Source organism: Oncorhynchus gorbuscha, unplaced genomic scaffold, assembly GCF_021184085.1.
Source record: "Oncorhynchus gorbuscha isolate QuinsamMale2020 ecotype Even-year unplaced genomic scaffold, OgorEven_v1.0 Un_scaffold_714, whole genome shotgun sequence".
Classification (NCBI taxonomy): Eukaryota; Metazoa; Chordata; class Actinopteri; order Salmoniformes; family Salmonidae; genus Oncorhynchus; species Oncorhynchus gorbuscha.
Window position 1 is genome coordinate 308,572 of NW_025745776.1, and position 61,429 is coordinate 370,000.

General features: G+C 46.5%; 1 protein-coding gene and 1 pseudogene across 1 annotated transcript; both read left to right on the top strand.

Moving 5' to 3' along the window:
• The first annotated feature begins 8,873 nt into the window (after nucleotides 1-8,873).
• Nucleotides 8,874-37,642, top strand: LOC124019887 (annotated as a pseudogene).
• Nucleotides 37,643-37,896: 254 nt separating this feature from the next.
• LOC124019888 (junctophilin-3-like) lies at nucleotides 37,897-39,654 on the top strand. Its single transcript, XM_046335332.1, has 2 exons — nucleotides 37,897-38,286; nucleotides 39,216-39,654. Exons 1-2 carry the CDS (start codon nucleotides 37,897-37,899, stop codon nucleotides 39,294-39,296), a joined length of 471 nt encoding a protein of 156 aa, XP_046191288.1. The 3' UTR covers nucleotides 39,297-39,654.
• The last annotated feature ends 21,775 nt before the right edge of the window (nucleotides 39,655-61,429 follow it).

A 61,429-nucleotide genomic window follows, 5' to 3' on the forward strand; every position in this document is an offset into this window, starting at 1 on the left:
AGAGGAGTGAGGGGGAGAGAGGGGAGTGAGGGGAGAGAGAGAGTGAGGGGGAGAGAGGGGAGTGAGGGGAGAGAGGGGAGTGAGGGGGAGAGAGAGAGGAGTGAGGGGGAGAGAGAGGGAGTGAGGGGGAGAGAGAGGGGTGAGGGGGAGAGAGATGAGTGAGGGGGAGAGAGAGAGGAGTGAGGGGGAGAGAGAGAGGGGACTGAGAGACAGAGAGTGGTAGAGATGCGCGAGAGAGGAGAGACAGACATTTGAAATATCTAAATTATTTTGTAAGTGTAATGTTTACTGTTCATTTCTAAATGTTCATTTCTGATTGTTCATTTTGTTTATTGTCTATTTCACTTGCCTTGGCAATGTAAACAATGTGACTGTACAAAAGACGAGGTGAATCCAGGTGAATCCAGGTGAGTCCAGATGAAAGCTTTGATCCCTTATTGATGTCACCTGTTAAATCCACTTCTATCAGTGTAGATGAAGGGGAGGAGACGGGTTAAAGAAGGTTTTTAAAGTCTTGACACAACTGAGACATGGATTTGTGTACGTGAGCCATTCAGAGGGTGAACGGGCAAGACAAAAGGTGTACATGCCTTTAAACGGGGTGTGGTAGTAGGTGGTAGTAGGTGGTAGTAGGTGGTAGTAGGTGGTAGTAGGTGGTAGTAGGTGGTAGTAGGTACCTGGCGCACCAGTTTGAGTGTCCCAAGAACTGCAAAGCTGCTGGGGTTTTCCACGATCAACAGTTTTTGGTGTGTATCAAGAATGGTCCACCACCCAAAGGGCATCCAGCCAACTTGACACATCTGTGGGAAGCATTGGAGTCAACATGGGCCAGCATCCCTGTGGAACGCTTTCAACACCTTGTAGAGTCCCCGTGGAATGCTTTCAACACCTTGTAGAGTTCATGCCCCAACGAATTGAGGCTGTTCTAAGGGCAAAGGGGGGTGCAACTCAGTATAAGACATGTGTTGCTAATGTTTTGTACACTCAGTGTATGTTTCCCATGCCAATAAAGCCCTTCAAATTAAATTGAGAGAGACAGAGGGAGAGGTGTGAAACAGGGAAGGGACTCAGGGGCTATGCTAATTTGGTAGAGAGAAGACCTAACTCACTCCATTAAATTAATCAATACAGAAACATTTTACATTTGGCTAGAAATTCAAAAGGAAATGATCTTAACAGAAACAAATGTCCTCCTGTGTGCTACCTATATACCCCCCATTAGAATCCCCATACTTTAATGAAGACAGCTTCTCCATCCTAGAGGGGGAAATCAATCATTTCCAGGCCCAGGGACATGTACTAGTCTGTGGCGACCTAAATGCCAGAACTGGACAAGAACCTGACACCCTCAGTACACAGGGGGACAAACACCTACCTGGAGGTGACAGCATTCCCTCCCCCATATGCCCCCTAGGCACAACTATGACAACATAACCAACAAAAACGGGTCACAACTCCTGCAGCTCTGTTGCACGCTGGGTATGTACATAGTCAATGGTGGGCTTTGAGGGGAATCCTATGGTAGGTACACCTATAGCTCTGTCGCATGCTGGGTATGTACATAGTCAATGGTGGGCTTCTAGGGGAATCCTATGGTAGGTACACCTATAGCTCATCTCTTGGCAGTAGTACTGTAGACTACTTTATCACTGACCTCAACCCAGAGTGTCTCAGAGTCAGCCCACGGACACCCCTATCAGACCACAGCAAAATCACAGTGTACTTGAACAGAGCAATAATACTTCATCATGAGGCATCAAAGCCCAAGGAACTGAGTAATATTAAGAAATGGAAGGAATGTAGTTTGGAAACCTACCAAAAAAACAATTAGGCAACAACAAATTCAATCCATTTTAGACAACTTCCTGGACAAATCGTTCCACTGTAATTTGTATTTATTTATTTTATTTCACCTTTATTTAACCAGGTAGACCAGATCACCTTTATTTAACCAGGTAGACCAGATCACCTTTATTTAACCAGGTAGACCAGATCACCTTTATTTAACCAGGTAGACCAGATCACCTTTATTTAACCAGGTAGACCAGATCACCTTTATTTAACCAGGTAGACCAGATCACCTTTATTTAACCAGGTAGACCAGATCACCTTTATTTAACCAGGTAGACCAGATCACCTTTATTTAACCAGGTAGACCAGATCACCTTTATTTAACCAGGTAGACCAGATCACCTTTATTTAACCAGGTATACCAGATCACCTTTATTTAACCAGGTAGACCAGATCACCTTTATTTAACCAGGTAGACCAGATCACCTTTATTTAACCAGGTAGACCAGATCACCTTTATTTAACCAGGTAGACCAGATCACCTTTATTTAACCAGGTATACCAGATCACCTTTATTTAACCAGGTAGACCAGATCACCTTTATTTAACCAGGTAGACCAGATCACCTTTATTTAACCAGGTAGACCAGATCACCTTTATTTAACCAGGTAGACCAGATCACCTTTATTTAACCAGGTAGACCAGATCACCTTTATTTAACCAGGTAGACCAGATCACCTTTATTTAACCAGGTAGACCAGATCACCTTTATTTAACCAGGTAGACCAGATCACCTTTATTTAACCAGGTAGACCAGATCACCTTTATTTAACCAGGTAGACCAGATCACCTTTATTTAACCAGGTAGACCAGATCACCTCTATTTAACCAGGTAGACCAGATCACCTTTATTTAACCAGGTAGACCAGATCACCTTTATTTAACCAGGTAGACCAGATCACCTTTATTTAACCAGGTAGACCAGATCACCTTTATTTAACCAGGTTAGACCAGATCACCTTTATTTAACCAGGTAGACCAGATCACCTTTATTTAACCAGGTTAGACCAGATCACCTTTATTTAACCAGGTAGACCAGATCACCTTTATTTAACCAGGTAGACCAGATCACCTTTATTTAACCAGGTAGACCAGATCACCTTTATTTAACCAGGTAGACCAGATCACCTTTATTTAACCAGGTATACCAGATCACCTTTATTTAACCAGGTAGACCAGATCACCTTTATTTAACCAGGTAGACCAGATCACCTTTATTTAACCAGGTAGACCAGATCACCTTTATTTAACCAGGTAGACCAGATCACCTTTATTTAACCAGGTTAGACCAGATCACCTTTATTTAACCAGGTAGACCAGATCACCTTTATTTAACCAGGTAGACCAGATCACCTTTATTTAACCAGGTAGACCAGATCACCTTTATTTAACCAGGTAGACCAGATCACCTTTATTTAACCAGGTAGACCAGATCACCTTTATTTAACCAGGTATACCAGATCACCTTTATTTAACCAGGTAGACCAGATCACCTTTATTTAACCAGGTAGACCAGATCACCTTTATTTAACCAGGTAGACCAGATCACCTTTATTTAACCAGGTAGACCAGATCACCTTTATTTAACCAGGTAGACCAGATCACCTTTATTTAACCAGGTAGACCAGATCACCTTTATTTAACCAGGTAGACCAGATCACCTTTATTTAACCAGGTAGACCAGATCACCTTTATTTAACCAGGTAGACCAGATCACCTTTATTTAACCAGGTTAGACCAGATCACCTCTATTTAACCAGGTAGACCAGATCACCTTTATTTAACCAGGTAGACCAGATCACCTTTATTTAACCAGGTAGACCAGATCACCTTTATTTAACCAGGTAGACCAGATCACCTTTATTTAACCAGGTAGACCAGATCACCTTTATTTAACCAGGTAGACCAGATCACCTTTATTTAACCAGGTAGACCAGATCACCTTTATTTAACCAGGTAGACCAGATCACCTTTATTTAACCAGGTAGACCAGATCACCTTTATTTAACCAGGTAGACCAGATCACCTTTATTTAACCAGGTAGACCAGATCACCTCTATTTAACCAGGTAGACCAGATCACCTTTATTTAACCAGGTAGACCAGATCACCTTTATTTAACCAGGTAGACCAGATCACCTTTATTTAACCAGGTAGACCAGATCACCTTTATTTAACCAGGTAGACCAGATCACCTTTATTTAACCAGGTAGACCAGATCACCTTTATTAAACCGGGTAGACCAGATCACCTTTATTTAACCAGGTAGACCAGATCACCTTTATTTAACCAGGTAGACCAGATCACCTTTATTTAACCAGGTAGACCAGATCACCTTTATTTAACCAGGTAGACCAGATCACCTTTATTTAACCAGGTAGACCAGATCACCTTTATTTAACCAGGTAGACCAGATCACCTTTATTTAACCAGGTAGACCAGATCACCTTTATTTAACCAGGTAGACCAGATCACCTTTATTTAACCAGGTAGGCCAGATCACCTTTATTTAACCAGGTAGGCCAGATCACCTTTATTTAACCAGGTAGACCAGATCACCTTTATTTAACCAGGTAGACCAGATCACCTTTATTTAACCAGGTAGACCAGATCACCTTTATTTAACCAGGTATACCAGATCACCTCTATCTAACCAGGTAGACCAGATCACCTTTATTTAACCAGGTTAGGCCAGTTGAGACCAAGTTCTCATTTACAACTGCAACCTGGCCAATATAAAGCAAAGCAGTGCGACTCAAACAACAACAACAAAGTTACACATGGAATAAACCAACGTACAGTCAATAATACAATAGAAAGTGTATATATACAGTGTGTGGTAATGAGGTGAGATAAGGGAGGTAAGGCAATAAATAGGCCATGGTGGCGAAGTAAATACAATATAGCAATTAAACACTAGAGTGATAGAAGGTGAATGTGCAAGTAGAAATACTGGGGTGCAAAGGAGCAAAATAAATAAATAACGGTATGGGGATGAGGTAGTTGGATGGGCTGTTTACAGATGGGCTGTGTACAGGTGCAGTGGTCTGTGAGCTGCTCTGACAGCTGGAGCTTAAAGTTAGTGAGGGAGATATGATCCTCCAGCTTCAGTGATTTTTATAGTTTGTTCCAGTCATTGGCAGCAGAGAACTGGAAGGAAAGACGACCAAAAGAGGAATTTGCTTTGGGGGTGACCAGTGAAATATACCTGCTGGAGTGCATGCTATGAGTGGGTGCTGTTATGGTGACCAGTGAGCTGAGATAAGGCAGGGTTTTACCTAGCAAAGACTTGTAGATGACCTGGAGCCAGTGGGTTTGGCGACAAGTATGAACCGAGGGCCAGCCAACAAGAGCGTACAGCGTAATAGCGAAGGTGTGAACTTAGCAGTAGAAAATCTTAACAGTATATTTGACCTCTCAGCTTCCCTATCAAATCTAAAAATCTCAAATAGAAAACCGAAGAAAATGAACAACAATGGACAAATGGTTTGATGAAGAATGCAAAAACCCAAAAAAGATATTGAGAAACCTGTCCAACCAAAAAATATAGAGACCCGGAAACACTGAGTCTACGCCTTCTCTATGGTGAATCACTAAAACAATACAGAAATACACTACGGAAAAAGAAGGAACAGCATGTCAGAAATTAGCTCAATGTAATTGAAGAATCGATAGACTCTAACCACTTCTGGGGAAAATTGGAAAACACTAAACAAACAACAACACAAATAATTATCTATCCAAAATGGAGATGTATGGGTAAACCACTTCTCCAATCTTTTTGGTTCTATAACAAAGAACAAACAGCAAAAACATATACATGATCAAATACAAAGTTTAGAATCAACTATTAAAGACTACCAGAACCCACTGGATTCCAGAACCCAATTGATTCCAGAACCTGCTGGATTCTCCAATTACCTTGAATGAGCTACAGAACAAAATAAAAACCCTTCAACCCAAAAAGGCCTGTGGTGTCGATGGTATCCTTAATGAAATGATCAAATATACAGACAACAAATTCCAATTGGCTACACTAAAACTCCTTAACATCCTCCTCAGCTCTGGCATCTTCCCCAATATTTGGAACCAAGGACTGATCACCCCAATCCACAAAAGTGGTGACAAATTTGACCCCAATAACTACTGTGGGATTTGAGTCAACAGCAGCCTTGGGAAAATCCTCTGCATTATCATTAACAGCAGATCTGTACATTTCCTCAATGAAAGCAATGTACTGAGCAAATGTCAAAAAAAATGTTTAACCAAATTATCATATGACAGACCACGTATTCACCCTGCACACCCAAATTGACAAACAAACAAACCAAAACAAAGGCAAAGTCTTCACATGCTTTGTTGATTTAAAAAATGCTTCGACTCAATTTGGCATGAGGGAAAGTGGTGTTGGGGGAAAAACATACAACATTATAAAATCCATTTACACAAACAACAAGTGTGCGGTTAAAATTGGCAAAAAACACACACATTTCTTCACACAGGGTCGTGGGGTTAGACAGGGATGCAGCTTAAGCTCCACCCTCTTCAACATATATATCAACGAATTGGCGAGGGCACTAGAACAGTCTGCAGCACCCGGCCTCACCCTACTAGAATCTGAAGTCAAATGTCTACTGTTTGCTGATGATCTGGTGCTTCTGTCCCCAACTAAGGAGGGCCTACAGCAGCACCTAGATCTTCTGTACAGATTCTATCAGACCTGGACCCTGACAGGAAATCCCAATAAGACCAAAATAACGGTGTTCCCAAAAAGGTCCAGTCGCCAGGAGCACAAATACAAATTCCATCTAGACACTGTTGCCCTAGAGCACACAACAAACTACAGGTAACTTCCACAAAGCCGTGAACGATCTGAGAGACAAGGCAAGAAGGGCATTCTATGCCATCAAAAGGAACATAAAATTCAACATACCAATTAGGATCTGGCTAAAAATACTTGAATCAGTCATAGAGCCCATTGCCCTTTATGGTTGTGAGGTCTGGGGTCCGCTCACCAACCAAGAATTCACAAAATGGGACAAACACCAAATTGAGACTGCATGCAGAATTCGGCAAAAAATATCCTCTGTGTACAACGTAGAACACCAAATAATGCCTGCAGAGCAGAATTAGGCCGATAACAGCTAATGATCAAAATCCAGAAAAGAGATGTTAAATTCTACAACCATCTAAAAGGAAGTGATTCCCAAACCTTCCATGAACCTGGAGAAGAGTCCCCTAAACACGCTGGTCCTGGGGCTCTGTTCACAAACACAAACACGCCCCACAGAGCCCCAGGACAGCAACACAATTAGACCCAACCAAATCATGAGAACAAAAAGATAATTACTTGACACATTGGAAAGAATTAACAAAAAAACAGAGCAAACTGGAATGATATTTGGCCCTAAACAGAGAGTACTCAGTGGCAGAATACCTGACCACTGTGACTGACCCAAATTTAAGGAAATTTTTGACTATGTACAGACTCAGTGAGCATAGCCTTGCTATTGAGAAAGGCCGCCGTAGACAGACCTGGCTCTCAGGAGAAGACAGGCTTTGTTCACACTGCCCACAAAATGAGGTGGAAACTGAGCTGCACTTCCCAACCTCCTGCCCAATGTATGACCATATTAGAGACATATTTCCCTCAGATTACACAGATCCACAAAGAATTTGAAAACAAACCCGGTTTTGATAAACTCCCATATCTACTGGGTGAAATTCCACAGTGTGACATCACAGCAGCAAGATGTGTGACCTGTTGCCACAAGAAAAGGTCAACCAGTGAAGAATAAACACCATTGTAAATACAACCCATATTTATGTTGATTTATTTTCCCTTTTGTACTTTAACCATTTGCACATCGTTACAACACTGTATATAGACATATAATATGACATTTGTAATGTCTTTGTGTAATGTTGACTGTTAATTTGTATTGATTATTTCACTTTTGTATATTATCTACTTCACTAGCTTTGGCAATGTTAACATATGTTTCCCCTACCAATAAAGCCCCTTGAATTGAATTGAATTGAGAGAAAGGTAGAGAGAGAGAGAGCGAGGGAGAGAGAGAGAGGGAGAGAGAGAGGGAGAGAGAGAGAGAGAGAGCGAGGGAGAGAGAGAGAGGGAGAGAGAGAGGGAGAGAGAGAGAACACACGCTGCTCTTCCCCTGTCCCTGTATCCCTGTCTCTTTAAGAGCCTGCAGGAGGAGGGAGGGAGAGAAAGAGAACACACGCTGCTCTTCCCCTGTCCCTGTATCCCTGTCTCTTTAAGAGCCTGCCGGAGGAGGGGGTGAGACAGGGAGCGTGTGGGGAGGGGTATTGGATGGGGTGGACCAGTCCTTCAGTAATGAGCAGATTTTAGAGCGAGAGAGAGAGAGAGAAAGCAAGGGAGAGAAGAGATCGAGAGACCAACATCATATGACTTGTGGGAAACTGGATATATTAATGACCCAGACATAAGGGGGTTGAGCTCTAAATACAGAAGATTAAGAGGAAAGGAAGACAATCATTATATATATATTTTGTTGTTGCATCAACCCTCCTCCCATGTTGTTCAGGAGAGAATGCAGCTCCATCGCTACAGCGCTGCAGGAGCACAGTGAGGAGGAGGAGGAGGAAGGAGAGAACAAGACAGAAGAAGAGGGGAGCAAAGGGGAATACACAGTCCGTTAGGTCGTCTGAGGTGTGTGTGTTCAGTGTGTGTGTGTGTGTGTGTGTTTACGGATGTGTGTGTTCGGATGTTTCCAGCCCATTCTATAGCTATAGCCCATCTCTGTTTATTTCTGGGGCGTACTGGTGAGGTACGATCTCTCTCCCGTCTCTATCCTCTCTCCCTCTCCCGTCTCTATCCTCTCTCCCTCTCCCGTCTCTATCCTCTCTCCCTCTCCGGTCTCTATCCTCTCTCCCATCTCTATCCTCTCTCCCGTCTCTATCCTCTCTCCCTCTCCCGTCTCTATCCTCTCTCCCTCTCCCCGTCTCTATCCTCTCTCCCGTCTCTATCCTCTCTCCCTCTCCCGTCTCTATCCTCTCTCCCTCTCCCGTCTCTATCCTCTCTCCCTCTCCCCGTCTCTATCCTCTCTCCCTCTCCCATCTCTATCCTCTCTCCCTCTCCCGTCTCTATCCTCTCTCCATTTCTGTGTGCCAGTACGGCACAGCTAGACGGGTGGTGGTGGTATGTCTGATTGAGCTCGCTGTGGCACTGCTGCCGTCAGGGCCTCTGGGACTATTAGAAAAGCCTGGGCCTAGCCTGTCTGGAGTGCCCCAGCCAACGGAGAGGTGAGTGGGTTAGTGCCATCCCAGCTGGCGAGGAGGGTGGAGGAGGAGGAGGAGGGTGGAGGAGGAGGAGGAGAGGAGGAGGAGGAGGAGGAGAGGAGGAGGAGCGCATACAGCCGTGGGAAGCAGAATGCTCGGCCGGCAGTAGCATCTAGCATCCTTAACGTCGCGCCAGGTCCAGACCGAGATCCAGACCCTGCCACCTCCATTGACAGACAGATGAAACCTCTCTCTCCGTCCCAGGTGATGTTCTCTGGACCAAGCCCTGATTTGTACAAGACGGGGAACCTGTTTTTGATTCCATTATCATTAAAAAAACAACAACAAGAAGGTAAAGGGAAATACTAGGAGATCTAAACCTCCATGATTCTATCTCCATCTTCGCCTCCCGGCCCTGATCTTTCTGTGTAAATCTGATTTACTCTTCTTGACGTTCTGAGGATTTTGCCTAAACCTGTTTCATGCATGTCCACTGGAGGCAGGTTTGACTTTGATGACGGGGGGTCGTACTGTGGAGGGTGGGAGCAGGGCAAGGCCCATGGCCGGGGGGTCTGCACAGGGCCACAGGGTCAGGGGGAGTACGCCGGGGCCTGGAGCCACGGCTTCGAGGTCCTGGGCGTCTACACCTGGCCCAGCGGGAATAGTTACCAGGGCACGTGGGCGCAGGGGAAACGCCACGGCGTCGGCGTGGAGAGCAAGGGCCGCTGGGACTACAGGGGGGAGTGGACGCAGGGCTTCAAGGGACGCTACGGCCAACTGGAGAGCACGGTCAGCGGGGCCCGTTACGAAGGGACCTGGAGCAACGGCCTGCAGGATGGATACGGGACTGAGACGTACTCTGATGGAGGTAAGGAAGGGACACAGCAAGCCATCATGCTGAGGTTGCTCTTTACTATGCATCACACTTGTATTCATTCTATGTTGGTGTTAAGCCACTATAAAACAGGTGCTATAAGGGTCACTCTACCCTCTCCTTATCCTGTACCTCTCATCCTCCTTTCAACCCTCATCCCATTGTATTCTGTTCTCTCCATCTCTCTTCATACAGTATCTCTACCTACCTCCCCTTGTATCTGAAATGGTTATCCCATATCTGAGAACTATTTCAGCTGGGATTGATAACAATATACAGGTCACCTCCCCAGTCGGCAGTAATAGGTCTGAAACATGCAGAGAATCAGATATGAGCCCCTGCAGACTGGCACTAGATCCTAGAGAACATTCAGGACTCTGTCTGGATCTGGGCTAGCTGAATCAGAGAGGAGCCCTGGAGACTGGCACTAGATCCTAGAGAACATTAAGGATCTCTGTCTGGATCTGGGCTAGCTGAATCAGAGAGGAGTCCCTGTAGACTGGTACTAGATCCTAGAGAACATTCAGGACTAGGTCTGGATCTGAGCTAGCTGAATCAGAGAGGAGTCCCTGCAGACTGGCACTAGATCCTAGAGAACATTCAGGACTCTGTCTGGATCTGGGCTAGCTGAATCAGAGAGGAGCCCTGGAGACTGGCACTAGATCCTAGAGAACATTAAGGATCTCTGTCTGGATCTGGGCTAGCTGAATCAGAGAGGAGCCCCTGTAGACTGGCACTAGATCCTAGAGAACATTCAGGACTCTGTCTGGATCTGGGCTAGCTGAATCAGAGAGGAGCCCCTGTAGACTGGCACTAGATCCTAGAGAACATTCAGGACTCTGTCTGGATCTGGGCTAGCTGAATCAGAGAGGAGCCCCTGTAGACTGGCACTAGATCCTAGAGAACATTCAGGACTCTGTCTGGATCTGGGCTAGCTGAATCAGAGAGGAGCCCCTGTAGACTGGAAGAGAACATTCAGGACTCTGTCTGGATCTGGGCTAGCTGAATCAGAGAGGAGCCCCTGTAGACTGGCACTAGATCCTAGAGAACATTCAGGACTCTGTCTGGATCTGGGCTAGCTGAATCAGAGAGGAGTCCCTGCAGACTGGCACTAGATCCTAGAGAACATTCAGGACTCTGTCTGGATCTGGGCTAGCTGAATCAGAGAGGAGCCCTGGAGACTGGCACTAGATCCTAGAGAACATTAAGGATCTCTGTCTGGATCTGGGCTAGCTGAATCAGAGAGGAGTCCCTGTAGACTGGTACTAGATCCTAGAGAACATTCAGGACTAGGTCTGGATCTGAGCTAGCTGAATCAGAGAGGAGTCCCTGCAGACTGGCACTAGATCCTAGAGAACATTCAGGACTCTGTCTGGATCTGGGCTAGCTGAATCAGAGAGGAGCCCTGGAGACTGGCACTAGATCCTAGAGAACATTAAGGATCTCTGTCTGGATCTGGGCTAGCTGAATCAGAGAGGAGCCCCTGTAGACTGGCACTAGATCCTAGAGAACATTCAGGACTCTGTCTGGATCTGGGCTAGCTGAATCAGAGAGGAGCCCCTGTAGACTGGCACTAGATCCTAGAGAACATTCAGGACTCTGTCTGGATCTGGGCTAGCTGAATCAGAGAGGAGCCCCTGTAGACTGGCACTAGATCCTAGAGAACATTCAGGACTCTGTCTGGATCTGGGCTAGCTGAATCAGAGAGGAGTCCCTGTAGACTGGCACTAGATCCTAGAGAACATTCAGGACTCTGTCTGGATCTGGGCTAGCTGAATCAGAGAGGAGTCCCTGCAGACTGGCACTAGATCCTAGAGAACTTTCAGGACTAGGTCTGGATCTGGGCTAGGCCCTATGTGTGTGTGCAAGCTTTACAAAGACAGAGTATGTAGGCTATATTGCTATTTCCAGTTCTGTAATAAAGTGGTGTGAGAGAAGAACACTTCATGTGGACTAGCAGTATAGTACATGTTACCACGCAAAGACAAACAATGATGCTGCCAGTAATGTCAGCTAACTGAAATGCATCAGTGTTTTTACATGTATATAGCATCTGACTGCCTGCCACCATCTTATCTGAAGCCTGTTGAATCGTTATATCCTCTCAGCATCTCTATTCCCCCTCCTCTATTCCCCAAACCTATATTCCTCCTCCTCTATTCCCCTCCTCTATTCCTCCCTCCTCTCTTCATCCTCCTCTATTCCTCCTCCTCTATTTCTTCATCCTCTATTCTCCCTCCTCTATTTCCTCTCTCCTCTATTCCCCTCCTCATTCCTCCTCCTCTATTCCCCCTCCTCTATTCCTCCTCCTCTATTCCCCCTCCTCTATGCCTTCTCCTCTCCCCTCCTCTATTCCCCTCCTCTATTCCTCCTCCTCTATTCCCCCTCCTCTATTCCCCCTCCTCTCTTCCCCCTCCTATATTCCCCCTCCTCTCTTCCTCCTCCTCTATTCCTCCTGTTCCATTCCCCCTTCTCTATCCCCCTCTATTCCTCCTCCTCTATTCCCCCTCCTCTTTGCCTTCTCCTCTATTCCCCCTCCTCTATTCCTCCTCCTCTATTCCCCCTCCTCTATTGCCCCTTCTCTATTCATCCTTGTCTATTCCCCCTCCTCTATTCCCCCTCCTCTCTTCCCCCTCTATTCCTCACTCCTCTATTCCCCCTCTTCTATTCTTCCTCCTCTATTCCTCCTCCACTATTCCCCGTCCTCTATGCCTTCTCCTCTATGCCTCCTCCTCTATTCCCCCTCCTCTATTCCCCCTCCTCTATTCCTCACTCCTCTGTTCCCCCCTCCTCTATTCCTCTCTCCTCTATTCCCCCTCCTCTATTCCTCTCTCCTCTGTTCCCCCTCCTCTATCCCCCTCCTCTATTCCTCTCTCCTCTATTCCCCCTCCTCTATTCTTCCTCCTCTATTCCCCTCTCCTCTAATCCCCTCCTTCTATTCTTCCTCCTCTATTCCCTCTCTCCTCTATTCCCCCTCCTCTATTCTTCCTCCTCTATTCCCCCTCCTCTATTCTTCCTCTTCTATTCCCCTCTCCTCTATTCCCCCTCCTCTATCCCCCTCCTCTATTCCACCTCCTCTTTGCCTTCTCCTCTATCCCCCCCTCTATTCTTCCTCCTCTATTCCCCCTCCTCTATTCTTCCTCCTCTATTCCCCCTCCTCTATTCTTCCTCCTCTATTCCCCCTCCTCTATTCTTCCCTACTATATACACATCCATTCTCTTTCTCTCCCCATCCCTCTCTCGCTCTCTGCATTATACCACAGACACCTCTGTACTGTAAATCGCCATGGTAACGCCGAGACAGCAGGTCAGCCTGTCACTGGAGACTCTCTGTGTTCTGCGCCCTGATTGGTGCTTTGGCATTGTCACTGGGGTTTTCTGACTTGGGCGCAAAGGGACAGTTTGAAATTGACTGAGGTGGGCCGGTCCAAAATAAGGGAGGTTTGTCTAGCTTTTTGTTTTACTTTGGGTAGGGATGGGGGATTTTTATTTATTTGTATTATTAGGCACAGGGGAGGGTAATGCATTTTCCCCTGGTTTACATTCCCCATTTTGCAGGTTTAACAAAATAATTTCTTCAATATAGCCACATTTCCTAATCTGCCTGCACGCTCCTCCCCTACCAAGGTGCTGTGGTATTTCCCTGATGCTCTACACTTTTCTACACGTTTAGTATACAGTCAACTCTATCCTGCCCTCTGTACATAGTGACAATAGTGGTAGGTGGATCGTTTGTCCAGATCTGCAATAGGTTAACTAGCAATCATACCACACAGAAAATCATTCAAATCTGCATCAATTTTCTATATAAATCCACAAGAACGTAGAGGAATAACTGATTGGCAGAGGAGAGGAGAGCAGCAGAGGAGAGGCCAGGTGTAGAGGAGAGGCCAGGTGTAGAGGAGAGGCCAGGTGTAGAGGAGAGGCCAGGTGTAGAGGAGAGGCCAGGTGGAGATGAGAGGCCAGGTGGAGAGGAGAGGCCAGGTGTAGAGGAGAGGCCAGGTGTGGAGGAGAGGTCAGGTGTAGAAGAGAGGCCAGGTGTAGAGGAGAGGCCAGGTAAGGAGGAGAGGCCAGGTGTAGAGGAGAGGCCAGGTGTAGAGTTGAGGCCAGGTGTAGAGGAGAGGCCAGGTGTAGAGGAGAGGCCAGGTGTAGAGGAGAGGCCAGGTGTAGAGGAGAGGCCAGGTGTAGAGGAGAGGCCAGATGTAGAGGAGAGGCCAGGTGGAGAGGAGAGGCCAGGTGTAGAGGAGAGGCAGGAGCAGAGGAGAGGCCAGGTGGAGAGGAGAGGCCAGGTGTGCAAGAGGAGAGGCCAGGTGGAGAGGAGATCAGGACAGAGGAGAGGCCAGGTGTCAAAGGCCAGGTTTTCTAGAGGAGAGGCCACAGAGGAACAGGTGTAGAGGAGAGGCCAGACTGAGGCCAGGTGGAGAGGAGAGGCCAGTGTAGAGGAGAGGCCAGGTGGAGAGGAGAGGCCAGGTGTAGAGTTGAGAGGAGAGGCCAGGTGTAGAGGAGAGGCCAGGTGAGAGGAGAGGCCAGGTGGAGAGGAGAGGCCAGGTGTAGAGGAGAGGCCAGGTAGAGGAGAGGCCAGGTGTAGAGGAGAGGCCAGGTGTAGAGGAGAGGAGTGAGGAGAGGCCAGGTGTAGAGGAGAGGCCAGGTGTAGAGGAGAGGCCAGGTAAGGAGGAGAGGCCAGGTGTAGAGGAGAGGCCAGGTGTAGAGTTGAGGCCAGGTGTAGAGGAGAGGCCAGGTGTAGGAGGAGAGGCCAGGGTGTCAGAGGAGAGGCCAGGTGTAGAGGAGAGGCCAGGTGTAGAGGAGAGGCCAGATGTAGAGGAGAGGCCAGGTGGAGAGGAGAGGCCAGGTGTAGAGGAGAGGCAGGAGCAGAGGAGAGGCCAGGTGGAGAGGAGAGGCCAGGTGTAGAGGAGAGGCCAGGTGGAGAGGAGAGGCCAGGTGTAGAGGAGAGGCCAGGTGTAGAGGAGAGGCCAGGTGGAGAGGAGAGGCCAGGTGTAGAGGAGAGGCCAGGTGTAGAGGAGAGGCCAGGTGTAGAGGAGAGGCCAGGTGTTGAGGAGAGGCCAGGTGTAGAGGAGAGGCCAGGTGCAGAGGAGAGGCCAGGTACTGAGGAGAGACCAGGTGTGTCATTACACATGAAATAAGAGTGAAGACACGCAGCTGAAACAAATGTAACTTACTGTATTTAAGGATTCCCTCATATAGAGAGTGGGTTCCCCCTATTGGCACGATGCATTATGGGGGTTTTCCTTTCACGCCAATGACCCGGGTTCACTCCCTTGTCCTGCCGTTCGGTGCATTGGTGTCAGAAGTGGGAATACCAAAAGGCTCAAATATATCGGTGAGGTACTATAAACTAAGGTGAAAATGCCATTGAATAATGGCGCAAAAGCCCCGATATTTGAATGTTTCATTCCGTCTGGATGAATTGTGGGTCTCCTCTTGATCTAGATGAGGCACCGTACAGGACAGTCTGGCTGTGTTTATCCTTCTGCCCGTCCTCATTCTCCCAAGTCGTCCTACATTGTGTAGCCACACAGTCTCATGCGCCCAGCAGGCCCAGTTATTCAGGAAAGATTAACGCGCGTTCTGCCTCCTTAACAATCAGAGTAGCTATTCCTTGACCTCAAACGCTTCAATATTGTCTAAATAATGGTCACTTAACTTAACTTTTGACATGTATTCATTTCACTAGGCTACTTAAAAAGGTGTCCTGTAGGCTACCTGCGCATGTTCATCCTCTCCACTGTAATATAAAGAGATAAAGAGACATCTGCCCCCCCCACGCACACACACACACACACACACACACACACACACACACACACACACACACACACACACACACACACACACACACACACACACACACACACACACACACACACACACACACACACACACACACACACACACACAGTAAATGTCAAACTGTCCCCAATCTAGGCCGTTTGATAACAAAGCAACTCCATTGAACCGGGATGAGCCGAGAGAGGCAGGGAGGGGTGCCAGGGGAAGGAAGGGAGGAAGAGAGGGAGGTAGAGTGAGGGAGGAAGAGAGGGAGGTAGAGTGAGGGAGGAAGAGAGGGAGGTGGAGTGAGGGAGGAAGAGAGGTAGAGATAGGGAAAGGTAGAGAGATAGAGTGAGGGAGGAAGAGAGGGAGGTAGAGGGAGGGAGGAAGAGAGGTAGAGACAGGGAAAGGTAGAGAGATAGAGTGAGGGAGGAAGAGAGGGAGGTAGAGTGAGGGAGGAAGATAGGTAGGTAGAGTGAGGGTGGCAGAGAGGTATAGATAGGGAAAGGTAGAGGTAGAGTGAGGGAGGAAGAGAGGTAGGTAGAGTGAGGGAGGAAGAGAGGGAGGTAGAGTGAGGGAGGAAGAGAGGTATAGATAGGGAAAGGTAGAGGTAGAGTGAGGGAGGAAGAGAGGGAGGTAGAGTGAGGGAGGAAGAGAGGGAGGTAGAGTGAGGGAGGAAGAGAGGTATAGATAGGGAAAGGTAGAGGTAGAGTGAGGGAGGAAGAGAGGTAGGTAGAGTGAGGGAGGAAGAGAGGTAGAGATAGGGAAAGGTAGAGAGGGAGGTAGAGTGAGGGAGGAAGAGAGGAAGGTAGAGTGAGGGAGGAAGAGAGGTAGAGATAGGGAAAGGGAGAGAGGGAGGTAGTGTGAGGGAGGAAGAGAGGAAGGTAGAGTGAGGGAGGAAGAGAGGTAGGTAGAGTGAGGGAGGAAGAGAGGGAGGTAGAGTGAGGGAGGAAGAGAGGAATAGATAGGGAAAGGTAGAGGTAGAGTGAGGGAGGAAGAGAGGTAGGTAGAGTGAGGGAGGAAGAGAGGGAGGTAGAGTGAGGGAGGAAGAGAGGAATAGATAGGGAAAGGTAGAGGTAGAGTGAGGGAGGAAGAGAGGGAGGTAGAGTGAGGGAGGAAGAGAGGGAGGTAGAGTGAGGGAGGAAGAGAGGTATAGATAGGGAAAGGTAGAGGTAGAGTGAGGGAGGAAGAGAGGGAGGTAGAGTGAGGGAGGAAGATAGGTAGGTAGAGTGAGGGAGGAAGAGAGGTAGGTAGAGTGAGGGAGGAAGAGAGGGAGATAGAGTGAGGGAGGAAGAGAGGAAGGTAGAGTGAGGGAGGAAGAGAGGGAGGTAAAGTGAGGGAGGAAGAGAGGTAGGTAGAGTGAGGGAGAAAGAGAGGGAGGTAGAGTGAGGGAGAAAGAGAGGTAGGTAGAGTGAGGGAGGAAGAGAGGGAGGTAGAGTGAGGGAGGAAGAGAGGTAGGTAGAGTGAGGGAGGAAGAGAGGTAGGTAGAGTGAGGGAGGAAGAGAGGTAGGTAGAGTGAGGGAGAAAGAGAGGGAGGTAGAGTGAGGGAGGAAGAGAGGAAGGTAGAGTGAGGGAGGAAGAGAGGTAGGTAGAGTGAGGGAGGAAGAGAGGGAGGTAGAGGGGGGGAGGAAGAGAGGTAGAGATAGGGAAAGGTAGAGAGATAGAGTGAGGGAGGAAGAGAGGGAGGTAGAGTGAGGGAGGAAGATAGGGAGGTAGAGTGAGGGAGGAAGAGAGGTAGAGATAGGGAAAGGTAGAGAGATAGAGTGAGGGAGGAAGAGAGGGAGGTAGAGTGAGGGAGGAAAAGAGGGAGGTAGAGGGAGGGAGGAAGAGAGGTAGAGATAGGGAAAGGTAGAGAGAGAGGGGTCAATAAGTGATGCAGAGGGGACCATGGAAACCAGATCCGTGGCTGCTGTGTTAGAGGTTGTTTACCAGCGTAGCCTGTAGTCTAATATCAGATGTACCGCAATGGTTTACATACCAGCAGATAACCTTGGTGTTATTTGGTTTATGAAGTAGCGGAGGCGACCGTAATAACACTCCAGAATTAGATCAAAAATAAATCAAAATAAAGACTGCGTCACGAGAGAGAGTTCGGTCTCTCACCTGGGAGATTAATATAGCACGCACGAGCTGACACATTTTCCACTACCCAATAGACGTGCTATTGTCGCTATACCAACAGCTACACATGTAATATTGTGTGTAGTGTAGGCTAATAACATGAATCGGTATTTACATGGGGTCGGCGCAGCATAGCTTTGTCTATTGCGATCTGCATTTCAGCACCATGGACAGGTCCCGATCTCTTACACTTTGACAGACACACCCCAGCGAAGGTTCACGAGACGTCATTCCTCTGTTTTTAGATGATTGAAATGGAGGTGAAATGCCGTTTATTAGGCCACTAAAACGTGTTTATGTTCGCGTTAAAAACCTCACTACTGAAATTAGATGTAAACAATCTTTAAACAATCCACTGTATAAAACAACATAAGATAAAACGGATCATTATTTGCGGTCGGGCTTCAGCCAAGTTGTGAAATAAAACCTAACATCTTAGTTTTAATCAATGGAAAATGAAAAACATAATTTTGCCTGAGCTAGAGAGCATTGCGGTCCGTGATATTTAACCTGTTGTCATGGCGTGATGTGCGGTCCGTGATATTTAACCTGTTGTCATGGCGTGATGTGCGGTCCGTGATATTTAACCTGTTGTCATGGCGTGATGTGCGGTCCGTGATATTTAACCTGTTGTCATGACGTGATGTGCGGTCCGTGATATTTAACCTGTTGTCATGACGTGATGTGCGGTCCATGATATTTAACCTGTTGTCATGGCGTGATGTGCGGTCCATGATATTTAACCTGTTGTCATGGCGTGATGTGCGGTCCGTGATATTTAACCTGTTGTCATGACGTGATGTGCGGTCCGTGATATTTAACCTGTTGTCATGACGTGATGTGCGGTCATGATATTTAACCTGTTGTCATGACGTGATGTGCGGTCATGATATTTAACCTGTTGTCATGACGTGATGTGCGGTCCATGATATTTAACCTGTTGTCATGACGTGATGTGCGGTCATGATATTTAACCACTGTGTGGCGTTCATTTTTTTGTTATTCTCCCGATCTTCTCGGGTCTGATGGTCTGATGGACCCACAACATTATTGGGTTTTTAAATCAATTCAGCCATAACAATTTAAGTAAACATACTTAATACTAAATACTTAGATGTTGACTTATATAAATTACAAGCAGTATAGACAGCATACATGGCTAATATTTGCCATTTACCTGCTCGATCACACTTATCAATAAAATTGCTATTATTTCTTTTTTATAAAATGTAATTATAATCAAATTGGAAGGACAAATTTTACATATAGTATTTTATGGAAATGATAAATGAGCCCCATTGAACACAAATGAAGGCCAGTTGACACACCACATGAGAGACAGAGTTTCTGTGTTTTACAAATGTATTTATATAAGGACACAAGACGAGACCCCGATGCAGACACACAAGAGAATGGCCATGGACAGGCAAAAGGTCAAAACCAGTTCAGAGTCCAGGAGGTACAGAGTGGCAGGCAGAATGGTCAGACAGGCAGAATGGTCAGGCAGGCAGAATGGTCAGGTAGGCAGAATGGTCAGGCAGGCAGAATGGTCAGGTAGGCAGAATGGTCAGGCAGGCGGATACAGAGTGGCAGGCAGAATGGTCAGGCAGGCAGAATGGTCAGGCAGGCAGAATGGTCAGGTAGGCAGAATGGTCAGGTAGGCAGAATGGTCAGGCAGGCGGGTACAGAGTGCAGGCAGAATGGTCAGGCAGGCAGAATGGTCAGGCAGGCGGGTACAGAGTGGCAGGCAGAATGGTCAGGCAGGCAGAATGGTCAGGCAGGCGGGTACAGAGTGGCAGGCAGAATGGTCAGGCAGGCAGAATGGTCAGGCAGGCGGGTACAGAGTGGCAGGCAGAATGGTCAGGCAGGCAGAATGGTCAGGCAGGCGGGTACAGAGTGGCAGGCAGAATGGTCAGGCAGGCGGGTACAGAGTGGCAGACAGAATGGTCAGGCAGGCAGAATGGTCAGGCAGGCAGAATGGTCAGGCAGGCAGAATGGTCAGGCAGGCGGGTACAGAGTGGCAGGCAGAATGGTCAGGCAGGCAGAATGGTCAGGCAGGCAGAATGGTCAGGCGGGCGGGTACAGAGTGGCAGGCAGAATGGGCAGGCAGGCAGAATGGTCAGGCAGGCAGAATGGTCAGGCGGGCGGGTACAATGCCTTGCCCAGCTCCTCGAGAAAGATCTGTCTCGTCTGGAGCTTCTCTCTGTTCTCTTCTGTATACTTCCGGCCCTTCTTTGGACACTGTGTTAACAACCCTCCAGGCAAGTTTCAATGCCATACAAGTCTCCTTCCGTGGCCTCCAATTGCTCTTAAATACAAGTAAAACTAAATGCATGCTCTTCAACCGATCGATCGCTACCTGCACCTACCCGCCTGTCCAACATCACTACTCTGGACAGCTCTGACTTAGAATACGTGGACAACTACAAATACTTAGGTGTCTGGTTAGACTGTAAACTCTCCTTCCAGACCCAAATCAAACATCTCCAATCCAAAGTTAAATCTAGAATTGGCTTCCTATTTCGCAACAAAGCATCCTTCACTCATGCTGCCAAACATACCCTTGTAAAACTGACCATCCTACCAATCCTGGTTCACCAACTACTTTGCAGACAGAGTTCAGTGTGTCAAATCGGAGGGTCTGCTGTCCGGACCTCTGGCAGTCTCTATGGGGGTGCCACAGGGTTCAATTCTTGGACCGACTCTCTTCTCTGTATACATCAATGAGGTCGCTCTTGCTACTGGTGAGTCCCTGATCCACCTCTACGCAGACGACACCATTCTGTATACTTCCGGCCCTTCTTTGGACACTGTGTTAACAACCCTCCAGGCAAGCTTCAATGCCATACAACTCTCCTTCCGTGGCCTCCAATTGCTCTTAAATACAAGTAAAACTAAATCCATGCTCTTCAACCGATCGCTACCTGCACCTACCCGCCTGTCCAACATCACTACTCTGGACGGCTCTGACTTAGAATACGTGGACAACTACAAATACTTAGGTGTCTGGTTAGACTGTAAACTCTCCTTCCAGACCCATATCAAACATCTCCAATCCAAAGTTAAATCTAGAATTGGCTTCCTATTTCGCAACAAAGCTTCCTTCACTCATGCTGCCAAACATACCCTTGTAAAACTGACCATCCTACCAATCCTGGTTCACCAACTACTTTGCAGACAGAGTTCAGTGTGTCAAATCGGAGGGTCTGCTGTCCGGACCTCTGGCAGTCTCTATGGGGGTGCCACAGGGTTCAATTCTTGGACCGACTCTCTTCTCTGTATACATCAATGAGGTCGCTCTTGCTACTGGTGAGTCCCTGATCCACCTCTACGCAGACGACACCATTCTGTATACTTCCGGCCCTTCTTTGGACACTGTGTTAACAACCCTCCAGGCAAGCTTCAATGCCATACAACTCTCCTTCTGTGGCCTCCAATTGCTCTTAAATACAAGTAAAACTAAATCCATGCTCTTCAACCGATCGCTACCTGCACCTACCCGCCTGTCCAACATCACTACTCTGGACGGCTCTGACTTAGAATACGTGGACAACTACAAATACTTAGGTGTCTGGTTAGACTGTAAACTCTCCTTCCAGACCCATATCAAACATCTCCAATCCAAAGTTAAATCTAGAATTGGCTTCCTATTTCGCAACAAAGCATCCTTCACTCATGCTGCCAAACATACCCTTGTAAAACTGACCATCCTACCAATCCTCGACTTTGGCGATGTCATTTACAAAATAGCCCCCAATACCCTACTCAACAAATTGGATGCAGTCTATCACAGTGCAATCTGTTTTGTCACCAAAGCCCCATATACTACCCACCATTGCGACCTGTACGCTCTCGTTGGCTGGCCCTTCATACTCGTCGCCAAACCCACTGGCTCCATGTCATCTACAAGACCCTGCTAGGTAAAGTCCCCCTTATCTCAGCTCGCTGGTCACCATAGCATCTCCCACCTGTAGCACACGCTCCAGCAGGTATATCTCTCTAGTCACCCCCAAAACCAATTCTTTCTTTGGCTGCCTCTCCTTCCAGTTCTCTGCTGCCAATGACTGGAACGAACTACAAAAATCTCTGAAATTGGAAACACTTATCTCCCTCACTAGCTTTAAGCACCAACTGTCAGATCAGCTCACAGATTACTGCACCTGTACATAGCCCACCTATAATTTAGCCCAAACAACTACCTCTTTCCCAACTGTATTTTATTTATTTATTTATTTTGCTCCTTTGCACCCCATTATTTTTATTTCTACTTTGCACATTCTTCCATTGCAAATCTACCATTCCAGTGTTTGTAATGTAGTTCGTCTGTTGTTTGTAAAGAGTCAGACCGAAATGCAGCGTGTAGGTTACTCATGACTTTTAATGAAGAAAATAGCGGTACATGAAATAACTGAAAATACGAAAACAACAAACGAGAGAAACTAATTACAGCCTATCTGGTGACTAACACAGAGACAGGTGCAATCACCCACGAAATACAACGCTCACTCAAGCTACCTAAATACGGTTCCCAATCTGAGACAACTAGAATCAGCTGACTCCAATTAGGAATCGCCTCAGGCAGCCAAGCCTAACTAGACACACCCCTACTAATACACACTCCCAATTAATACAAACCCCAATACGAAATACAACATATAAACCCATGTCACACCCTGGCCTACCCAAACATATAACAAAAACACAAGATACAATGACCAAGGCGTGACAGAAACCCCCCCCCTAAGGTGCGGACTCCGGGACGCACCTCAAGAGCATAGGTAGGGTCCGGGTGGGCGTCTGTCCATGGTGGCGGTTCTGGCTCGGGACGTGGACCCCACTCCATAAATGTCCTAGTTCCTCCCCTTCGCATCCTAGGATAATCCACCTTCTCCGCCGACCATGGCCTAATAGTCCTCACCCTGATCCCCACATAACTGAGGGGCAGCTCGGGACCGAGGGGCAGCTCGGGACCGAGGGGCAGCTCGGGACCGAGGGGCAGCTCGGGACAGAGGGGCAGCTCGGGATAGAGGGGCAGCTGAGGACAGAGGGGCAGCTCGGGACAGAGGGGCAGCCCGGGACAGAGGGGCAGCCCGGGACCGAAGCAGCCCAGTACTGAGGGGAAGCTCGGTACTGAGAGGGAGCCCAGTACAGAGAGGAAGCCTAGTACTGAAAGGAAGCTCAGTACTGAAAGGAAGCTCAGTACTGAGAGGAAGCTCAGTACTGAGAGGAAGCTCAGGCAGGTAGTAGGCTCCGGTAAATCCTGGCTGGCTGGTGGACCTGGATGATTCAGGTTGTCTGGCCGATCTAGAAGATCTTGGCAGACTGGCACTTCTGGCGGATCCTGGCAGACTGGCACTTCTGGCGGATCCTGGCAGACTGGCACTTCTGGCGGATCCTGGCAGACTGGGCGCGACTGGCGGCGCTGGGCAGACAGGAGACTCCGGCAGCGCAGGAGAGGAGAAGGGCTCTGGCTGAGCTGAACAGGCGGGAGACTCCAACAGTGCAGGAGAGGAGAGGAGAAAGCTCTGGCTGCGCTGAACAGGCGGGAGACTCCAACAGGCGCACTGGAGGCGAGGCGCACTGGACGCTGGGCCGACTGGTAGCACTGGTGGCGCTGGACAGACAGGAGACTCCGGCAGCGCAGGAGAGGAGAAAGGCTCTGGCTGCGCTGAACAGGCGGGAGACTCCAACAGTGCAGGAGAGGAGAAAAGCTCTGGCTGCGCTGAACAGGCGAGGCGCACTGGACGCGCTGGGCCGACTGGTAGCACTGGTGGCGCTGGACAGACAGGAGACTCCGGCAGCGCAGGAGAGGAGAAAGGCTCTGGCTGCGCTGAACAGGCGGGAGACTCCAACAGTGCAGGAGAGGAGAAAAGCTCTGGCTGCGCTGAACAGGCGAGCTCTGGGCGCACTGGACGTGCTGGGCCGACTGGTAGCACTGGTGGCGCTGGACAGACAGGAGACTCCGGCAGCGCAGGAGAGGAGAAAGGCTCTGGCTGCGCTGAACAGGCGGGAGACTCCAACAGTGCAGGAGAGGAGAAAAGCTCTGGCTGTGCTGAACAGGCGAGGCGCACTGGAGGCCTGGTGCGTGGTGCTGGAACTGGTGGTACTGGCGCGAGGACACGCACAGGAAGCCTGGTGCGGGGAGCTGCTACCGGAGGACTGGTGTGTAGAGGTGGCTCTGGATAGACCGGACCGTGCAGGCGCACTGGAGCTCTTGAGCACCGAGCCTGCCCAAGCTTACCTGGCTCGATGCCCACTCTAGCCCGGCCAATAGGAAGAGCTGGTATGTGCCTCACCGGGCTATGCTCCCGCACTGAAAACACCATGCGCTCCATAGCATAACACGGTGCCTGCCCGTTCTCTCTAGCCCAACGGTGAGCACAGGGAGTATGCGCAGGTCTCCTACCTGGCATAACTATTCTCCCTTCTAGCTCCCCCCCCAATATTTTTTTGGGGCTGTTTTTCCAGTTTCCTTGCCAACCGTGTTCCCTCGTATCGTCGGCTCCTATCTCCCGCTGCCTCTGCTCTCCTTAGTGCCTCCACCTGTTCCCATGGGAGGCGATCTCTTTCGGCCAATATCTCCTCCCAAGTGTAACAACCTTTACCATCCAACACGTCTTCCCATGTCCATTCTCCAAATAATTCAGCCTCCCTTTGCTGCTCCAGCTGTCGCTGCCTGTTTAAACCAGCGCCTCTCCGTTTTTCCGGCGTGTCTTTTCGTTGATTCGATTCGCCTGTAGCCCTCTTCGCATTGCTGTAGGGAATCCCAGGCGGGCTCCTGCACTCGCTCTGGGTCGGCCGCCCACCTGTCGATTTCTTCCCACGTAGTATACTCCTTGCTTCTGCCGTCCATAACGTCCTCCTTTAGATCCTGCCAGTTCACACGCTGCTCGGTCTGTGAATGGTGGGTGATTCTGTAATGTAGTTCTTCTGTTGTTTGTAGCGAGTCAGACCGAAATGCAGCGAGTAGGTTACTCATGACTTTTAATGAAGAAAATAGCGGTACATGAAATAACTGAAAATACGAAAACAACAAACGAGAGAAACTAATTACAGCCTATCTGGTGACTAACACAGAGACAGGTACAATCACCCATGAAATACAACGCGCACTCAAGCTACCTAAATACGGTTCCCAATCCGAGACAACTAGAATCAGCTGACTCCAATTAGGAATCGCCTCAGGCAGCCAAGCCTAACTAGACACACCCCTACTAATACACACTCCCAATTAATACAAACCCCAATACGAAATACAACATATAAACCCATGTCACACCCTGGCCTACCCAAACATATAACAAAAACACAAGATACAATGACCAAGGCGTGACAGTGTTTTACTTGCTATATTGTATTTACTTTGCCACCATGGCCTTTTTTGGTTCCCCACCACCATACTGCTTTCATATATACACAGTGGTTCCCCACCACCATACTGCTTTCATATATACACACAGTGGTTCCCCACCACCATACTGCTTTCATATATACACACAGTGGTTCCCCACCACCATACTGCTTTCATATACACACAGTGGTTCCCCACCACCATACTGCTTTCATATATACACAGTGGTTCCCCACCACCATACTGCTTTCATATATACACAGTGGTTCCCCACCACCATACTGCTTTCATATATACACACAGTGGTTCCCCACCACCATACTGCTTTCATATATACACACAGTGGTTCCCCACCACCATACTGCTTTCATATATACACACAGTGGTTCCCCACCACCATACTGCTTTCATATATACACACAGTGGTTCCCCACCACCATACTGCTTTCATATACACACAGTGGTTCCCCACCACCATACTGCTTTCATATATACACACAGTGGTTCCCCACCACCATACTGCTTTCATATACACACAGTGGTTCCCCACCACCATACTGCTTTCATATATACACAGTGGTTCCCCACCACCATACTGCTTTCATATATACACACAGTGGTTCCCCACCACCATACTGCTTTCATATATACACACAGTGGTTCTCCACCACCATACTGCTTTCATATATACACAGTGGTTCCCCACCACCATACTGCTTTCATATATACACAGTGGTTCCCCACCACCATACTGCTTTCATATAGACACAGTGGTTCCCCACCACCATACTGCTTTCATATATACACACAGTGGTTCCCCACCACCATACTGCTTTCATATATACACACAGTGGTTCCCCACCACCATACTGCTTTCATATACACACAGTGGTTCCCCACCACCATACTGCTTTCATATATACACACAGTGGTTCCCCACCACCATACTGCTTTCATATATACACACAGTGGTTCCCCACCACCATACTGCTTTCATACACACACAGTGGTTCCCCACCACCATACTGCTTTCATATATACACAGTGGTTCCCCACCACCATACTGCTTTCATATATACACAGTGGTTCCCCACCACCATACTGCTTCCATATACACACAGTGGTTCCCCACCACCATACTGCTTTCATATACACACAGTGGTTCCCCACCACCATACTGCTTTCATATACACACAGTGGTTCCCCACCACCATACTGCTTTCATATACACACAGTGGTTCCCCACCACCATACTGCTTTCATATACACACAGTGGTTCCCCACCACCATACTGCTTTCATATACACACAGTGGTTCCCCACCACCATACTGCTTTCATATACACACAGTGGTTCCCCACCACCATACTGCTTTCATATACACACAGTGGTTCCCCACCACCATACTGCTTTCATATACACACAGTGGTTCCCCACCACCATACTGCTTTCATATAGACACAGTGGTTCCCCACCACCATACTGCTTTCATATACACACAGTGGTTCCCCACCACCATACTGCTTTCATACACACACAGTGGTTCCCCACCACCATACTGCTTTCATATACACACAGTGGTTCCCCACCACCATACTGCTTTCATACACACACAGTGGTTCCCCACCACCATACTGCTTTCATATAGACACAGTGGTTCCCCACCACCATACTGCTTTCATATATACACAGTGGTTCCCCACCACCATACTGCTTTCATATATACACACAGTGGTTCCCCACCACCATACTGCTTTCATATAGACACAGTGGTTCCCCACCACCATACTGCTTTCATATAGACACAGTGGTTCCCCACCACCATACTGCTTTCATATAGACACAGTGGTTCCCCACCACCATACTGCTTTCATATAGACACAGTGGTTCCCCACCACCATACTGCTTTCATATAGACACAGTGGTTCCCCACCACCATACTGCTTTCATATAGACACAGTGGTTCCCCACCACCATACTGCTTTCATATAGACACAGTGGTTCCCCACCACCATACTGCTTTCATATAGACACAGTGGTTCCCCACCACCATACTGCTTTCATATACACACAGTGGTTCCCCACCACCATACTGCTTTCATATAGACACAGTGGTTCCCCACCACCATACTGCTTTCATATAGACACAGTGGTTCCCCACCACCATACTGCTTTCATATAGTGGTTCCCCACACACAGTGGTTCCCCACCACCATACTGCTTTCATATAGACACAGTGGTTCCCCACCACCATACTGCTTTCATATAGACACAGTGGTTCCCCACCACCATACTGCTTTCATATACACACAGTGGTTCCCCACCACCATACTGCTTTCATATAGACACAGTGGTTCCCTACCACCATACTGCTTTCATATAGACACAGTGGTTCCCCACCACCATACTGCTTTCATATATACACACAGTGGTTCCCCACCACCATACTGCTTTCATATAGACACAGTGGTTCCCCACCACCATACTGCTTTCATATATACACAGTGGTTCCCCACCACCATACTGCTTTCATATAGACACAGTGGTTCCCCACCACCATACTGCTTTCATATATACACAGTGGTTCCCCACCACCATACTGCTTTCATATAGACACAGTGGTTCCCCACCACCATACTGCTTTCATATACACACAGTGGTTCCCCACCACCATACTGCTTTCATATACACACAGTGGTTCCCCACCATACTGCTTTCATATACACACAGTGGTTCCCCACCACCATACTGCTTTCATATACACACAGTGGTTCCCCACCATACTGCTTTCATATACACACAGTGGTTCCCCACCACCATACTGCTTTCATATAGACACAGTGGTTCCCCACCACCATACTGCTTTCATATAGACACAGTGGTTCCCCACCACCATACTGCTTTCATATAGACACAGTGGTTCCCCACCACCATACTGCTTTCATATACACACAGTGGTTCCCCACCATACTGCTTTCATATACACACAGTGGTTCCCCACCACCATACTGCTTTCATATAGACACAGTGGTTCCCCACCACCATACTGCTTTCATATAGACACAGTGGTTCCCCACCATTCATCCCATCATATAGTCCTTTAAAGACCCCTTTCACCTTCAGTAAACCAGGAAGCAGAGCTGGAATGTTGACGTGAGATAATGTCTCACTCTCTTATAGTTGATTCAAATGGAATAAACAAGCCATGTATGTGATATCAGTTAGTCACTTCCTGCTACCCAACGTGACAATTTTCTCCCGATGAAATACGATGTCACAACGCATGCAGCTATAATGCTTTATAACTTGTTATAAGCACTAACAGCCTTTCATAGTTTCTCATAATAAGACTTATGTTACACCTCTTTCCATCCATGCACCTTTCTGGGGGGGGGTGACCTAATTGGTTATGCCTCTTTCCATCCATGCACCTTTCTGGGGGGTGACCTAATTGGTTATGCCTCTTTCCATCCATGCACCTTTCTGGGGGGGTGACCTAATTGGTTATGCCTCTTTCCATCCATGCACCTTTCTGGGGGTGGGGGGTGACCTAATTGGTTCTGCCTCTTTCCATCCATGCACCTTTCTGGGGGGGGTGACCTAATTGGTTCTGCCTCTTTCCATCCATGCACCTTTCTGGGGGGGGGTGACCTAATTGGTTCTGCCTCTTTCCATCCATGCACCTTTCTGGGGGAGGGGGTGACCTAATTGGTTTTGTGGTGCAATGCATGCCCTCAGATCGCCCTATAATTTGACCCCTGTGACTCTCTCTTATAGGTACGTTCCAGGGCCAGTGGTTGGGGGGGATGCGGCACGGCTATGGGGTCCGGCAGAGCGTGCCATACGGCATGGCGGCCGTCATCCTCTACCCGCTCCGCACGTCCATAAACTCCCTCCGCTCCGAGCACAGCCACGGCCCCTCCACCCCGCTGGAGGACGGCGCCGGGACCACCGTCTCGCCTGCCGACGGGGTGGTGGGAGGCGGGCTGGTCGGGAGTCCCGTGGGGAGGGGGGGCTTCGCTCTGACTGCGCCCAGCGAGGCGGACCGTCGGGGGAAGAGGAAAGGTGAGACTCTGCTGTTTGTGGGCAGCTGGTCGGGATCTATGAGCTAATACTTCCATTAGCCCTGCTTCTCTAGTCCAAATCTATTGGCACTTTGACATGGACTTACTGTTATTATGTCACACTTGTGTTTGTATGTCAGTTGTCCATTTCTGTAAAGTTGCATCGTATCGTATTTTGTAGGATAAATAACGTCGTGTCGTTTCATATCCCAGGCCGTTTCCGCCAGTCGATCCTGAGTGGTCTGAAGCTGCGTCGCTCCGAGTCCAAGAGTTCCCTGGCCAGTCAGCTGAGTAAACAGAGCTCGTTCTGCAGCGAGGCCGGCATGAGCACCGTCTCCTCTGCCGCCTCCGACATACACTCCAACGCTAGCCAGGACGGCGAGCAGGGCGCTCCTGTGGATGCCACGGTCACCGAGGCCTACGCCGGCGAGTGGCGCAGTGACCAGCGGGCGGGTTGGGGGCGTCAGCCGGCGCTCCGACGGTCTACGCTACGAGGGGAGTGGGTGGCCAACAAGCGCCATGGTTACGGCTGTACAACGTTCCCGACAGCACCAAAGAGGAAGGGAAGTACAAGCAGAACGCGCTGGTCAGCGGGAAGCGGAAGAACCTGATTCCTCTGAGAGCCAGTAAGATCAGGGAGAAGGTGGAGCGGGCTGTGGAAGCAGCTGAGAAGGCTGCAGACATCGCCAAGCAGAAGGCAGAGATCGCCCTGTCCAGGTGAGACACAGACCCATGGAGTTGATCTCTGTTGCTGTGGTAACAGTAGTCAGGGTTAGCGCTAGCTGCAGACATCGCCAAGCAGAAGGCAGAGATCGCCCTGTCCAGGTGAGACACAGACCCATGGTGTTGATCTCTGTTGCTGTGGTAACAGTAGTCGGGGTTAGAGCTAGGGGTAAGGTTAGGCTTAGGTTAGGGAGCCGGAGATCTCTGTTGCTGTGGTAACAGTAGTCGGGTTAGAGCTAGGGGTAAGGTTAGGCTTAGGTTAGGGAGCCGGAGATCTCTGTTGCTGTGGTAACAGTAGTTGGGGTTAGAGCTAAGGGAAAGGTTAGGCTTAGGTTAGGGAGCCGGAGAAGGTGGCCAACATCTATGTCTTTGACAAGTGCACTTAAAGATTCTCTGCTATCTTGCCATGTGCCAAATGGGCCGGTTTCCAGACTAAAAGGCCTAGTTGAGAATATCCATGAAAGGTTGTTTTTAAGTCCAGAAATAGGTTTAATCTGGGTCAGGTAAACTGTCCCTAGGGGTCCGATAGGCCTGTAGTCTAAGCAACTCTTCAAGCAGTATGGTTGTACCGTACTGAGGTAACAGGTCAGGTAAACTGTCCCTAGGGGTCCGATAGACCTGTAGTCTCAGCAACTCTTCAAGCGGTATGGTTGTACCGTACTGAGGTAACAGGTCAGACAAATTCTGAAGTTGTTCACCAAGCAAGCAAACCATTTCCTTAGAAAAACGAACCCATACAGATTGATTGTTTTGGATGACTGTATTATGTCAAGTAAAACAAATCAATAAAAAATGAAGACATCCTGTTGTGGTGAATTGATTACATTTGAGCCGATGCTACTGTCAGAAAGAGAACAGTAAGGGATTGTGGTGATACAGTGGATGGCTGAGCTGTCCTGTTAGGATCATGGTGATAGAGTGGATGGCTGTTCTGTCCTGTGGGATCATAGTGATAGAGTTGATGGCTGAGCTGTCCTGTTAGGATCATGGTGATAGAGTGGATGGCTGAGCTGTCCTGTTGGGATCATGGTGATACAGTGGATGGCTGAGCTGTCCTGTTGGGATCATGGTGATAGAGTGGATGGCTGAGCTGTCCTGTTAGGGTCATGGTGATAGAGTGGATGGCTGTTCTGTCCTGTTAGGATCATGGTGATAGAGTGGATGGCTGAGCTGTCCTGTTAGGATCATGGTGATAGAGTGGATGGCTGTTCTGTCCTGTTAGGACCATGGTGATAGAGTGGATGGCTGTTCTGTCCTGCTGGGATCATGGTGATAGAGTGGATGGCTGTTCTGTCCTGCTGGGATCATGGTGATAGAGTGGATGGCTGTTCTGTCCTGTTAGGATCATGGTGATAGAGTGGATGGCTGAGCTGTCCTGTTAGGACCATGGTGATAGAGTGGATGGCTGTTCTGTCCTATTGGGATCATGGTGATAGAGTGGATGGCTGAGCTGTCCTGTTAGGATCATGGTGATAGAGTGGATGGCTGTTCTGTCCTGTTGGGATCATGGTGATAGAGTGGATGGCTGAGCTGTCCTGTTAGGATCATGGTGATAGAGTGGATGACTGTTCTGTCCTGTTGGGATCATGGTGATAGAGTGGATGGCTGAGCTGTCCTGTTAGGATCATGGTGATAGAGTGGATGGCTGTTCTGTCCTGTTAGGACCATGGTGATAGAGTGGATGGCTGTTCTGTCCTGTTAGGACCATGGTGATAGAGTGGATGACTGTTCTGTCCTGCTGGGACCATGGTGATAGAGTGGATGACTGTTCTGTCCTGCTGGGATCATGGTGATAGAGTGGATGACTGTTCTGTCCTGCTGGGTCATGGTGATAGAGTGGATGGCTGAGCTGTCCTGTTAGGATCATGGTGATAGAGTGGATGACTGTTCTGTCCTGCTGGGATCTGTTTGTGGAAACATTCCACTCCTTGCCAATCGTTGTCAAACACATTTGACACAAGGAGAGGAATGTTATCAGAAAACGGGTTCTGGATGCCATTCTAGTATAAAATCCATCCCTAAAATGGATGAAAAGGGCTGAACAGAAAACCAGGCCATTTAGCTGAATGTTCCGGGGGAAATATTACACTCACCGGAGGAACAGTCTGAGAAAGAGAACCATCCTGATAAAGAAGAAACCCCAGGCCAGGTGATACAAGGTGTAAACAACAGTCCTGTTAATGGTGATACACACAACCCCAGGCCAGACAGATACAGGGTGTAAACAGCAGTCCTTAGGCAACACACAACCCCAGGCCAGACAGATACATGGTGTAAACAACAGTCCCTAAAGCAACACACAACACAAAACCCAGGCCAGACAGATACAGGGTGTAAACAACAGTCCTTATCTGTCTGGCCAGACAGATACAGGGTGTAAACAACAGTCCTTAAGGCAACACACAACCCCAGGCCAGACAGATACAGGGTGTAAACAACAGTCCCTAAAGCAACACACAACACAAAACCCAGGCCAGACAGATACAGTCCTTAAGGCAACACACAACACAAAACCCAGGCCAGACAGATACAGGGTGTAAACAACAGTCCTTATCTGTCTGGACAGATAGAGTGGTGTAAACAACAGTCCTTATCTGTCTGTCCTGTTAGGACATGGTGATAGAGTGGTGTAAACAACAGTCCTTAAAGCAACACACAACACAAAACCCACTGCCAGATAGATACATGGTGTAAACAACAGTCCTTAGGCAACACACAACACAAAACCCCAGGCCAGACAGATACAGGGTGTAAACAACAGTCCTTATCTGTCTGGCCAGGACCATGGTGATACAGTGGTGTAAACAACAGTCCTTAAGGCAACACACAGCACAAAACCCAGGCCAGACAGATACAGGGTGTAAACAACAGTCCTTAAAGCAACACACAACACAAAACCCAGGCCAGACAGATACAGTCCTTAAGGCAACACAAAACCCATGCCAGACAGATACAGGGTGTAAACAACAGTCCTTAAGGCAACACACAACACAAAACCCCAGGCCAGACAGATACAGGGTGTAAACCAGTGATAGAGTATCTGTCTGGCCAGACAGATACAGGGTGTAAACAACAGTCCTTAAGGCAACACACAGCACAAAACCCAGGCCAGACAGATACAGGGTGTAAACAACAGTCCTTAAAGCAACACACAGCACAAAACCCAGGCCAGATAGATACAGGGTGTAAACAACAGTCCTTAAGGCAACACACAACACAAAACCCCAGGCCAGATAGATACAGGGTGTAAACAACAGTCCTTAAGGCAACACACAACACAAAACCCCAGGCCAGACAGATACAGGGTGTAAACAACAGTCCTTAAGGCAACACAAAACCCAGGCCAGACAGATACAGGGTGTAAACAACAGTCCTTATCTGTCTGGCCAGACAGATACAGGGTGTAAACAACAGTCCTTAAGGCAACACACAGCACAAAACCCAGGCCAGACAGATACAAGGTGTAAACAACAGTCCTTAAGGCAACACACAGCACCAAGACAATCTACACACAGATTTAAATCTACAACCAGCATCTACATCAAGCATTTTAATATCTCTGTCTCTATCTCTCTTTCTCTCTCTCTCTCTCTCTCTCTCTTTCTATGTGTCTCTCTCTCTCTCTCTGTCTCTGTCTTTGTCTCTCTCTCTGTCAATCTCTGTCTCTGTCGCTCTCTCTCTTTCTCTGTCTCTTTCTCTCTGTGTCTCTCTCTCTCTGTCTCTCTCTGTCAATCTCTGTCTCTGTCTCTCTCTCTCTCTTTCTCTGTTTCTTTCTCTCTGTCTCTCTCTCTCTGTCTCTCTCTGTCTCTGTCTCTGTCTCTGTCTCTGTCTCTGTCTCTCTCTTTCTCTGTTTCTTTCTCTCTCTGTCTCTCTCTCTGTCTCTGTCTCTGCCTCTCTCTCTCCCTCTCTCTTTCTCTGTTTCTTTATCTCTCTGTCTCTCTGTCTCTCTCTGTCTCTCTCTGTCTCTCTCTGTCTCTCTCTGTCTCTCTCTCTGTCTCTCTCTGTCAATCTCTGTCTCTGTCTCTCTCTCTCTCTTTCTCTGTTTCTTTCTCTCTGTCTCTCTCTCTCTCTGTCTCTCTCTGTCTCTGTCTCTGTCTCTGTCTCTGTCTCTCTCTTTCTCTGTTTCTTTCTCTCTCTGTCTCTCTCTCTGTCTCTGTCGCTGCCTCTCTCTCTCTCTCTTTCTCTGTTTCTTTATCTCTCTGTCTCTCTGTCTCTCTCTGTCTCTCTCTGTCTCTCTCTGTCTCTCTCTGTCTCTGTCTCTCTCTTGCTCTGTTTCTTTCTCTCTCTGTCTCTCTCTCTGTCTCTGGTTCTGCCTCTCTCTCTCTCTCTCTCTCTTTCTCTGTTTCTTTCTCTCTCTGTCTCTCTGTCTCTCTCTGTCTCTCAGGATGAGCCACGCGAGGGGAAAGGCGGATGCAGCTGAAGGTGTGGCCCTGAAGGCTAGCGAGGAATGTCGGATGGCCAGGGTCGCTGCCAAGGAACTCTCGCCGTCATTCCATACCCATGGAAACGGTGAATCCAACGGTGAGTCAATCACAGAGAAATTGACTTAGCTACAGTAACTACTGTACACATGCCCAACCAGGCAGAGAAAAATCATTCAAATCAATTGGAGAATTTGAAGTAACTTTATTGAAACTTCCTTTACAGACAATCTGGGTTGGATTCAGTCAGTAGTGTACCCAAATTCTAAGTCTCATTATGTTGTCCTCTTACCTGAGTTAACACAGTACATGGTGTACTGTGCTGTGTAATATTACCTGTGTAATATTATTGACCTTTTATTTTCCTCTTACTTGAATTAACACAGTAATCTAGCTGTGTAATCCTGATGTACAGTTCCAGTTTTACAACACCTACACATTCTCGGATTTTTGTTTATTTAAAAAAACTATTTTCTACATTGTAGAATAATAGTCAATAATAGTGAAGACATCCACACTATGACATAACACATGTGGATACATGTAGTAACCAAAAAAGTGTTAAACAAATGAAAATATATTTTCGATTTTCGATTTCTTCAAAGTAGCCACCCTTTGCCTTGATGACAGTTTTGCAAACTCTTAGCATTCTCTCAACCAGCTTCACCTGGAATGCTTTTTCAACAGTCTTGAAGGAGTTCCCACATATGCTGAGCACTTGTTGGCTGCTTTTCTCTCACTCTGTGGTCCAGATCATCCCAAGCCATCTCAATTGGATTGAGGTTGGGTGATTGTGTAGGCCATCGGATGCAGCACTCCATCCCTCTCCTTCTTGGTCAAATAGCCCTTACACAGCCTGGAGGTGCGTGGAGTTCATTGTCATGTTGAAAAACAAATGAAAGTCCCACTAAGTGCAAACCAGATTGGATGGCGTTTTGCTGCAGAATGCTGTGGTAGCCATGCTGTTTGAGTGTGCCTTGAATTCTAAATAAATCACTGACAATGTCACCAGCAAAGCACCCCCACATCAACAAACCTCCTCCTCCATGCTTCACGGTGGGAACCACACATGCGGAGATCATCCGTTCACCTACTCTGCATTTCACAAAGACAAGGCGGTCGGAACCCAAAATCTCCAGTTTGGACTCATCAGACCAAAGGACAGATTTCCACCGGTCTAATGTCCATTGCTCATGTTTCTTTGGCCCAAGCAAGTCTCTTCTTATTGGTGTCCTTTAGTCGTGGTTTCTTAGCAGCAATTTGACCATGAAGACCTGATTCTCACAGTCTCCTCTGAACAGTTGATGTTGAGATGTGTCTGTTACTTGAACTCTGTGAAGCAGTTATTTGGGTTGCAATCTGAGGCTGGTAACACTAATGAATTTATCCTCTGCAGCAGAGGTAACTCTGGGTCTTCCTGTCCTGTGGTGGTCCTCATGAGAGCCAGTTAACTCTAATGAACTCATCCTCTGCAGCAGAGGTAACTCTGTGTCTTCCTTTCCTGTGGTGGTCCTCAGGAGAGCCAGTTTCATCACAGCGCTTGATGGTTTTTGCGACTGCACTTTCATGCCTTAAAGCAATGGTGGACTGTCATTTCTCTTTGCTTATTTGAGCTGTTCTTGCCATAATATGGACTTGGTCTTTTATCAAATAGGGCTATCTTCTGTATATCACCCTATACCATGTCACAATGCAACTGATTGGCTCAAACGCATTTAAAGGAAAGAAATTCCACAAACAAACTTTTAACAAGGCAAACCGTTTAATTGAAATGAATTCCAGGTGACTACCTCATGAAGCTGGTTGAGAGAATGCCAAGAGTGTGCAAAGATGTCGTCAAGGCAAAAGGGTGGCTACTTTGAAGAATCTGAAATATAAAATACATTTTGAATTGTTTAACCCTTTTTGGTTACTACATGATTCCATAGGTGTTATTTCATAGTTCTGATGTCTTCACTATTATTCTACAATGTAGAAAATAGTACGAATATAGAAAAACCCTTGAATGAGTCGGTGTGTCCAAACTTTTGACTGTTCTGTATGTCTGGTGGATCTCTGCCAAATCCCCTCTTTCATTGTGTTTCGTCTCTTCCCGCCTGTCTGCCTTTCTGCCTGCCTGTCTGTCTGCCTGTCTGCGTGCCTGTCTGTGTGCCTGTCTGTCTGCCTGTCTGCGTGCCTGTCTGTCTGCCTGTCTGTGTGCCTGCCTTTCTGCCTGTCTGCGTGCCTGTCTGTCTGCCTGTCTGTCTGCCTGTCTGCGTGCCTGTCTGTCTGCCTGTCTGTCTGCCTGTCTGTCTGCCTGTCTGTCTGCCTGTCTGTCTGCCTGTCTGCGTGCCTGTCTGTCTGCCTGTCTGTCTGCCTGTCTGCGTGCCTGTCTGTCTGCCTGTCTGTCTGCCTGTCTGCGTGCCTGTCTGTCTGCCTGTCTGTCTGCCTGTCTGCGTGCCTGTCTGTCTGCCTGTCTGCGTGCCTGCCTTTCTGCCTGCCTGTCTGTCTGCCTGTCTGCGTGCCTGTCTGTCTGCCTGTCTGCGTGCCTGTCTGTCTGCCTGTCTGTCTGCCTGTCTGTCAGGTCTGGAGTGCCAGCGGCCCAATAAGCACCAGGACAACAAAGACCGCGAGATCATTTCCACGGGAACTGACAGTCCTGAGCTGTGCACCCCGGACACCACGCCTCCCTTGATAACGCCTGACCTCAGCCCAGTCCTGAGCGTCCCCCCCTCGCCCCCCTGCAGCCCGCCGACCTCTAAACAAGGCCACTCTCACCGTCCCAGAAACGCCTGCTTCATGCGGCAGAGCGCTGTGGACGACCAGGGAGGAGGAGCAGAGATACAGGTGCTAGTGGAGGGGCGGGGCATGGATCTCCAGAGGGGAGGGGCTAACAACTGGACAGAGGACATGTATCCGGACCGGGGGTCACAGCAGCCAATCCACCACCCCGTCTCTACTGGAGGAGCAGGAGGGACAAGTCAACGGCCACCAGCAGGTCCCGTCCAACCACAAACCGAGGGACAAGGCCTCGACCAACCACAAGTCCCGGAGCACACTTCCTCTTCCTATAGGTCGTGGGAGCACTCCTCCTCGTACAACCAGAAGCCCTCAAAGCACACCTCATCCAATCACAAGTCGAGGGGAGTACATTCAGTCCAATCACAAAACATGGGATCATTCCTCCTCCTCCACCAATCACAGGGCCTGTGAGAATGCCTCTTCCAATTACAAGCAGCAGGTGCACATTTCATCCAATCACAAAGCCTTGGAGCATAACCTGTCCAATCACAAGACTTCTGAGCATGCTTCTTCCAATCACAAGTCGTGCCAAGATTATACCTGCTCCAATCACATCCCAGGGGACAATGTCTCCTCAGCCAATCACAACGACCCCCCAGAACATGTGTACCCCAACCACCACTCCAAGCAGCAGCACATCTCATCCAATCACAAGCTTAGCAAGCATGCCTTGCCCGACCCGGGCTCGACAGCCCCGCAGAGGGCTGGACTGCCGAAGGCGCCCTGCAGTGGAGCCCTGCCCACTCACGCCTCATGGACAGAGAGGAAGAGGAGGACAGGCTGGGAGACTACACAGTAGACATGAGGTTCCAGCCCCTGGACTCCACTACCCAGAGGTCCCCTGGCCATTGCCCCAAAAGCAGGATGCGCCCGCGGGCCTGCGGCCGGTCAAGGAGGGCTCCATGGACTCTGTACAGATGCTGGACACTCTGAATGTGGGGGCGGAGCAGGAGGAGTGGCCCCTGCACAGGGACCTCACTCTCTCCCCACCTCTCAAGTCTCAGCCAATCACCTTGGAGCAGGATGGGGAGCATCACACCCTCAAATCAAACTCAGTGAGTGATTTATTGGTATCAGATAGATCTGTAACCTGGACCTCAGGTTTTAAATACTAATACTATACTCTTAACTGTAGAATGAAGTCTGAGAATTAACACTTTCTCTCTCTTCTCTCTCCTCTCTCCTCCCGTCTCTCTCTCCCCTCTCCACTCATCTGCTTTCTCTCTCTCACTCTCTCCTCTTGTCTATCTCTCTCCTCTCTCCTCTCTTCTCCGTTCTCTCTCTCTCTCTCTCTCTCTCTCTCTCCTCCTGTCTCTCTCTACTCTCCTCTCTCCTCCTGTCTCTCTCTCCTCTCCTCTCTCCTCCTGTCTCTCTCTCCTCTCCTCTCTCCTCCTGTCTCTCTCTCCTCTCCCCTCTCCTCCTGTCTCTCTCTCCTCTCTCCTCCTGTCTCTCTTCCCTCTCCTCTCTCCTCCTGTCTCTCTCTCCTCTCCTCTCTCCTCCTGTCCCTCCTCTCTCTCTCCTCTCTCCTCCTCTCCCCTCTCCTCCTGTCTCTCTCTCCTCTCTCCTCCTGTCTCTCTTCCCTATCCTCTCTCCTCCTGTCTCTCTCTCCTCTCCTCTCTCCTCCTCTCCCCTCTCCTCCTGTCTCTCTCTCCTCTCTCCTCCTGTCTCTCTTCCCTCTCCTCTCTCCTCTCTCCCCTCTCCTCTCTTCTCCCTTTCTCTCTCTCCTCTCTCCTCCTGTTTCTCTCTCTCCTCCTGTCTCTCTCTCTCCTCCTGTCTTTCTCACCTCCTTTCTCTTTCCTCCTGTCTCTCTCTCTTCTCTCTCCTCCTTTCACTCTCTCTCCTCTCTCTACACCTGTCTCTTCTCTCTCCTGTCTCTTCTCTCTCCTCCTGTCTCTCTCTCTCTCCTCCTGTCTCTCTCTCTCCTCCTGTCTCTTCTCTCTCCTCCCGTCTCTCTCTCCCTCCTCTCTCCTCCTATCTCTCCCAGGGCTCCAGCTCTGTCCTGGTTGTCATGGTTATTTTACTCAACATTGGAGTAGCCCTCCTCTTCATCCATTTCTTTATTTAACCTTCCTTCTATGATCTATTAAGTCGTGTTATGATGATGATGATAATGATGATGACTTATATTACATAAGTTATTATTGATCCAGACGTGACTCTGCCACGTGGAGCAGCGTGGGAGGAGCGTGGGAGGAGCATGGGAGGAGCGGAGGAGCAGTGTGGGAGCAGTGTGGGAGCAGCGTGGGAGCAGCGTGGGAGCAGCGTGGGAGCAGCGTGGGAGTCGACAGCATGGTGTTTCTATTGTCGTTAACCTCCTGCCTTCCCCAGCCCTTTGATGTTTAGCTCATCTCATGTCACAGACTCAGTTAAGGTATATAATTCAACGGATTTATCCATCTGCCTTGAGTTTATAAAACACTTTTAAAAAAAAAAATGTAATTTAATTTTTTTAATGAATTGCCCTTTTTTGTTGTGCTTGCAACCACGTGGAAAGGTATTTTGACTGTGGAAAGGAGTGGAACAGCAGCTTTGAGATGGTGATGATGCGATGTGGTGGCGTAGTCGGCCACAAACGGGTTCTGTTAGTAGGGCACCTGCTGTATGGAGGACAGGATACACAGGGCGCAGACTATGTCCACTGGGCCCATCCATCCAAGACTAGTGTACAGCACCCTCTGTCCTACACTGTATCCCACTTAACAATATGACATGCTAGCCCATGGTGATCCCACTTCTTCTTCTTCACCCACCTTAGCCCCTAACCCTATACCCGATGGCCTCATCCACCAACCGCTGGGGTGCCTCTCAAATGGCACCCTATTCCCTATATAGTGTACTACTTTTGACCAGAGCTCTATGGGGGCTACGGTTAAACACAGTGCATGATGGGTATAAGGTGGCATTAGGGATGCAGTCCAAACTATGCTGCAAGAGTAGATCCATGTTAAAGGGCTCCGCCATGTTTATTTTCCTGTTCACTATAACACACACACACACACACGCACGCACGCACACACACACACACACACGCACGCACGCACGCACGCACACGCACGCACGCACGCACGCACGCACGCACGCACACACACACACACACACACACACACACACACACACTAACTCACACATACACACACACTCTCTCACATGCACACTCTCTCTCACACACACACACACACACACACACTGTCCTACATGCACACTCACACATACACACTCTCTCACACACACATACTCACTCTCACACACATACAGTCACACAGTCACACACACACGCAGTCATACACACACACACACACAGTCATACACACACACACAGTCACACACACACAGCCATTGCATTAAAACAGCATCTTTCTATCCCTCTGTCTGTTCCATCTGTTGTTCTTCATTTGTCCACAAACCCTCCTAGATGATCCATTCTTATGATTCACTGCAACTACGAACCGAGAGTTGGGATCAATGCCGTTTCACATTCAGTCGAATCAGGACACGGACATTTTTAAGATTTACGATTCGATTCATGAATTGAATAAAAACCCACACTTTTCTATTCATTTTTTTTTTAATTCATGAATGATCTCAACCCCTACGCAACACACACACACACACACACACACACACACACACACACACACACACACACACACACACACACACACAACACACACACACACACACACACACACACACACACACACACACACACACACACACACACACACAGGACTATGGAGGTGGGAGAATTCAGGCCCCTGTGTACAGCGTTGAGACTGTTACGTTATAACACTGATTCTAAATATATATATATATATATATATGTATGTATCATTATTATTCAAATGTTTGTTACTGTTGAGCATTTTGCCAGACAGAGAGAATGCTGAGTGCCTCGTATTTATTTATTTTTTATTAATGTAATGATTCACTTGATGAAACCCCCCTCGTGGGAAATGCAGTCTGGGAGGGGGAGGTGGGTGACCTTCAGAATGGTGAACGGTTGACCCCGCCTGAAGTGGCATGCACCGTTTAGTCCCTCTCCCTGTCGGCCTTCTTCCAGAACAGTCCACAGGGAGAACTGGGTCTCTTCCAGACTAGTCCAAAGTCCCAAATGGAGCCCTCTTCCCTATATAGCTAGTGCACTGCTTTGGGAGAACAGGTGGTCCAGAATGGTGCATGGTATATAGTGAATAGGGTGCTATTTGGGAATACAAGTGTGTTCTCCTTCAGTGTCACTTCCAGACATGCTGGGGGACCCCATGTTTTTCAGCATGTTTGTTTAGCCTGCTCAATCTGGTGTCAGTCAGTTTGTGAGTCTCTCTCTCGCTCTCTCTCCGGCTCTCCTGGTGTTTTCATCCAGCTACAGGTGGCTGACGCTGAGACAGAGACCATCATCGGTGTCAAATAAATTTTAAAAAAACGCTAGCTTTAAAAAAATAAACTCTTGTGGATTTTCAAAATGTCGATCCAGAGTTTTATGAATGAGCTTTAAAAAAAAAAAAATCTGTTCCGCCTTTTTATACTCGGCACCCGGTGACATCATGTTGTGACATCATGTTGTGACATCATGTCGTGACATCATGTTGTGACATCATGTTGTGACATCATTGCATGCCCAAGCATGCTCTTTTCTTACGTTTTTTTGGTTTCTGACATGTGGAGAAAAATAATGAAAATGTTTGAAATGACTGTGTGTGTCGGTGTTGGTTACTGCCGCTCTCCTCCATATTATAGCCACACACACACACACACACACACACACACACACACACACACACACACACACACACACACACACACACACACACACACACACACACACACACACACACACACACACACACACACACACACACACACACACACACACACACACATAACGTATAGTGGACTGGATTTCAGATGTTAAAATACTTTTCCTAGTGTCTGAATGTATAGTAACGACAGGCTGACTGTAGTGACTTGTCTTTCTGCAGTATGTTTCTGTGTAAAAAAGGTCAGCCAGCACTCAACAAAACAACCTTCAGAACCCCAGTCACTCTTCACTCCTGTCATCATTGGCTGTTTAAAAACTTTATTTATAAAACCAAAAATTAACATTCAAAGTGCAGCACAGGAAGGACACTTAGAACAATGTCTTGGGTATTTCATATAAAAGAGTTTGAAAACATTCAGAGCAAACAGAGTATTTAAAAAATAAAAAATAAACAATAACAAGACAAGGCACAGGAAGTGTGAAGAAAGCTTCAGGAATATCTCTGTCGGTAGAATACAGACAGTAACAACCCGATGATAACATTAGATAACTAGTTCAATAGGTCATCTCCTCCTCCAGCCGTCTCTCTCTCTCTCTCTCTCTCTCTCTCTCTCTCTCTCTCTGTCTGTCTGTCTGTCTGTCTGTCTGTCTGTCTGTCTGTCTGTCTGTCTGTCTGTCTGTCTGTCTGTCTGTCTGTCTGTCTGTCTGTCTGTCTGTCTGTCTGTCTGTCTGTCTGTCTGTCTGTCTGTCTGTCTGTCTGTCTGTCTGTCTGTCTGTCTGTCTGTCTGTCTGTCTGTCTGTCTGTCTGTCTGTCTGTCTGTCTGTCTGTCTGTCTGTCTGTCTGTCTGTCTGTAGGAATGGAGCCTGGGGACGCTAGAGCTCTGACTTCTCATTCTGAATTCTAGTCACTATTTTACCTTCCCGAGATGTGCACTTAGTCAAAGAACGAACTTCTTCAGGACCAAATATCATGCCTTCATTAACCAGTTATGTACAGGGGGAAGGGGGGGGGGAGACCTAGTCAGTTGTCCAACTGAATGTATTCAACTGAAATGTGTCTTCCTCATTTAACCCCTCTGAATCAGAGAGGTGCAGGGAAGGGGGGGATTAGCTAGTCAGTTTAACCCAACCCCTCTGAATCAGAGAGGTGTGGGGAAGGGGGGGAGACCTAGTCAGTTGTCCAACTGAATGTATTCAACTGAAATGTGTCTTCCACATTTAACCCAACCCCTCTGAATCAGAGTTGCCTTAATCCACATCCACGTCTTCGGCGCCCGGGGAACAGTATCCGGGTTGGGGTCAATTCCATTTCAATTCAGGAAGTACAATGAAGTTAATATTCTCTTCAATGAGGAAACTGGTTTACTTTCTGAATGGAACTGAAATTGAGCCCAACCCTGCTTAGTACTCCTCTAGAACTTCCCAGTATAACATTTAAAGACACGCTCAAAATAAGGAAAACACAACAGTCTACATAAGTGCTATTTAAATATAGGAAGAAATGTAAACAAAAGACCAGAATACTGGAAAGACAGTTTGAAAATGTCGAGAACAGACAGCAAGGTGGGTTCTGTGTAAACAACCAGATTGTTAGGCCTCTACTTACTAGTTGGTCCCCCACCCCTTTCTTCTGGACACAATAACCCCCATCCCCACTGGTTAGGGGTCAAAGGTTAGGGATCAGAGGTCATAGAGTATTCAGAGTGATCAGCCTGAGATGAACACACATTGACCGTCCAGCACTGCTTCAGTGGTGATACAGCGGCTTGGGTTGCAGTGGAGAAAAGGATGAGTTCACGAGTCCTGAGGAACCACGTTCAGCAGCTTCTGACAGAACACGGTCAACAAGCAAGAACCCCATCTCTACTAGTATACCCTTTACACCCTTTCATCACCACCAGTACTAGTAGTAGTAGTAGTAGAAACCCATCTCTACTAGTACACCCTTTACACCCTTTCATCAGTACTAGTAGTAGTAGTAGTAGAAACCCATCTCTACTAGTACACCCTTTACACCCTTTCATCACCACCAGTAGCAGTACTAGTAGTAGTAGAACCCCATCTCTACTAGTACACCCTTTACACCCTTTCATCACCACCAGTACTAGTAGTAGTAGAACCCCATCTCTACTAGTATACCCTTTACACCCTTTCATCACCACCAGTACTAGTAGTAGTAGAAACCCATCTCTACTAGTACACCCTTTACACCCTTTCATCACCACCAGTACTAGTACTAGTAGAAACCCATCTCTACTAGTATACCCTTTACACCCTTTCATCACCACCAGTACTAGTAGTAGTAGAAACCCATCTCTACTAGTATACCCTTTACACCCTTTCATCACCATCAGTAGCAGTACTAGTAGTAGTAGAAACCCATCTCTACTAGTACACCCTTTCATCACCATCAGTAGCAGTACTAGTAGTAGTAGAAACCCATCTCTACTAGTACACCCTTTACACCCTTTCATCACCATCAGTAGCAGTACTAGTAGTAGTAGAAACCCATCTCTACTAGTACACCCTTTCATCACCATCAGTAGCAGTACTAGTAGTAGTAGAAACCCATCTCTACTAGTACACCCTTTCATCACCACCAGTACTAGTAGTAGTAGTAGTAGAAACCCATCTCTACTAGTACACCCTTTACACCCTTTCATCACCAGTACAGTAGAACCCCATCTCTACTAGTACATCAGTAGTAGCAACCCCATAGTAGTTAGAACCCCATCTCTACTAGTACCCCTAGTATACCCTTTACACCCTTTCATCACCACCAGTACTAGTAGTAGTAGAAACCCATCTCTACTAGTATACCCTTTACACCCTTTCATCACCACCAGTACTAGTACTAGTAGAAACCCATCTCTACTAGTACACCCTTTCATCACCACCAGTACTAGTAGTAGTAGAAACCCATCTCTACTAGTATACCCTTTACACCCTTTCATCACCATCAGTAGCAGTACTAGTAGTAGTAGAAACCCATCTCTACTAGTACACCCTTTCATCACCATCAGTACAGTAGTAGTAGTAGTAGAAACCCATCTCTACTAGTACACCCTTTACACCCTTTCATCACCATCAGTAGCAGTACTAGTAGTAGTAGAAACCCATCTCTACTAGTACACCCTTTCATCACCATCAGTAGCAGTACTAGTAGTAGTAGAAACCCATCTCTACTAGTACACCCTTTCATCACCACCAGTACTAGTAGTAGTAGTAGTAGAAACCCATCTCTACTAGTACACCCTTTACACCCTTTCATCACCACCAGTACTAGTAGTAGTAGTAGTAGAAACCCATCTCTACTAGTATACCCTTTCATCACCATCAGTAGCAGTACTAGTAGTAGTAGAACCCCATCTCTACTAGTACACCCTTTACACCCTTTCATCATCACCAGTACTAGTAGTAGTAGTAGTAGAAACCCATCTCTACTAGTACACCCTTTACACCCTTTCATCACCACCAGTACTAGTAGTAGTAGTAGTAGAAACCCATCTCTACTAGTACACCCTTTCATCACCATCAGTACTAGTAGTAGTAGTAGTAGAAACCCATCTCTACTAGTACACCCTTTACACCCTTTCATCACCAGCAGTAGCAGTACTAGTAGTAGTAGAAACCCATCTCTACTAGTACACCCATCTAGTACATACACCCTTTCATCATCAGCAGTAGCAGTACTAGTAGTAGTAGAAACCCATCTCTACTAGTACCCTTTCATCACCCAGTACTAGTTAGTACCCATCTCTACTAGTACCCTTTCATCATCAGTAGCCAGTAGCACCCTTTCATCACCACAGTAGCAGTACTAGTAGTAGTAGAAACCCATCTCTACTAGTACACCCTTTCATCATCAGCAGTAGCAGTACTAGTAGTAGTAGAAACCCATCTCTACTAGTATACCCTTTACACCCTTTCATCATCACCAGTAGCAGTACTAGAAACCCATCTCTACTAGTACTAGTAGTAGCAGTACTACTAGTAGAAACCCATCTCTACTAGTACACCCTTTCATCATCAGCAGTAGCAGTACTAGTAGTAGTAGAAACCCATCTCTACTAGTACACCCTTTCATCATCAGCAGTAGCAGTACTAGTAGTAGTAGAAACCCATCTCTACTAGTACCCTTTACACCCTTTCATCATCAGCAGTAGCAGTACTAGTAGTAGTAGAAACCCATCTCTACTAGTACCCTTTCATCATCAGCAGTAGCAGTACTAGTAGTAGTAGAAACCCATCTCTACTAGTACACCCTTTCATCATCAGCAGTAGCAGTACTAGTAGTAGTAGAAACCCATCTCTACTAGTACACCCTTTCATCATCATCAGCAGTAGCAGTACTAGTAGTAGTAGAAACCCATCTCTACTAGTACACCCTTTCATCATCAGCAGTAGCAGTACTAGTAGTAGTAGAAACCCATCTCTACTAGTACACCTTTACACCCTTTCATCATCAGCAGTACAGTAACCCAGTACTAGTACTAGTAGAAACCCATCTCTACTAGTACACCCACCCTTTCATCATCAGCAGTAGCAGTACTAGTAGCAGTAGAACCCCATCTCTACTAGTACACTTTCATCACCCTTTTCATCAGTAGCAGTACTAGTAGTAGTAGAAACCCATCTCTACTAGTACACCCATTTACTAGTACCCTTTCATCATCAGCAGTAGCAGTACTAGTAGTAGTAGAACCCCATCTCTACTAGTACACCCTTTCATCATCAGCAGTAGCAGTACTAGTAGCAGTAGAAACCCATCTCTACTAGTACACCCTTTCATCATCATCAGCAGTAGCAGTACTAGTAGTAGTAGAAACCCATCTCTACTAGTACACCCTTTACACCCTTTCATCACCAGCAGTAGCAGTACTAGTAGTAGTAGAACCATCTCTAGTAGTAGTAGAACTCATCATCAGCAGTAGCAGTACTAGTAGTAGTAAACCCAGTCTAGTAGTACACTAGTAGCAGTAGTAGTAGTAGTAGAAACCCCATCTCTACTAGTACACCCTTTCATCATCACCAGTAGCAGTACTAGTAGTAGTAGAAACCCATCTCTACTAGTACACCCTTTACACCCTTTCATCACCAGCAGTAGCAGTACTAGTAGTAGTAGAAACCCATCTCTACTAGTACACCCTTTCATCATCACCAGTAGCAGTACTAGTAGTAGTAGAAACCCATCTCTACTAGTACACCCTTTCATCACCAGCAGTAGCAGTACTAGTAGTAGTAGAAACCCATCTCTACTAGTACACCCTTTACACCCTTTCATCACCAGCAGTAGCAGTACTAGTAGTAGTAGAAACCCATCTCTACTAGTACACCCTTTCATCATCAGCAGTAGCAGTACTAGTAGTAGTAGAAACCCATCTCTACTAGTACACCCTTTCATCATCACCAGTAGCAGTACTAGTAGTAGTAGAAACCCATCTCTACTAGTACACCCTTTACACCCTTTCATCATCACCAGTAGCAGTACTAGTAGTAGTAGAACTAGTAGCAGTACTAGTAGTAGTAGAAACCCATCTCTACTAGTACACCCTTTCATCATCACCAGTAGCAGTACTAGTAGTAGTAGAAACCCATCTCTACTAGTACACCCTTTCATCATCATCAGTAGCAGTACTAGTAGTAGTAGAAACCCATCTCTACTAGTACACCCTTTCATCACCAGCAGTAGCAGTACTAGTAGTAGTAGAAACCCATCTCTACTAGTACACCCTTTCATCACCAGCAGTAGCAGTACTAGTAGTAGTAGAAACCCATCTCTACTAGTACACCCTTTACACCCTTTCATCATCACCAGTAGCAGTACTAGTAGTAGTAGAACTAGTAGCAGTACTAGTAGTAGTAGAAACCCATCTCTACTAGTACACCCTTTCATCATCACCAGTAGCAGTACTAGTAGTAGTAGAAACCCAGTAGACCTTTCATCATCACCAGTAGCAGTACTAGTAGCAGTACTAGTAGAAACCCATCTCTACTAGTACACCCTTTCATCATCACCAGTAGCAGTACTAGTAGTAGTAGAAACCCATCTCTACTAGTACACCCTTTCATCATCACCAGTAGCAGTACTAGTAGTACTAGAAACCCATCTCTACTAGTACACCCTTTCATCATCAGCAGTAGCAGTACTAGTAGTAGTAGCAGTACTAGTAGTAGTAGAACTAGTAGCAGTACTAGTAGTAGTAGTAGTACTAGTAGTAGTAGCAGTACTAGTAGTAGTAGTAGTAGTAGCAGTACTAGTAGTAGTAGTAGTAGTAGTAGTAGTAGACCTAGTAGCAGTACTAGTAGTAGTAGTAGTACTAGTAGTAGTAGCAGTACTAGTAGTAGTAGTAGTAGTAGTAGCAGTACTAGTAGTAGTAGTAGTAGTAGTAGTACTAGTAGTAGTAGCAGTACTAGTAGTAGTAGTAGTAGTAGTAGCAGTACTAGCAGTACTAGTAGTAGTAGTAGTAGTAGTAGTAGCAGTACTAGTAGTAGTAGTAGTAGTAGTAGTAGTAGTAGCAGTACTAGTAGTAGTAGTAGTAGTAGTAGTAGCAGTACTACTAGTAGTAGTAGTAGTAGTAGTAGCAGTACTAGTAGTACTAGTAGTACTAGAAACCCATCTCTACTAGTACACCCTTTCATCATCAGCAGCAGCAGTATCAGTACTAGTAGTATCACTACTAATAGTACTAGTAGTATCAGTACTAGTAGAACTAGTAGTATCAGTACTAGTAGCAATAGTAGTATCAGTACTAGTAGTACTAGTAGTAATAGTAGTATCACTAATAGTATTATCGGTACTAGTAGTATCACTACTAGTAGTACTAGTAGTATCAGTACTAGTAGTACTAGTAGTATCAGTACTAGTAGCACTAGTAGTATCAGTACTAGTAGCACTAGTAGTATCAGTACTAGTAGCACTAGTAGTATCAGTACTAGTAGCACTAGTAGTATCAGTACTAGCAGTACTAGTAGTACTAGTAGTATCAGTACTAGTAGTATCAGTACTAGTAGCACTAGTAGTATCAGTACTAGCAGTACTAGTAGTACTAGTAGTATCAGTACTAGTAGTATCAGTACTAGTAGTACTAGTAGCATCAATATTAGTAGTACTAGTAGTACTAGTACTATCAGTACTAGTAGTACTAGTAGGACTAGTAGTATCAGTACTAGTAGGACTAGTAGTATCAGTACTAGTAGTACTAGTAGTATCAGTACTAGCAGTACTAGTAGTATCAGTACTAGTAGTACTAGTAGTATCAGTACCCCATCTCTACTAGTACACCCTTTCATCATCAGCAGTAGCAGTACTAGTAGTAGTAGAACTAGTAGCAGTACTAGTAGTAGTAGTAGTACTAGTAGTAGTAGCAGTACTAGTAGTAGTAGTAGTAGTAGTAGTAGTAGTAGTAGTAGTAGCAGTACTAGTAGTACTAGAAACCCATCTCCACTAGTACACCCTTTCATCATCAGCAGCAGCAGTATCAGTATTAGTAGTACTAGAGGTATCAGTACTAGTAGTATCAGTACTAGTAGTACGAGTAGTATCAGTACTAGTAGTACGAGTAGTATCAGTACTAGTAGTACTAGTAGTATCAGTACTAGTAGTACTAGTAGTACTAGTAGTATCAGTACTAGTAGTACTAGTAGTATCAGTACTAGTAGTATCTGTACTAGTAGCAATAGTAGTATCAGTACTAGTAGTACTAGTAGTATCACTACTAGTAGTACTAGTAGTATCAGTACTAGTAGTACAAGTAATACTAGTAATACTAGTAGTATCAGTACTAGTAGTATCTGCACTAGTAGCAATAGTAGTATCAGTACTAGTAGTACTAGTAGTACTAGTAGTATCACTAATAGTATTATCAGTACTACTAGTACTAGTAGTATCACTACTAGTAGTACTAGTAGTATCAGTACTAGTAGTACAAGTAATATTAGTAGTACTAGTAGTATCAGTACTAGTAGTATCAGTACTAGTAGCACTAGTAGTATCAGTACTAGTAGCACTAGTAGTATCAGTACTAGCAGTACTAGTAGTACTAGTAGTATCAGTACTAGTAGTATCAGTACTAGTAGTATCAGTACTAGTAGTATCAGTACTAGTAGTACTAGTAGTACTAGTAGTATCAATACTAGTACTAGTAGTATCAGTACTAGTACTGATAGTAGTAGTAGTACTGCTACTACTACTAGTATTGCTACTGCTACTGCTTGTACTAATACTACTAATAGTACTGCTGCTAGTACTAGTAGTACTAGTAGTATCAGTAGTAGTAGTACTAGTAGTATCAGTACTAGTAGTACTAGTACTAGTAGTATCAGTAGTATCAGTACTAGTAGTATCAGTACTAGTAGTACTAGCAGCAGTACTATTAGTAGTATTAGTACAAGCAGTAGCAGTAGCAATACTAGTAGTAGTAGCAGTACCAGTAGTAGCAGTACCAGTAGTAGTAGCAGTAGTAGTAGTAGTAGTAGCAGTAGTAGTAGCAGCAGTAGCAGTAGTACTAGTAGTAGCAGTAGTACTAGTAGCAGTGCCAGTAGTAGCAGTACAAGTAGTACTAGTAGCAGTACCAGTAGTAGCAGTACTAGTAGTAGCAGTAGTAGTAGTAGCAGCAGTAGCAGTAGTACTAGTAGTAGTAGCAGTACTAGTAGTAGTAGCAGTACTAGAAGTAGCAGTACTAGTAGTAGTACTACTAGTAGTAGCAGTAGTAGCAGTTGTAGCAGTAGTAGTAGCAGTACTAGTACTAGTACTACTAGTAGTAGCAGCAGTAGTAGCAATACTAGTAGTAGTATCATTACTAGCAGTTGCAGTAGTAGCAGTACTAGTAGTACTAGTAAGTCATAGTTTAGTATATTGATGTGTACTGTACATTATCCTTGTTAGTAGAAGTGATAGTTTAGTATATTGATGTGTACTCTACATTATCCTTGTTAGTAGAAGTGATAGTTTAGTATATTGATGTGTACTCTACATTATCCTTGTTAGTAGAAGTCATAGTTTAGTATATTGATGTGTGCTGTACATTAACCTTGTTAGTAGAAGTCATAGTTTAGTATATTGATGTGTGCTGTACATTAACCTTGTTAGTAGAAGTGATAGTTTAGTATATTGATGTGTACTCTACATTAACCTTGTTAGTAGAAGTCATAGTTTAGTATATTGATGTGTACTCTACATTAACCTTGTTAGTAGAAGTGATAGTTTAGTATATTGATGTGTGCTGTACATTAACCTTGTTAGTAGAAGTGATAGTTTAGTATATTGATGTGTACTCTACATTAACCTTGTTAGTAGAAGTGATAGTTTAGTATATTGATGTGTACTCTACATTATCCTTGTTAGTAGAAGTCATAGTTTAGTATATTGATGTGTGCTGTACATTATCCCTGTTAGTAGAAGTGATAGTTTAGTATATTGATGTGTGCTGTACATTATCCTTGTTAGTAGAAGTCATAGTTTAGTATATTGATGTGTGCTGTACATTATCCTTGTTAGTAGAAGTGATAGTTTCGTATATTGATGTGTACTCTACATTATCCTTGTTAGTAGAAGTCATAGTTTAGTATATTGATGTGTGCTGTACATTATCCTTGTTAGTAGAAGTCATAGTTTAGTATATTGATGTGTACTCTACATTATCCTTGTTAGTAGAAGTCATAGTTTAGTATATTGATGTGTACTCTACATTATCCTTGTTAGTAGAAGTCATAGTTTAGTATATTGATGTGTGCTGTACATTATCCTTGTTAGTAGAAGTCATAGTTTAGTATATTGATGTGTACTCTACATTATCCTTGTTAGTAGAAGTCATAGTTTAGTATATTGATGTGTGCTGTACATTATCCTTGTTAGTAGAAGTGATAGTTTAGTATATTGATGTGTACTCTACATTATCCTTGTTAGTAGAAGTGATAGTTTAGTATATTGATGTGTACTCTACATTATCCTTGTTAGTAGAAGTGATAGTTTAGTATATTGATGTGTGCTGTACATTATCCTTGTTAGTAGAAGTGATAGTTTAGTATATTGATGTGTGCTGTACATTAACCTTGTTAGTAGAAGTGATAGTTTAGTATATTGATGTGTGCTGTACATTAACCTTGTTAGTAGAAGTGATAGTTTAGTATATTGATGTGTGCTGTACATTATCCCTGTTAGTGTTAGTTTAGAAGTCATAGTTTAGTATATTGATTGTACATTATGTTAGTAGAAGTCATAGTTTAGTATATTGATGTGTGCTGTACATTATCCTTGTTAGTAGAAGTGATAGTTTAGTATATTGATGTGTACTCTACATTATCCTTGTTAGTAGAAGTCATAGTTTAGTATATTGATGTGTGCTGTACATTATCCTTGTTAGTAGAAGTCATAGTTTAGTATATTGATGTGTACTCTACATTATCCTTGTTAGTAGAAGTCATAGTTTAGTATATTGATGTGTACTCTACATTATCCTTGTTAGTAGAAGTCATAGTTTAGTATATTGATGTGTGCTGTACATTATCCTTGTTAGTAGAAGTCATAGTTTAGTATATTGATGTGTACTCTACATTATCCTTGTTAGTAGAAGTCATAGTTTAGTATATTGATGTGTACTCTACATTATCCTTGTTAGTAGAAGTGATAGTTTAGTATATTGATGTGTGCTGTACATTATCCCTGTTAGTAGAAGTCATAGTTTAGTATATTGATGTGTGCTGTACATTAACCTTGTTAGTAGAAGTGATAGTTTAGTATATTGATGTGTGCTGTACATTATCCCTGTTAGTAGAAGTGATAGTTTAGTATATTGATGTGTGCTGTACATTAACCTTGTTAGTAGAAGTGATAGTTTAGTATATTGATGTGTGCTGTACATTATCCCTGTTAGTAGAAGTGATAGTTTAGTATATTGATGTGTGCTGTACATTATCCCTGTTAGTAGAAGTCATAGTTTAGTATATTGATGTGTACTCTACATTATCCCTGTTAGTAGAAGTCATAGTTTAGTATATTGATGTGTACTCTACATTATCCTTGTTAGTAGAAGTCATAGTTTAGTATATTGATGTGTACTCTACATTATCCTTGTTAGTAGAAGTCATAGTTTAGTATATTGATGTGTACTCTACATTATCCTTGTTAGTAGAAGTCATAGTTTAGTGATTTTCTACAGAAAGTGACAGCAGTGTTACATTACTCACTGATGCCATTGATGATCCAGCTGGGTTTTTCTGCCACCAATAGACGGGTACCAATAGACGGGTACCAATAGACGGGTACCAATAGACGGGTACCAATAGACGGGTACCCCAGTGGCGATGATACCAAAGCCGATGCCACACTCCACGGACGTCTTCCCAAATGACACCGCAATGAGGAACACACACGCTACCACAAAACTCACCGGGAGTAGGAGATTCACCTGGAACACACACACACACTACGATGTAGGACCCACAGGGGAAACACACAGAAACACACACACACACACACACACACACACACACACACACACACACACACACACACACACACACACACACACACACACACACACACACAGGACCCACACAACACACACAGAACACACACACACACACACTACGATGAAGGACCCACAGGAGAAACACACAGAAAACACACACACACACACACTACGACAGGACCCACACACACACACACACACACACACACACACACACACACACACACACACACACACACACACACACACACTACGATGTAGGACCCACAGGAGAAACACACAGAAACACACACACACACACATACACACTACGATGTAGGACCCACAGGAGAAACACACAGAAACACACACACACACACACTACGATGTAGGACCCACAGGAGAAACACACAGAAACACACACACACACACACTACGATGTAGGACCCACAGGAGAAACACACAGAAACACACACACACACACACACTATGATGTAGGACCCACAGGAGAAACACACAGAAACACACAGAAACACACACACTACGATGTAGGACCCACAGGAGAAACACACAGAAACACACACACACACACACACTACGATGTAGGACCCACAGGAGAAACACACAGAAACACACAGAAACACACACACACTACGATGTAGGACCCACAGGAGAAACACACAGAAACACACACACACACACACTACGATGTAGGACCCACAGGAGAAACACACAGAAACACACACACACACTATGATGTAGGACCCACAGGAGAAACACACAGAAACACACACACACACTACGATGTAGGACCCACAGGAGAAACACACAGAAACACACACACACACACTACGATGTAGGACCCACAGGAGAAACACACAGAAACACACACACACACACACACTACGATGTAGGACCGACAGGAGAAACACACACACACACACACACTACGATGAAGGACCCACAGGAGAAACACACAGAAAAACACAACACACACACACACACACACACACACACACACTACGATGAAGGACCCACAGGAGAAACACACAGAAACACACACATACACACACTACGATGAAGGACCCACAGGAGAAACACACAGAAACACACACACACACACACTACGATGTAGGACCCACAGGAGAAACACACAGAAACACACACACACACACACTACGATGAAGGACCCACAGGAGAAACACACAGAAAACACACACACACACACTACGATGTAGGACCCACAGGAGAAACACACAGAAACACACACACACACACACACTACGATGTAGGACCCACAGGAGAAACACACAGAAACACACACACAACACACACACACACACACACACACACAGGACAAACACACACACAACACACACACACACACACACTACGATGTAGGACCCACAGGAGAAACACACAGAAACACACAGAAACACACACACACACACTACGATGTAGGACCCACAGGAGAAACACACAGAAACACACACACACACACACACACACACACCACAGGAGAAACACACACACACACACACACACACACACACACACACCACACAGAAACACACACACACACACACACACACTACGATGTAGGACCCACAGGAGAAACACACAGAAACAACACACACACACACTACGATGTAGGACCCACAGGAGAAACACACAGAAACACACACACACACACACACTACGATGTAGGACCCACAGGAGAAACACACAGAAACACACACACACTACGATGTAGGACCCACAGGAGAAACACACACAACACACACACACACACACACTACGACAGGACCACAGGACAAACACACACACACACACACACACACACATGAAGGACCCACAGGAGAAACACACAGAACACACACACACACACACACTACGATGTAGGACCCACAGGAGAAACACACAGAAACACACACACACACACACACACACACACACACAGGACACACACACACACACACACACACACACACACACACACACACACACACACACACACACACACACACACACTACGATGTAGGACCCACAGGAGAAACACACACACACACACAGACTTACCTTGATGGGCGCCCACAGGTCTCACGCAGCCACATCATGCCGATGATGGTCATGGCACACACACAGACAGTTACACAGCTGAAGAAGTTGACACACAGAACACACAGTCGCTGGAACACACACCGTCACTATGTACTGGAGAGAGAAACATACAGCACCGTCACTATGTACTGAGAGAGAGACAACATACAGCACCATCACTATGTACTGAGATAGAGACAACATACAGCACCGTCACTATGTACTGAGAGAGAGACAACATACAGCACCGTCACTATGTACTGAGAGACAGAGAGACAACATACAGCACCATCACTATGTACACAGAGACAACATACAGCACCATCACTACGATGTAGGACCCACAGGACAACACACAGCACCATCACTACACAGAGAGAGGACAACATACAGCACCGTCACTATGTACAGAAACACACACAACACACACACGTCACTATGTGGGACTGAGACAGGAGACAACACACACACCGTCACTATGTACTACGATGACAACATACAGCACCGTCACTATGGAGAAACAACATACAGCACCATCACTACACACAGACACAGACAACATACAGCACCATCACTACACACAGACAGACAACACACAGCACCGTCACTATGTACTGAGAGACAACACACACGCACCGTCACTATGGACTGACAGGAGAAACATACAGCACCGTCACTATGTACACAGAGACAGAGAGACAACATCACACAGCACACGTCACTATGTACTGAGAGACACACACAGACAACATACACACACCGTCACACTACACTGAGACACACACACACATACAGCACCTTCACTAGGAGAGAAGACACACACACACACAGCAGTCACTTACCTTGATGGGAGCGACAACATACAGTCACTATGTACTGAGAGAGACAACATACAGCACCGTCACTATGTACTGAGAGACAGACAACATACAGCACCGTCACTATGTACTGAGATAGACAAGATACAGCACCGTCACTATGTGAGAGAGACAACATACAGCACCATCACTATGTACTGAGAAGACAACATACAGCACCGTCACTATGTACTGAGAGAGAGACAACATACAGCACCATCACTATGTACTGATAGAGACAACATACAGCACCGTCACTATGTACTGAGAGAGAGACAACATACAGCACCGTCACTATGTACTGAGAGAGACAACATACAGCACCATCACTATGTACTGAGAGAGAGAGACAACATACAGCACCATCACTATGTACTGAGAGAGAGACAACATACAGCACCATCACTATGTACTGAGAGAGAGACAACATACAGCACCGTCACTATGCACTGAGAGAGAGAGACAACATACAGCACCATCACTATGCACTGAGAGAGAGACAACATACAGCACCATCACTATGCACTGAGAGAGAGACAACATACAGCACCATCACTATGTACTGAGAGAGACAACATACAGCACCGTCACTATGGACTGAGAGAGACAACATACAGCACCGTCACTATGCACTGAGAGAGAGACAACTTACAGCACCGTCACTATGTACTGAGAGAGAGACAACATACAGCACCATCACTATGTACTGAGAGAGAGACAACATACAGCACCGTCACTATGTACTGAGAGAGAGAGAGACAACATACAGCACCATCACTATGTACTGAGAGAGAGAGAGACAACATACAGCACCGTCACTATGTACTGAGAGAGAGACAACATACAGCACCATCACTATGTACTGAGAGAGAGACAACATACAGCACCATCACTATGTACTGAGAGAGAGACAACATACAGCACCATCACTATGTACTGAGAGAGACAACATACAGCACCATCACTATGTACTGAGAGAGAGAGACAACATACAGCACCGTCACTATGTACTGAGAGAGACAAATATACAGCACCGTCACTATGCACTGAGAGAGACAACATACAGCACCATCACTATGTACTGAGAGAGAGACAACATACAGCACCATCACTATGTACTGAGAGAGAGACAACATACAGCACCATCACTATGTACTGAGAGAGACAATATACAGCACCGTCACTATGTACTGAGAGAGAGACAACATACAGCACCGTCACTATGCACTGAGAGAGACAACATACAGCACCGTCACTATGTACTGAGAGAGAGACAACATACAGCACCATCACTATGCACTGAGAGAGAGACAACATACAGCACCATCACTATGTACTGAGAGAGACAACATACAGCACCATCACTATGCACTGAGAGAGAGACAACATACAGCACCATCACTATGCACTGAGAGAGAGACAACATACAGCACCATCACTATGCACTGAGAGAGAGACAACATACAGCACCATCACTATGTACTGAGAGAGACAACATACAGCACCGTCACTATGCACTGAGAGAGAGACAACATACAGCACCGTCACTATGCACTGAGAGAGAGAGAGACAACATACAGCACCGTCACTATGTACTGAGAGAGACAACATACAGCACCATCACTATGTACTGAGAGAGACAACATACAGCACCATCAGACAACATACAGCACCGTCACTATGCTGACTGAGAGAGAGAGACAACATACAGCACCATCACTATGTACTGAGAGAGAGACAACATACAGCACCATCACTATGTACTGAGAGAGAGAGACAACATACAGCACCATCACTATGTACTGAGAGAGAGACAACATACAGCACCATCACTATGTACTGAGAGAGAGAGACAACATACAGCACCATCACTATGTACTGAGAGAGAGACAACATACAGCACCGTCACTATGTACTGAGAGAGAGACAACATACAGCACCGTCACTATGTACTGAGAGAGAGACAACATACAGCACCGTCACTATGTACTGAGAGAGACAACATACAGCACCATCACTATGTACTGAGAGAGAGACAACATACAGCACCATCACTATGTACTGAGAGAGACAACATACAGCACCATCACTATGTACTGAGAGAGACAACATACAGCACCATCACTATGTACTGAGAGAGAGAGACAACATACAGCACCATCACTATGTACTGAGAGAGAGACAACATACAGCACCGTCACTATGTACTGAGAGAGAGACAACATACAGCACCGTCACTATGTACTGAGAGAGACAACATACAGCACCATCACTATGTACTGAGAGAGAGACAACATACAGCACCATCACTATGTACTGAGAGAGAGACAACATACAGCACCGTCACTATGTACTGAGAGAGACAACATACAGCACCGTCACTATGTACTGAGAGAGACAACATACAGCACCGTCACTATGTACTGAGAGAGAGAGACAACATACAGCACCATCACTATGTACTGAGAGAGAGAGACAACATACAGCACCGTCACTATGTACTGAGAGAGAGACAACATACAGCACCGTCACTATGTACTGAGAGAGAGAGACAACATACAGCACCATCACTATGTACTGAGAGAGAGAGACAACATACAGCACCGTCACTATGTACTGATAGAGACAACATACAGCACCGTCACTATGTACTAAGAGAGACGATATACAGCACCGTCACTATGTACTGAGAGAGAGACAACATACAGCACCATCACTATGCACTGAGAGAGAGAGACAACATACAGCACCATCACTATGCACTGAGAGAGAGAGACAAGGTGGGAGACAAAGCAGGATCAGGTGGGTCATGGACAACAGAATGGGCAGGTGACCTTCTCGTGAACCGACCAAAAACAACCTGACAGATAGAAAGATGGAGAGAAGTCTATTACAAACAGGTGCCCAGTAACTGCATGTAAGTTGACCTGTGTGTATTGACTCGAGAAGATTACATTGTGAGGTGAGTGGGCTGCGGGTGTGTGTGTGCATATACAGTGTCTTGCGAAAGTATTCCCCCCCCCTTGTGATTTTTCCTATTTTGTTGCCTCACAACCTGGAATTAAAATAGTTTTTTTTTGGGGGGGGGGGTTTGTATCATTTGATTTACACTGAGATTTTTGCCCATCCTTCAAGGCAAAACTGCTCCAGTTCCTTCAAGTCTGATGGGTTCCGCTGGTGTACAGCAATCTTTAAGTCATACCACAGATTATCAATTGGATTGAGGTCTGGGCTTTGACGAGCCCATTCCAATGCATTTAAATGTTTCCCCTTAAACCACTCGAGTGTTGCTTTAGCAGTACGCTTAGGGTCATTGTGCTGCTGGAAGGTGAACCTCCGTCCCAGTCTCAAATTTCTGGAAGACTGAAACAGGTTTCCCTCAAGAATTTCCCTGTATTTAGCTCCATCCATCATTCCTTCAATTCTGACCAGTTTCCCAGTCCCTGCCGATGAAAAACATTGTATTCTTGTATTGTATTGTATTATTGGGGTGATGAGAGGTGTTGGGTTTGTGCCAGACATAGAGTTTTCCTTGATGGCCAAAAAGCTCAATTTTAATCTCATCTGAGAGTAGCTTCTTCTATATGTTTGGGGAGTCTCCCACATGCCTTTTGGTGAACACCAAACGTGTTCGCTTATTGTTTCTTGAAGCAATGGCATTTTTCTGGACACTCTTCTGTAAAGCCCAGCTCTGTGGAGTGTACGGCTTAAAGTGGTCCTACGGACAGATACTCCCATCTCCGTTGTGGCGCTGTACAGCTCCTTCAGGGTTATCTTTGGTCTCTTTGTTGCCTGTCTGATTAATGCCCTCCTTGCCTGGTCCGTGAGTTTTGGTGGGCGGCCCTCTCTTGGTAGGTTTGTTGTGGTGCCATATTCTTTCTATTTTTTAATAATGGATTTAATGGTGCTCCGTAGGATGTTCAAAGTTTCAGATATTTTTTTTATAACTCAACCCTGATCTGTACTTCTCCACAACTTTGTCTCTGACCTGTTTGGAGAGATCCTTGGTCTTCATGGTGCCACTTGCTTGGTGGTGTCCCTTGCTTGGTGGTGTCCCTTGCTTGGTGGTGTCCCTTGCTTGGTGGTGTCCCTTGCTTGGTGGTGTCCCTTGCTTGGTGGTGCCCCTTGCTTAGTGGTGGTGCCCCTTGCTTAGTGGTGTTGCCCCTTGCTTGGTGGTGTCCCTTGCTTTGTGGTGCCCCTCTTAGTGGTGTTGCCCCTTGCTTAGTGGTGTTGCCCCTTGCTTAGTGGTGTTGCCCCTTGCTTGGTGGTGCCCCTTGCTTAGTGGTGGTGCCCCTTGCTTGGTGGTGCCCCTTGCTTAGTGGTGTTGCCCCTTGCTTGGTGGTGCCCCTTGCTTGGTGTTGCCCCTTGCTTGGTGGTGCCCCTTGCTTGGTGTTGCCCCTTGCTTGGTGGTGCCCCTTGCTTTGTGGTGCCCCTTGCTTGGTGGTGCATCTTGCTTGGTGGTGCCCCTTGCTTGGTGTTGTCCCTTGCTTGGTGGTGTTGCCCCTTGCTTGGTGGTGCCCCTTGCTTGGTGGTGTTGCCCCTTGCTTGGTGGTGTTGCCCCTTGCTTGGTGGTGCCCCTTGCTTGGTGGTGTTGCCCCTTGCTTGGTGGTGTCCTTGCTTGGTGGTGTCCCTTGCTTGGTGGTGTCCCTTGCTTGGTGGTGCCCCTTGCTTAGTGGTGGTGCCCCTTGCTTAGTGGTGTTGCCCCTTGCTTGGTGGTGTCCCTTGCTTTGTGGTGCCCCTCTTAGTGGTGTTGCCCCTTGCTTAGTGGTGTTGCCCCTTGCTTAGTGGTGTTGCCCCTTGCTTGGTGGTGCCCCTTGCTTAGTGGTGGTGCCCCTTGCTTGGTGGTGCCCCTTGCTTAGTGGTGTTGCCCCTTGCTTGGTGGTGCCCCTTGCTTGGTGTTGCCCCTTGCTTGGTGGTGCCCCTTGCTTGGTGTTGCCCTTGCTTGGTGGTGCCCCTTGCTTTGTGGTGCCCCTTGCTTGGTGGTGCATCTTGCTTGGTGGTGCCCCTTGCTTGGTGTTGTCCCTTGCTTGGTGGT

Excerpts from the sequence above, each read along its gene's own strand:
- LOC124019888 (XM_046335332.1), top strand. The coding sequence starts at position 37,897 with ATGCCTTGCCCGACCCGGGCTCGACAGCCCCGCAGAGGGCTGGACTGC. Across the intron at positions 38,287-39,215 it reads ACACCCTCAAATCAAACTCA|GGCTCCAGCTCTGTCCTGGT; the intron begins GTGAGTGATTTA and ends TATCTCTCCCAG.